Source organism: Notechis scutatus, chromosome 7, assembly GCF_049901735.1.
Source record: "Notechis scutatus isolate UNSWTSFEM ecotype Mainland chromosome 7, rNotScu1.2, whole genome shotgun sequence".
Lineage (NCBI taxonomy): Eukaryota > Metazoa > Chordata > Lepidosauria > Squamata > Elapidae > Notechis > Notechis scutatus.
The window spans coordinates 16554792-16626880 of record NC_142015.1 but is presented as its reverse complement, the minus strand read 5'-3'; the positions used below and the strand labels follow the sequence as shown (position 1 = coordinate 16626880).

Sequence of the window (72089 nt, the reverse complement as noted above, 5' to 3'; positions counted from 1 at the left end):
TAAGGTTTAGTCTAGTCATTGTAGATGACTAAGGTTTAGTCTAGTCATTGTAGATGACTACAGCAGATTTGAGTTCTGCTATTTACTAAAGAGTAAAATAGAGATGCTACAGAAATTTAAGCAATGGGTAAGCTTTGTAGAAAGGAGATATACACAACAGGTATGCCAGTTGCAAACTGACAGAGGTTTAGAATTCATGTCAGCAAATTGTCAACAGTGCTTGGGACATTTAGGAATAAAACACAGACACACAAATCCATATACCCAGCTGAGAATGGTGTAGCTGAGAGGCAGAATGGTATCTTATAAACAATGAAGGACTCACTGTTGGAGGATTCTGGTCTGAGCAGGTCATGTTGAGGTGCAGCAATGTTGACTGCTAATTATTTAATCAATAGGCTATGGAATTCCTCAATTAATGGTATTCCATTTGCAGTGTTATATGGGAGAAAGCTATTTGGCACGTTTAAGGGTATTTGAAAGCACTGCATGGGTGCATATTCCAAAAGCAATTAGAAGAAAGAGACAACCAAAGGCTAGAAAGCTAAGGTTTATGGGCTATGAGCCTGGCTCAAAGAGCTATCGCTTTAGCAATGGAAGCAAGAGAATAATGATTTCAAGGTCTGCAAGCTTTGCAGAGCAAAATTGGAAAAGAATTGATGCCAACTTTTGGAATGATCCACTTAGTGATAGTGATCCACTTAGTGACGGTAACCCACTTAATGATGGTGTCAGCATTCAGGGAGGAGAAACTGAAAAAGCACAAGTAAAGGAGGTCTCAGAAGATGACTCAGATATGAAGCAAGAGAGGTTTGACACGGAACAGCAGTCAATGCCACGTAGGTCAGAGTGATGGAACAAGAGGATTCCACCTGACAGGTATTCTGCTAGTAAAGTTAAGGTGTGTAATGTGTGGTATGAGCCAAAGAACTATAAGGAAGTATTGGCATTACCTACATTTGAACAAGTAAAGTGGAAAGAAGCCATGGACAAAGAAATGAAATCCATGGGTGAACATAAAGTGTTCACATCTATGATTTTGCCACAGGGATGCAAAGTCGTAGGATGTAAGTGGGTGTACAAAAAGAAAGTACTACCCAACAATGAGGTACAATACAAGGCAAGATTAGTGGGACAAGGTTTTTCACAGAAGAAAAATGTGAGATACTATGATGAGGTATTTGTGCCAACGGTGAAGAGTTAAAGCATAAGATTGGCACTAGCATTGGCAGTGGCATGCGGACATAAAATTTGGCAGTTTGATATAACCACAGCATTCCTCAATGCAGAATTAGAGGAATAAATTTATATGGTTCAAGCACCAGGGTATGAAAGTGAAAAGCCTAACATTGTATATAAATTGAACAAGGCCATTTATGGGCTGAAGCAGTCAACCAGGAATTGGAATATCAGTCTAGATACTGCATTGAAGGGTCTTGGGTTCAAGAGTTGCAAAGGTGATGGTTGCATACATACTGGAAAATTGCAAGGTGAGGATTGTCAATTGTTAGCATTTGCTTTATTTGCTTTATTGCAAAAGATGTGTCACAGAAAAAGGGATTTGCTAACCAATTAGGGGGAAAAATTGAATTAAAAGGTTTGGGTGAGGACAAAAATGACCAAGCCATTAGGTGGAGTGCACCACAAGAAGAACATTGAGTTATTTGGTTTTCTGTCTATTCCAGTCATAAAGGGAGGAATGTCAGTATAGAAGTAATTATGAGCTAGAATAAACATGTAACAGGTCAGCCAAGGGGATGTTTGGATTAGACATGGTGACAGGTCAGCCAATGGGGACTGTTTGGAAGCTGAAACAGTATTTGTTGTATGGGGCCATAAGTGACAGCTTAGGCTTACTGGACTGTGTATTGGATCTGTGTGCCTCCTTTGAAGTGCCACCTCTGTAACTCTTCTCTCCTATATAATGACTCTCCTCTGTAATGACTTGCTTCTGAAAGTATTGCTTCTGTGTTCCTGATTTTGTATGCTGGCTTCTGCTATATGGTATTGTATATAAAGAAGTTTCTTATGTAAATGAATCCTGCAGAATTATTTACTTGTGTTCTGGTCGGATGTGGTGCAAAAAAACTCTGACAAAGATACACACAGAATGGGAAAAAAGGTCCTAACAGAACTTGAATCTTACCAATCTTGGTAAAATACCTTTCGGTGAGTCTAATTTCAATGTATTTTCCAGTTGATTTAGAACATGTTCATAATGTCTTGCTTAAGCATTCAGGCGTAGCCAACAACAAGACACAGAACATACTGCACCAGGCTATTGCTGATTCTCGGTCATAAGGTTTTCATTGTAATTTTGGAGTACTTCTAACACCACTTTTATTATCCAGAAAACACATCCATCTGTGACTTGCTCAGAAAATACAGTCAGGCACGGTAGATCTATTGTGTTGTGTATTTGTTGTTTTTTTCTTTTTTGAAAATTGTAACTTCAACAAACCTTTTTGAGTCATCTGGTAATTTGCTGATGCTCCAGGATCTTTGAAAAGTATTGTTTGGTGGTTCTGCGATCTGGTCTGCCAGTTCCTTCAAATTTCTGGAATGTAATCTACCTGGTCCCAAAATACTTTCCTTCGATGTTTGATGAGCACAATCAGAAATGAAACAAATAAAAAAGCTGTAGAATTGTGAGTACAGAGCCCTTTGGAACCACCACAAAAATGTCTTGCCTGTCCCCAATACTTTGTCCTGTGTACAGTGTAAGAGCTGGCAACCTAGGCTAAGAAAAAAAGAAGGGAATTAATCCATTTTTTTTTTACATTTTTCACTAATTATTTACAGTTCTCCTTGTCATAACAGTGGTGATGTTTCTGTGGACTATTTTACAAAGGTACTTTAAATTTATCCTTTTCCACTTGTATACTCCCTTTAAAAAACCCTCCACACTATTCTGGTTCTGTTGAACGTCATCAGATGTTATAAAGCTTTCTATTTTTACCTTCAACATCTGTGGCATTCTTTAAAAATGAAAGGGGTGTCCTTGTGAATGAATTTTATGCCCCCCCCTCATTTTTTTCTGTTTCACCATTTTGCCTAGAATTCTATTGTACCAAGTACCAAGTGAAAGAATTGGGAAAATGAGAGGTAAATAAATTCTGGAGCCGAAGAAATTAATTATATCTATACAATCTAGATTTTCCTTCTTTTTTCCTAGCAGTTGAAGTTCTTACCTGTGTGCAGTGCAAAAATTATCTTTTGAAGGCTTCATGATGTGTCAGTAACAAGCCATCAAAAACATGTATTGCCAAACCGGACCAACCGTGTAACGTTATCAAATATTTTGTAGGTATTACTACTTAAAATCTGGTCTTTTTCAGATAAAAATATTCCTCCTGCAAATGACACACATTATCCTATTAAAAATACAGACCGTCTTGTTTTCTGTGCTCTGGGTAGAAAAGAAAATGTGTGGGTCGGGCATGTCATTTCTAGTTTCTAGCAACCAAATTGTGTACATTCTGTTTTACAGACTATCTCAATTCCAAAAATTCCCACCCAAATCAAGAATGGAAACCAATAGATTGGGGGTGGGGGGACATGTACCAAGAAGGGGAAAGCTGCTGTAAAGCTATTGCCTGGATAGTTCTTCAGGGTATCTTGTGCCAATCAATTTGTGTTTGGAGGTGTGCCAATCGATTTTCTTCTTTTTCAGGTGAAGAATTTAAAAGTATATTTTTACAAGGGTGCTTTAGGCCTAATATTCAATGTAATACAACTGGTTCATTTCACAAAGGTGTAACTTATCAAAGCATATGTTGTGATGATCATGACCTCTGCAACACAGCATAAAAAAGCAGTGCATGTTATTCCAACATCACCCTCAATTCAGGCTATATTTTTCTCTGATACTTTCAATTGTTTTCTTTCTCCAAGCTTCTAAATTGTGAAACTAATGACATAATACGTCACTTTTCTTCAATCAACCTCTTAATATACATTTGCCTATCAATATTAAGTCTTGACATCTGCAAAATACAAACCACAAATTGTGTTGATCTGCTTGTCTGTCATCTAATGACTCTAATAAACACTTGACTAAGAGGACAAATTGTTGAGTATTCTTTCAGAAATCATTTGCATCGGTTGGATCACCAGAAGCTCACTACTGTCTCCAAGATAATTACTATGATATGTATTGTCTTGTCCAAATAGAGAAGGAATGATGGTATGCAAGAAATGCACAGAGCCACTTGGAATAGTTAATGAAATATCTGCAAGAGCACCACAAAGTTTGGAGAGCTTCAAGGATACCCTATTCAATAATAAATAATACAAAACTTTTATGAAGCAAGCAAGCTAGTAATCAGCATCATATTTCATGGAGATGGCGAAGGACCTCATTTGGAGTAGAAAACCTGGAGAAACCAGACAAAAGATAATTTTTCCAAAATATGCTCATTTTCTCCCTCAAATTGTCTTTTAACTCTTAATCTGGCAATTTCAAGGCATATGATTGGCCCAAGAAAGTCTCCAACACCTCCCTCAAATGGTAAAAGTGTCTTCATGAGACACAACCAGAAGGGGGAAGAAGGGTCTTAACTGAACTTAAGTCTTACCAAGAGAAGCATAATATCTGTGGGTAAGTCCAATTTTAGTGTATTTTCCATTTGATTAAAAAATGTTCATAATGTCTTAATCAAGCACTTAAGTGTAGCCTACAGTGAGGCACAGAGCATACTGTATTGGAGCGTTGCTGATTCTTGGTGATAAGATTTTTATGATAATTTTGGAGCATTTACAACATCATTTTCAATGTCCAGAAAACCTGCATTCTTCTGTGATTTGCTCAGAAAGTATGTCTGTGTCAGAGGTCGTATTCAGCAGGTTCTGAACAGTTCTGGAGAACCGATAGCGGAAATTCGGAGAACCTGCAAATACGGCCACCCCCATAGAACCGGTAGTAAAAAAATTTGAATCCCACCACTGCTGTGAGGTAAAAGAAATAAATAACCTTAAAAGAATTCTGTGTTGAATGACAACTCTTTCCCTTTCTATGGTTTTGTCTTTTGATACAAATTGAGGAACCTTAATTTCACACCATTATGTAGAGGGAAAATCATTGTGGTATTGTTGGTAGGTCTTCAGCAACCCCCAATCCTTAAAAAGCAAAACATAGAGACATTAACAACTCTTCCTTGTTTCACTGTAACGAAAACTTTCTGTTTTTAAAGGGCAGGGACGGAGCATGTTTTATTCTCAAGCACCAGTGTGCATGCCACAAAGAGCACTAACAAATAAGGTGATTTTATATCCTGGGAGGAGAAGCACAGCATCAATAATTGAAATGAGAAATCTTCACAACATGTTTTAAGTGATAACATTACTCCCAGAATGCATGCAAACATATAAACATAAACATTTTCATTTCTTGAAAATGATGCCTTCAGGCAATTTATCTGTATTTTATTCAACAAATGACAAGATTTGTTTTTTGTTCAAGGTATCTATTCATTCATCTCTCTTTCAATAACTTCACAGTTTGGAAACACTACAATTAATTCTACATACTGAGCTGCATCACAACATTCCGAGAGATGCAGAATAATCAATGCACCGATAAGCAGAGAACATAATCTTCAGATAAATGCAAACACTTCATGTACTTATGCCAGCACCAATTTATAACAGGGCAGATCAAGCTTCCCAATGGATTATGACTTGTTTGTTCATTGTCCATTAGCTCAGTACACAAAGCAATAAAATTTTAAGATATGGGTCATTATTAGGTACTCTATTATTTGACTTCTAAACATTAACTTGAAACTGAGCACAGACGGATATGGACTTCATTTGTCATTGACCTGTAATTATCAAGATGATTTGTGACCTCTGTTAACATGGTTAAAGAATCTCTGATTTCCTCCCAAAAATATTATGTGAGCATCACACACAATCCTTTCCCAATTATTACTGTCCCCAGGTTTGCTAACAAAGCCTTATTATTCCTTGGTAATATCATAATTGAAGAAGTCAGAAGATGAAGAAAATTCTGCTTCTCATTATTTGTCTTCTCCTCTGCATTGCATGGGTTAAGTAGACAAAGATAGACAACAAGCAATTTTTATAGAAGTAGCGATATTCACTAATTTATTTCTATTCCAGAATTCTGCATGTATAATATCCTTATTTTCTCTATATTTGGGTTTTTCTCTTTCTCATAATCGAACCTCTTACCTATCCTATTTTGGAGTAAATACAAGGAAGGTGAAGGATGTTTCAATACACAATCTACCTGTAAGGGTACAGGAAGGCTTGAGTGCAAAAAAGTGATATCACTTCAAGGTATCCATGGGCCACATTACCTAAAACATACTTGTTGTCACAGTGGCCAAGCTTCTGAACAAGGAAGCCCACTGGTTTCCCAGCAGATGGCCTTCAGAGGCTCTTAGGCTGCCATCATGGCTGATAGTCTCGTTGACTTCCATAGATTCTTTCAGCCCATTTTGAAGCAAGTTAGCTGGTAGCCAGTACCAGATCTCACAACAAAGGGCACCATTTGGAGCATAAAAGCATTAGTTGGAATAACGAGATCCCCCTCCTAAAAATATGCCCGTTTTCTGCCTCAGATTTTCTTTTAGCTGTTAACTTGGCAATTTCAAGGCATATTTTGGCCCAAGAAAGTCTTCAATGCCTTTGGAAACGGTACAAGTGATTTCATAAGATACACACAGAGGTGGGAAGAAGGGTCCTAAGAGATTGTCTTAGCCAAAGGCCAATAATATCTATGGGTGAATCTAATTTTCATGTTTTTCCAGTTGATTAAGAAAGTTTTCATGATGTCTTACTCAAGCATTCAGGTGTAGCCTACAACAAGGCACAGGACATACTGCACTGGGCTATTGCTGATTCATAAGATTTTTATTGTAATTTTGGAGCATTTGTAACACCACCTTCATTATCCAGAGAACTCACATCCTTCTGTGACTTGATCAGAAAGTATGTCTGTGTGAGTTGTATTACTGACTTCGGTAACAGTTGAGGATCATCTTCATCAACTCTATCAAACTTTGACCTTATTTCAAAACAACAAAGGCTGGGAGGAAAGAAAACATGAGCAAGGCTTTGTGGTTCTTGGTTGCCATCCTTCTCTGCTCTTCCTTGGGTGAGTAGCCAAAATGAGAGCTTTCAACAGTATTTCCACAATGCGTGTACTTCTGGATACTGTACACATTTCCATCTTTTTGTTCATTTGGTTCAGCCATTATACAAGCATCCCACTGCTTGATAGTTAGCAAACCATTTTTGAATAGGGCTTCCTGTCCCAAAGTTTTTAATGGCTTGACAGTTTTTATGTTGAGTTAATTGTTGGAAGTTTCAGCTCAGTTTTACAGCTTAAAAATGAGTAGAATAAATGGTTGAGGTTAATACTTTGTTTCAATGTTTGAGGAGTACCTGAAACAAAACAACAAAAAAGCTTTAAAGTTGTGAGTCCAAAGCTCTTAAGCCTTTTTGGAACCACCACAAGATTTCTGTGGAGACATGTCTACCATAGCAAAATACTTTGTCAGACATACACAGTTTAATATTACAGTTCCATGAAGTAATTGTGAAGAGTAATTGTGGCTTTCAGTCACCTGGCAATTCAGGCTATGAATAAAAAGGGGGATTAAAATATTCAAAATTCTTTACATTTTTCACTCATATACACAGTTCTCTTTGTCATAACTGGTAGTATGTTTACATGCAATATTCAACAAATAAATGCTCTGTCTTACATATTGGCAAAAGAAAATCAGAAAATAAAATACAAGCTGAATAGTCAAGACATTGTTGATGATCCAAACTCTGACAGGACCTTGGAGTACTCATCTCTAATGATCTAAGTGCTAGAGCCCAATGTAACTACATAGCCAAAAAGGCATTAAGAGTTGTTAACCTAATCCTTCATAGCTTTTTCTCTGGTAATATCACACTACTAACTAGAGCATACAAAACATTTGCTAGACCAATACTCGAATACAGTTCATCAGTCTGGAACCCACATTACGTATCTGATATTAACACAGTTGAGAAAGTCTAGAAATATTTCACAAGAAGAGTTCTCCACTCCTCTACTTGTTGCAGAATACCTTATGCCACCAGACCTGAAATTGTAGACCTAGAAAACTAGAACTAGGTCCAATCTAGTTGGTCTTTGGTCCAATCTAAGTATAGTATATAAAATCTTACATTGCAATGTCCTACCAGTCAATGAATACTTCAGCTTCAACCATAATAACACAAGAGCAAACAATAGATACAAACTCAAGGTTAACCGCACCAAACTTGATTGCAGGAAATACGACTTCAGCAACAGAGTGGTCAATGTCTGGAATACTCTACCTGACTTTGTGGTTTCTTTCCCAAACCCCAAAAACTTTAAACTTAGATTGTCTACTATTGACCTCACCCCTTTCCTAAGAGGTCTGTAGGGGGCATGCATAAGCTCACCAATGTGCCTACTGTCCCTGTCCTATTGATTCTTTTTATTTTTCTTATATGTATCCATTTCATGTATTCATAACTATGTTTATATTTATACCTGTTAACTTATAATCGATTGACAAATCAAATCAAATAAATAAATAAATGTAAAACAATTTTTTTGTACTCAAACCCTCCTTTCAAAAAGCAACAGAGTATTCTGGTTTTACTGAACAACATCACATGTTACAAAAATTCATTTTTAGTTCAAATATTTGTGGTACTCTTAAAATATGGATGTGGATGAATGAATGAATGAACAAATGAATGAATGAACAAATGAACAAATAAATGAATGCATCCTTTTCTAGTGATGTAACTGCCAAGTTAACCTACTGGGAAAATTAAAGTTAAATTAGTTCTGAAGCTATAGATATTAATTATAGTGATGCAATCTGGATTTTCTTTCTTCTTTTTCTAGCAGCTGAAGGTCTTATCTGCAATAGACGCAACAAATGTAGGATAGGAACTGACTGTATGAATAAGAAGCCGAAAACCTGTATTGCTAAACCAGGTCAAAAGTGTAAAATTACTTATTATGAAGGTATGTTTGTCTCGACTTAAAATCCAGTATTATTCAGATAAAAATATTCAATCTGCACATGATACACTTGACAATTAAAGATATGATAGTGTATTTATGAATCTCTTGTTTTCTGTGTTCTGGGTAGAGAAAAAAGTAGAGAAGGGGCATGTAATTTGTAGTTTCTATCTATCAGATTGAATCCTTCCATTTTTATGGACTATTCCAATCTTGGTGACCACCTGTAATTGAGATTCTCACCTCCCAGAATTCCCACCTAATTTGGTTAATTGGATAACAATATCTTGGGGGAGGGGGGGGAGGATACCAGGATGTTGAAAGCTGTTCTAAAGTGTTTTCTTTGGTATGTTCTTCAGGATTTGCTGTCAATATGCTAATCTATTTTCTTCTTTTACAATAGGAAAATCCACAGATTTCATTGCACAAGGCTGCACTAAATCAAATGATGAATGTCATCTGACATTAGGGCAAGTTATGCGTGGCATTCTGAATATAGAATGTTGTGATGATAGTGACTTCTGCAACACACCCTAAACAAAGCAGTCATGGTATTCCAATATCACCCTCAATTCAGGACAATTTGTTTTCTCCAACTTTCAATTGTTTTCTCTCCCTCCAAGCTTCTAATTGCTAAGCTGCAGAAAATGATCTGATGAGTCCATCGCTTTACAAATGTGATGGCTTGTTTCAAGTTGTGATTATAGTCTAGTAAATAAAAATGGTGACAGTTCACAAAATTACTAGGTATAAATAGAAATATATACTATTTCCATAGCAAGGAAGATAAAGCAGGAATGATTAAATTGAATTCTTTATTTAAAGAGGAAAATATGTTCTTATTGGGATATCATTTCTGGAATTTGTGCTTGTGAAGAAAAAAATGAAACTTTTATTTTGGTTTTGTTGATTTGGTATTATAGAAATGGCTAATTATATATTAATATGTAAAAGCAAAAGTTGAGGTTGAAGTGTATTTATTTTGTACTGTGCCAGGAAGAGTTGCAAGTCAATGCCCTCTTTTCTTTCTTTTTCTCTTTCCACTTGTATTTCACACCCCCTTTTCCTGTTCCCTTTCCTTCCCTTAATTTCCTATTTCCTTTTCTTTTTTTTATATTTCATACAATTAAAAAATGTTTTAAAAAATCATACAACTGCTTTTATAAGATACACACAGAGTGGGGAAAACTCCTAACAGAACCTGAATCTCACCAATATGAATATAATATTTTTGGTTGGGTCTAATTTCAATGTATTTTCCAGTTGATTAAGAAAGTTTTCATAATGTCATAATCAAACATTCAGGGGTAACCAAAAGGAAGCACAGAACATACTGCACTGGGCTAATGCTGACTCTAGGTCACAAGTTGTTTGTTGTCATTTTGGAGTATTTATAACACCTTACAACCATCTGTGAATTGCTAAGAAAGTACGTCTGTATGAATTGTAGCTCTGACTTTGACAACAGGTCAGGATCATTTTCATCAATACCAGTCAAAGTACCACCAAATTTTCAATCTTATTTCAATACAACAAGCTCTGGTAGGAAAGAAAACACGAGCAAGTCTTTGTGGTTCTCTGTTGCCATCCTTCTCCACTCTGCAGAGGGAAGAGGAAACCTCAAGAAAAAGAGAACCCATAATATCTAGAAAAGGAATCCTGAAGAAAATGATGCCTATTGCAACCTGACTAATGGAGTATACAGACTGGAATCTCATAGGTGTGCATTACAAATTGAATCCATGAATTTTAAAATGGACATGCACAACCTGTCAACTTTTTGAAGCAACTGATTTCATGTAATCCCAGGAAAACGAAGATAGGAATCCTACCTGTGAGGTAAAAGAAATAAATAACTTTAAAAGAATTCTGTGTTGAATGACAACTTTTTCACTTTCTATGGTTTTGTCTTTTGATACCAATTGAGGAACCTTAATTTCACACCATTATGTAGAGGGAAAATCATTGTGGTATTGTTGGTAGGTCTTCAGCAACCCCCAATCCTTAAAAAGCAAAACATAGAGACATTAACAAGTCTTCCTTGTTTCACTGTAATGAAAACTTTCTGTTTTTAAAGGGCAGGGACGGAGCATGTTTTATTCTCAAGCACCAGTGTGCATGCCACAAAGAGCACTAACAAATAAGGTGATTTTATATCCTGGGAGGAGAAGCACAGCATCAATAATTGAAATGAGAAATCTTCACAACATGTTTTAAGTGATAACATCACTCCCAGAATGCATGCAAACATATAAACATAAACATTTTCATTTCTTGAAAATGAAGCTTTTAGGCAATTTATTTGTATTTTATTCAGCAAATGACAGGTTTTGTTTTTCGTTCAAGGTATCTATTCATTCATCTCTCTTTCAATAACTTCACAGTTTGGAAACACTACAATTAATTCTACATACTGAGCTGCATCACAACATTCTGAGAGATGCAAAATAATCAATGCACCGATAAGCAGAGAACATAATCTTCAAATAAATGCAAACACTTCATGTACTTATGCCAGCACCAATTTATAACAGGGCAGATCAAGCTTCCCAATGGATTATAACTTGTTTGTTCATTGTCCATTAGCTCAGTACACAAAGCAATAAAATTTTAAGATATGGGTCATTATTAGGTACTCTATTATTTGACTTCTAAACATTAACTTGAAACTGAGCACAGAAGGATATGGACTTCATTTGTCATTGACCTGTAATTATCAAGATGATTTGTGACCTCTGTTAACATGGTTAAAGAATCTCTGATTTCCTCCCAAAAATATTATGTGAGCATCACACACAATCCTTTCCCAATTATTACTGTCCCCAGGTTTGCTAACAAAGCCTTATTATTCCTTGGTAATATCATAATTGAAGAAGTCAGAAGATGAAGAAAATTCTGCTTCTCATTATTTGTCTTCTCCTCTGCATTGCATGGGTTAAGTAGACAAAGATAGACAACAAGCAATTTTTATAGAAGTAGCGATATTCACTAATTTATTTCTATTCTAGAATTCTGCATGTATAATATCCTTATTTTCTCTATATTTGGGTTTTTCTCTTTCTCATAATCGAACCTCTTACCTATCCTATTTTGGAGTAAATACAAGGAAGGTGAAGGATGTTTCAATACACAATCTACCTGTAAGGGTACAGGAAGGCTTGAGTGCAAAAAAGTGATATCACTTCAAGGTATCCATGGGCCACATTACCTAAAACATACTTGTTGTCACAGTGGCCAAGCTTCTGAACAAGGAAGCCCACTGGTTTCCCAGCAGATGGCCTTCAGAGGCTCTTAGGCTGCCATCATGGCTGATAGTCTCGTTGACTTCCATAGATTCTTTCAACCCATTTTGAAGCAAGTTAGCTGGTAGCCAGTACCAGATCTCACAACAAAGGGCACCATTTGGAGCATAAAAGCATTAGTTGGAATAACGAGATACCCCTCCTAAAAATATGCTCGTTTTCTGCCTCAGATTTTCTTTTAGCTGTTAACTTGGCAATTTCAAGGTATATTTTGGCCCAAGAAAGTCTTCAATGCCTTTGGAAACGGTACAAGTGATTTCATAAGATACACACAGAGGTGGGAAGAAGGGTCCTAAGAGATTGTCTTACCCAAAGGCCAATAATATCTATGGGTGAATCTAATTTTCATGTTTTTCCAGTTGATTAAGAAAGTTTTTATGATGTCTTACTCAAGCATTCAGGTGTAGCCTACAACAAGGCACAGGACATACTGCACTGGGCTATTGCTGATTCTTAGTCATAAGATTTTTATTGTAATTTTGGAGCATTTGTAACACCACCTTCATTATCCAGAGAACTCACATCCTTCTGTGACTTGATCAGAAAGTATGTCTGTGTGAGGTCTTCCAATATTTGAGGGGCTGCCACAGGAAGGAAGGGGTCAAGCTATTTTCTAAAGTGCCTGTAGGCCAGACAAGGAATAATGGATGGAAACTGAACAAGGAGAGATTTAACCTGGAAATAAGGAGAAATTCTCTGACAATGAGAACAATCAACCAATGGAACACCTTGCCCTCAGAAGTTGTGGGAGCGCCATCACTTGAGACTTTCAAGAAGAGATTGGACTGCCATTTGTCAGAAATGGTGTAGGATCTCCCGCTTGGGCTGGCAGTTGGACTAGATGACCTACAAGGTCCCTTCCAACTCTGATTATCTGTTATCTGTTATCTGTTAAAAGAAGAAAAACCGACTTTCTAAAATCATAGGAAGGAGTAAGGCATGCTACACAACTTATGCCTGCTGTGAAATTTGGAAGGCCTTTCTTAATGCCGCCCCCCCCCCTCCCCCCCCGCTTTTTTTTTCCTTTTGGCACTTTTGGCGTTTTATTTCTTCCTTTCTTTTTTTTTCCCCTTCTTCAACTTTAGTTTGTATTAGTTCTTGCTATTGTTGTTCAAATTTTTATTGATATATACATATATAAAGATTCATAAAAGAAACTGGGAAATATAACCATATTTAGCTGAATGTCATTCTTACGTTTTGTTTGAAACATTTGCCGCATCCAGTAGTGCATTGCTTTCCAGAGGTTTTACTTGATGGGGGCTCAAAATGGAAGAGAAGTTATACAATGCCCCTGCTGGGAGCTGAAATATGTACAGGTACTCCCCAACTTACAAGAGTTCATTTAGTGACCGTTTGAGGTAATAACAGCACTGAAAAAAATGACTTATGACCATTCTTCACACTTAGGAGCATTGCAGAATCCTATTCAGAGTTTTTGCAGCATTAATTCAGCGCCAGAAAAATAAACACAGATGGCTGATGCTTCATTTAACGTCTTTATAAACATAGTAAATAGATTTTACAAACCAGTTGTAGATTTCTCCAACATGGAGCAAACTCAAACAGAAGCATGTTGCAAGTAACTTCAGCAGACATGTTACAAGTGCAGAGCAGAACAGCAATTCAGCTTCAGCTCCGAAACAGACGTCAGTTTCACTTTAGTTCAGCAGGCAAGCAGAGGTGAGAAGCAGTTTCATTTTCAATAGACAGACTCAGAGCTCAACATAGCTTCAGAGCTGCAGAGCTTAATATAGAGCCTAGGCTCCTTTTAGGTTCAGTTTCCAAACATTTCTCATTGGCTGACTTAGCTGCTTTGCCTATCCATTGGCTGACCTTGTCACCATGCTCTATTCCAGTTCATGAATATACTCTGACATATCCCTAGGGTCAGGTGGTTTACATTTGGATGCTTGACAACTGGTTCATATTTATGACGATTGCCGTGTCCCGGGGCCATGTGATCTTCTTTTGTGACCTTCTGACAAGCAAAGTCAAGGGGGAAACCCAATTCACTTAGCAACCGTGTTACTAATTGAACAACTGCAGTGATTCCCTTAAAAACTCTGTCAAGAAAATGGGGAAAATACACTTAACAAATTTCTCACATAAGAACATAAATTTTGGGCTCAATTGTGGTCGTAAGTTGAGGACTACCTGCAATTTCTGAGGCAGGTTTACTTAAAGGATAAAATCCTTTGGCAAAGAACACTATGGTGTCAGGCCTACCTCCGTTCAAAACCCAAGAAAGAAAATCCATGACTCCATTGAAGTAGAGAAGACGTACTTTTACTAAGTTTGAAATGATAGCAGCGAAAGAAAGGCAAGATCTGATCCAAAAGGTGCGAAAAGTACATATTGAAAATTTCCCCAAATCCCTTCCCCCAGGGACCCAGGCTGAATGTCCAATCCACGTCCCGCATAGTGTGGGGCACATCTTCAGGTGTTTTTGTCCATGTGGAGTTCTAGGATGGTTGGCCTTGACTGGGTGTAAACAACTCCATTCAGCATCACAGTTATTCTTGAGAGCAAATCTCCCTTTTAGTTCACATGGGTATTCCTCCCACCTGCACACTTCCCAAACCCCTGTGCCATGACCCCATCCCCAATACTATGGCAGCCGATAGCAAGCAAGCATCAAAGGGAAAACCCAAGCTGGAGATCCAGTTGACATTTGGCCCTCCTGCAGTAGAGGCATTAGGCCTAAGGAAAAAACATAAGACAAAATAGACAGGATAGAAGCAATCTACCATATATGGAAGCAAAATAACATTATGGCTTTTCAGGCTATTTAGTGTGAAACAGTTGAAGGAGTTTAGGGGCCCAGACATCCCGAGCATTCACCCATTCAGACTGTGAGGGAGGGAAATATTTCCAAGCTACCAAATACTGTACTTTCCCCCTATGTTTCTTGGAATTCGGGATTTCTTTGACCTTGAAATATTGTTCACCTTCAATGAGGATGGGAACTGGAGGGGCAAGTTCGCCTGGTCGAAGAGGAGATACATGCTCAGGTTTCAATAGTCTAACATGAAACACAGGTTGGATCTGTCCAGGGGTGGGATTCTACCAGTTCGCACCTATTCGCTAGAACTGGTTGTTAACATTCTAAGCAGTTCGGAGAACCAGTTGTTAGAAGAAATTACTGGCCTAATCCTGTAAGGAAGGCAGGAAGGAAACATTCTGGTGTTGCTTACAGAAACTGCTTCTCCGTTAACCCTTATTACATTCTTGGCAGGACTAGACTTCCTGTCTCAGGAACATCTCTGAATTTTTTCCCCACCTTTGCTGGTATTTTGCTTGTGTGGAGTGACCATTCCAAGTTACAATGGCACTGAAAAAAGTGACATGACCATTTTTCACACTTATGACTGTTGCAGCATCCCCACAGTCATGAGAGTCCAGACGAGGAGATGTATGCCTCGATGTGAGTGATATTGAGTTGGCCACGCCCAGCCAGTCACATGACCACAAGCCACACCCACCAACTAAGCCATGCCCACAGAACTTGTTAAAAAATTTGAATCTCAACCCTGGATCCGCCTAAGGGTTTTGGGCAGCTCTAGCTGTGCCATGACTGGATTTATGATCCTAACAATGGGTAAAAGGCCTACATACGTGGGCCCCAAGTTTCTTTGATTTCCCTTGGAATAAGCATCAAAGGGAAAACCCAGGCTGGAGATCTGGCTGACAATATCTTTTTGATTTCGAGGGTGAATAAGGGGTTTGACATTCCCAAGGACTAGAAGCCAAATTTCAGATGCAATCAGGTTTATGAGGAATGGCAATCCTGTGGTTGAGCTACATTCTAAGAATGACATACTGTGTATGGAATCCGTTCTCTCTACCCCTCTGGTGTAGGTTTTACTGTAAGTTTGTTTCTGTAAATCAAGACTTGCCTACAAAATTCAAATGATAGGAAAGAATATTTAACATAACAACACAGTTGGAAGGAACTTGGAGGTCTTCTAGTCCAACCCCCTGCTCAGGCAAGAAACCCTGTTCTATTTCAGACAAATGGTTGTCCAATCTCTTCTTAAAAATTTCCAGTGTTGGAGCATTCAAAACTTCTGGAGGCAAATTGTTCCACTGATTATTTTTTCTCACTGTCAGGAAATTTCTCCTTAGTTCTAGATTGCTTCTCTCCTTGATTACCTTCCACCATTGCTTCTTGTCTGCCTTGTTCTGAAATGTCCAACTTCTTTAGTTTATTTTAATATTTCTAAATCTTCCTATGGAATTTGCATACCTTACTTACTCATGTACTTTCTCCCCTGAAAGAGGATAGACAGACTATTCCGGCTGCCTCTGTTGGCTTACCTTGTCCATCCTGGTGAGCTTCTCCTAACTTTGCATATCTAGCTGCATTCATGGTTTTGTGATGGACAAATACCATCTGTTGGGCTAGTTTGACCTGGTTGTGTGCCCATCCCCTCCAGTATTTCAGTGTCAGAATTTCATAGCAAAGCAGACATTTCTTTCACCCCAATTCCTTCCTTTTCCACTTCAAATAAATAATTTAAATGGGTTTGCCATTTACTGCCAGATACTGAAATGCAGACCGTTCATATCATCCTTCTACCTCCAATAAGGAATTTGGGACTTTGCTGATCATCTCATTACCAAGAATTTGGCAACTTTTGGCAGCCAATTATATGCTGGGAGAAATGGTACAATTGTCCCATTGAGCAGATCCAACTAGGACTTGTGGAGAATTCCACTACCACTGAACTATTGCTTAAATCCTAGGTTAAGGATCTGTAAGCTTCTCAGGATAGAGGTGCCATAATATGCCAGATATGTTACCTGTTACTTGGTCTCTTATGTTATTCTCATTCCGAAAGGTGTCCTTATTGCTCATTTACCTAAATGCCTTTCATAAAAATGGAACAGTCTTCCGAGCATTCTCCATATTTATCATGCTTATCCCAAAACTAGGAGGTGACTGAGAATAAAGAAAAAAAGGAAATACTATTTTATGTATCCCTAGTCATCTATCTCAAGGAACAGTTATTTTCTCAATCTTCTCATTGGTGAAGGAGGAGCTTTCCACTGTCTATTCAATTTAATATCAACATTCTTGGGTGTGGAGGGAGTCCACGTTGTATGTGGATATGCACAACTGTGTGTTGAGTTGGAAAATGTATTTGGTGACAGGCATTTGGAAACCACAAAGTGAACAGGTCTGAATGAGCAGGTAGTGAAATAGGTTCTGCTGTTGAAAACCAGTGTCTCGTACTCAGTCAAGCCACTTTTGATTAGGCACTATAAGGAAATACAGACAGACATTCCTGCATTTGGAACCCTGGGTTGATACGTAGGGACCTCAAGTACAGTTCTCGTATAACTACAGTGTATACCCTTCATTCTGTCTAGGTAGTACTATGTAGAACTTAGCAAAGAGTTAAAAAAATAGTGTACTTAATAAATTGAAGTCATGTTGAAAGCGATAGAAAAAGAATTATTTACAGCTTTTACAACCCTAGACATCCAACCCTAGTCATTCTCACTATCCTACAAAGGGCTAACTGAGGGTATGAGGCTAAGGAAATAACCCTGCCAGGTCTGATGCTCAGTGTTCTCTTGTACAATAAAACACATTTCAACATTCCATGTATCTGATATAAAAGGCCTGACTGAATTGTATTGCAAATAATAGTTACAAGACAGAACATTCCAAGGATTTGTAGGTTTATTTAAGAGTGTGCTTAGAATTGGATGCATGCAATATGTTTCCATGGGAGACTCCATGGAAGTTTGGATTCCTTCCTCAGCTGCTGAATCCACTCCACCTGTCAAACAATCCCATCAGTGAGATCCGGAATTGGAGTCAATGTTACTCTGGAAAGGAGACAGAATCAAAATCAAGTTGTCAGCAGTAGAAGAGTCAAGTATGTCATTGGTTCCTTAGTCTGCTCTAGCTTGTAGGGCACCCACCTCCTCAGTGGGAAAATTGAACCTAGGCAGAATGAGGTATGGACCTTAGTGTGTTTTCTGTCTGATTATAGGTACCTCCATTTTTTCTTTTATTTCCTTATTTTATTCACAATGTGATGTCCTGATGCATTATATGATGCCATGCTTCACAGCAGGAAAGAAATGGTTCTTCCCCACTCCAAGGGAAGGATACTGCAAAATCCCCATTCCCTCCCCACCCCACGATCCTGCTTTCCAGCTCCATTCTTCTGTGCAGGGCAACCAAAGAAGACCCAGCCGATCAGCTGGGACTCTGATCAGCTGCGAGTGAGGAGGTAGAGAATAGATGGGGGTGGGGCAAGTCAGAGGTGATATTTACTGGTTCTCCAAACTTCTCAAAATTTCCACTATCATTTCTCCAGAACCTGTCAGAACTGGATGAATATCACCTCTGAATGCCATGCTTCACAGCAGGAAAGAAGTGGTTCCAAAACTGACTTTTCATTGTCTTTCTAGAAAGGCTGGAACCAAGCAAGTCTATCTAATTTAGATAGATAGTAAGAATTATGGATCCCTCACAAACAAAGGAGAACAGCTCAGGTGGAGGAAATAGGATGAGATAGGAGAGATGCCACTATACTCAAAAGATGCCAGGTCTGTGATTGAGAGAGAGCCAGAGAAATTCCCAAAAGCGAATAAGTAGCGGAAAAAAGTCCCAGTCTACAGCCAGATCCACACAGATGGAAATCTCAGTTAAATGCTGCAGTAAATTTCATTGCCACTTAGGTGCAAAGTAGCACCATTTTTCCAGAATACATTAAAGCATAGACATTTTAATGGTATATAATATAATTTCCTTCATGGAGCGTGATGGCCAGGCTGTCTGGACAAACAAAAGCATCTCCAGGCATTACATGTGTTACAGGTCCAAAATTTCCTGTGAGGAATATATAATTTCCTTTGATTCTACCGTATTGTACTCAATTCTAAGGTGATCCCCTTTATAAATACTCACACAACTCTTTGCAAGAAAAACAGTAAAAACAAGAAAGCTACCTTTATGGCACTTCTTTATGAAATATCTTTTTGTATTTTTACTATTTTAAAAGATTTCCTGATTGCGCCCATTGATAAACTCCTCACTAGTCCAGGGCCTAGAATGCTGAACTGAGATTAAATTAACTTTAGGACCAAACACTTTTTAGACCATTGATTGAAGGACAAGACTACAATGCCATTTCTTTTAATGGTGTGCCGAGGCAAAGACTAAAATTTCTTCCTTACCAGAACGTTGACATGTAGCTCTGCATTGAGCCATACTGTAGAAGTTGTTTTTATTTCCTCCACATCCACCATAAAAGAATCGCTTACACTTCCCAGTTGCTTTGTTGAAATAAAAACGAAGGAATGCAACTTTGCACCTTCCTATTTTTCGGGGAAGATTACATATCTCTGGAGGTTCAGGGGAAACTGAAAAGAACAAAATAAGAAAGATTGTCCATCTTAAGGAATCCCTGAAGTTATTTGCATGACTCCAAATATTTCAGAATCTATTCGAAAAGGAGATAAAGACAATTCCTCCCGAAACTCCAGAGGAAGTGAAAATACATTGCCTTCCCAACCATAGTGAGAACACTGCATTTTGAGCCTTTGCCAATTGCCTTTGGAAGCCCTTCAAGCAACTGAGGTGCACCCTGGACAATGAAAGCTCCTGCACCCCGAGGAAGAGCTACCAGCCCCCCCCCCCCCAATTGTTGTGATTCCAGCCTTTTGAGGTGGACTGAGAAAATGGTTAGGGAGAGCTTTCCCGCTATTTGCTTGAAGGTTAAGGACTGAAGTAAAAGCCTCTTCTGGAGCTGGACATTCAACACTGAGGGGAGGGACACCTGGAATTTGGGAGTGGGATTGGCCTCTTCCAAAGATTTCACGTGTACCTTTCTTCACCCAGACTTAAATCTTTGTTATGTCTGCTTAGGGTGGGAATATTTATATGTTGTTTATATTGCACTGCCCAAATACATTGCTCTGCATCTGTTGCTCCTCGTCAATGTACAAAAACAGTAGCTGTAGTTTTTGGAATAATGTTTTTTTCATAGGAAAGCTTATACAAGGAATGCAAGAAAGATTTTAGTTGTGTCTTTTTATACTATATCAGGGTCTCCAACTCCTTAAAATGCTCACATTCCATAATGGTTACCACTGAACTAAGAAGGATGGTGTTGACTGAACTCTACCTTTACTCAGATTTCCATCCTTCTGAGGTTGGTAAAATGAGGACATATATTGTTGGGGGCAAATTGATGACTCTGTAAAGAGTTCAGAGAATGCTGCTAAAGTATTGTGGAGTGGTTATATAAGTGCTAAGTACTATTGCTATAGAGGTGAGTGAAATATTGCAGAAAAGAGACTTTTATTCTGTTTAGGGCTTCCTAAAGGCAATATACTATTCTGGGAGCTCCTCCAGCAAGTCTGTTCTTACTCATGGCTTGGAAGAGAAAGGGGCGGTTGCAAGGAGATTGTATGTAGTGGTGTAGAGAAAAGAAGATCTTATCTACCTACCTTCAGAAGCGGCATCCTGAAAGGCAAAAATGAGCAGTCCAAAAGCGAGGATTATATAGTTGAAATGCATCATGGTGATGGAAGTAAGGATCCAATGCTGAACTAAGCCTTTTTATACATTATTCAACAGGGAACTAGACCTGGGCATTCATGTGGTTAGAACACCAAGGTCCAGTACCCCAAAACTGGAATAATGCTCACATCCCAAAATGGTTACTCCAAGGACCGAAGGGGAATATTACAGAACAATGAGTTCTGGGAAATAATTTTTTTAGAAGTTTATTGACTTCTAAAGTCAATCACTCATTCATGTAATTGCAACACCGAGATCATATCTAATGACCGTGAAGAGATATCTGATATATTCAATGGATGCTCTGTTTTAGGGTGTCCAGTTTGCAATGTAGTCAGTGGCCGGGCTGAATAAAAGGAGCATTGCAAATAATAGTTATGAGACAGAACATTCCAAGGATTTGTAGGTTTATTTAAGAGTATGCTTAGAATCGGATGCGTGCAAGGTGTTTCCGTGGGAGACTCCGTGGAAGTTTGGAATCCATTCCTTCATCTACTTAATCCACTCAGTCTGTCAAAGGAGCCCATCAGTGAGATCAGGAATTGGAGTCCGTGTTACCCTGGAAAGGAGACAGGAGCAAAATCAAGTTGTCAGCAGTAGAAGAATCAAATATGTCATGCTGTTAGTCTGCTCTAGCTTGTAGGGCAGCCAGCTCCTCAGTGGGAAAATTGAACATAGGCAGAATGAGGTATGGACCTTAGTGTGTTTTCTGTCTGATTATCGGTACCCCCATTGTTTCTTTTATTTCCTTATTTTATTCACAATGTGTTGTCCTGATGCATTATATGATGCTATCAGTGGTGGTATTCAAATTTTTTACTACCGGTTCTGTGGGTGTGGCGTGGTGGGTGTGGCAGGGGAAGGATACTGCCAAATCCCTGTTCCCTCCCCACCCCACTAACTGGCCTTCCAGCTCCGTTCTTCTGTGCGGGGCAACAGAAGAAGACCCAGCCGATCAGCTGGGACTCGGGAGGCAGCAAATAGATGGCCAGTTAGAAGTGGTATTTACTGGTTCTCCGAACTACTCAAAATTTCCGCTACCAGTTCTCCAAAACCTGTTAGAACTGGCTGAATACCACCTCGGAATGCCATTTTTCACAGCAGGAAAGAAGTGGTTCCAAAACTGTGTTTTTATTGTCTTCTAGAAAGTCTGGAACCAAGTAAGTCTCTATAATTTAGATAGATAGCAAGAATTATGGATCCCTCACAAACACGGGAGAACAGCGGAGGTGGAAGTAATGGGATGAGATAGGATGGATGCCACAATAGTCAAAGGATGCCAGGTCTGTTATTGAGAGGGAGCCAGAGAAATCCCCAAAAGTGAATAACTAGGGAAAAAAGGCCCAGTCTATGGCCAGAACCACTCAGCTGGAAGTCTCACTTCAAACGCTGCAGCAAAATTCATTGGGTGCAATGTAGCAGCATTTTTCCAGAATACATTAAAATGTATACATTTTAATGGTATATAATACAATTTCCTTCATGGAGCATGATGGCCAGGCTGTCTGGACAAACAAAAGCATCTCCAGGCATTACATGTGTTACAGGTCCGATATTTCCTGTGAGGAACATATAATTTCCTTTGATTCTACTGTATTTTACTCAATTCTAAGGTGATCCTCTTTATAAATACTCACACAATTATTTGCAAGAAAAACATTAAAAACAAGAAAGCTTGCATTATGGCGCTTCTTTACGAAATATCTTTTTGCATTTTTACCATTTTAAAAGATTTCCTGATTTCACCCATTGATAAACTCCTCACTACTCCAGGGCCTGGATTGCAGAACTGAGATGAAATTATCTTTAGGACTAAAGAGTTTTCAGATCATTGATTGATGGACAAGACTAGCATGCTATTTCTTTTAATGGTGTGCCGAGGCAAAGATTGAAATTTCTTCCTTACCAGAACGTTGACATTCAGTTCTGCATTGCGCCATAGTGTAGAAGTTGTTGTCATTTCCTCCACATCCATTGTAAATGAATTCCTCACAGTTCCCTGTTGCTGCATTGAAATAAAAATGAAGGAACGAAGCTTTGCACCGTCCTGCATCTAATGGAAGTTGACATTTCTCTGGATATACATCTAAAAGTAAAAAGAAGAAAATAAAACAGATTATCCCTCTTAAAGAACCCCAAAAGTTCATCACACGATAATATACTGCCTTTGGGAGGGGTGGGGGTGGAGCTGACATTGCGACAAGATGATGGGTGATTCTGGTGCTGCCGGGGCGCCGTCAATACTGGCGCAGCTGGAAGGTCCATCTGGACCCAAACCGTTCCATAGAGAGGGTGGTTGAGGAGAGCGCAGCCTGCTGATCCCAGGGACACTGCAAAATCCCTGGTTAATCCAGGTAAAGCTCCGTAATCCGGCTATGGAAGGAAGCGGCCATTGAAGCTGCTGAAAGGTTGGGACAGTGTGTCAGTTTGGGGTGAGATTGTTAATTTTTTTTTCTGGTAAAAAGAGAGAGTACCCTAAGGGGGGAAAGATCTTAGAAATTGTTGTGGTCAGTCGGCAGCAGGAGCGAATGGCTGAGGAGAGTGAGGATTCAGATGAGGGGCCAGGAACATTGGAGAGTGGACTGCTGCCTTCAGATATTATGGGGGCTGGCAGCAGCGATGAGGAGGTTCCTGGCAAATACATTCTAGATATGATAAAGATAGTAAAATGTTATAAAGAACTTACTGAATTAGATAAAATCTTAACAGGTACTGAGGAGAGGATGATAAAAAAAATTATATGGTTATTTTCTAGGGGTGAAATTAGAAGAACAAGTTAAAGAAATGATGATTGCATGGGGGAAAGTTTTGGATGTGGGATTGATCTAGAAAAATGGCAGAAATGATGGACTAGAAACTATACATTAACAATGTCAACAGCATATAAAGAGAATTTGTATAAGATGTTTTACAGGCGGCACCTACCCCCAGCAAGAATAGCAAAGATATTCAAGGATAAATTGACGAAGTGTTGGGTATGCCATCAGATACCTGGATCATACTACCATATGTGGTGGGCGTGTACAGAAGCTAAAAGATATTGGAGTAAAATACACACATGGTTGTCAAAAATGACAAAATAGCGTATAGATTTAAAATCAGAGACATTTTTATTGGGAATTTTACTTGAAGGTTACAATAGAGAATTGACATACCTGATTATTAATATATTAACTGCAGCTAGAATTGTATTTGCTCAAAACTGGAAAAATGAGAAAATTCTGATGGAGGTGATTAAGAAAATAATGGAATGTGCAGAAATGAGCAGATTAACATTAGCAATTAGAGACCAAGAAGAAAAAGAATATTATAAGATGTGAGATTTAGTCTATCAATAGTTAAATAGAAAGATAGGAAATTGAAGTATAATATAATAGTAATGATATGTTATAATTGAGTAGCTCGGAATAAATTATAATACAAATAAAATTAGTAAGAATTGAGATTTGCTCGAAAGAATAATATGGAACTGAAATTAAAGTCTAATAATGGTGTAATAATAATACAATTTGATTTGGAAAGTCAATTAATGCAATATGAATGTAAACTTAAGAGAGAAAGACAATAGGTACTGTGCACAAGACCTATGTACCAATCGACACACTGTATAACTGAAAGTTTTTATTTGTTGTTTTATGTCTTATGTTTATGTTTGTTGTTAAAAATAAAAAAAACTTTAAAAAAAAGAAAAGAAAATATACTGTATTCTGACTCCAGAGTGTAGGGCAAAATCAACATTGGAGCATTTATTGGAAAATCAGGTCCTTAGAAAACCTCCCTAAACCTCGGAGAAACTGAAATACTATGCCTCCCCTCCCATGCTGAGAGACTCCATTTTGAGCCATTGCCATTTGACCCCCTCCAAGGAACTGAACAAGCTCCTCCATCCCTAAGAAGAGGCACAGAGCTTGCGGACCTCCATTGGTGAGATCCCAGACTTATGGGATGGACTGAGGAAATGGTTGGGGAGAGCTGTCCTTGCATTTGATTCCACCCTTGATTAGTTTCCATCCCTTGTTTCTTCTCCTGCCTTCAGGTGCTTTGAAGAATAGCTTCGGCCATCTTCTTTGTGGCATCCCAAGATATTGGAACACTGCTATCATATCAACCCTGGTCCTTTTTTTCATTAAACTACACATACCAAATTCCAGCAGCCATTCTTTATATGTTTTAGACTCCAGTTCCCTAATCATCTTCTCTGCATTCTTTCTAGAGTCTCAACATCATTTTTGCACCCTGACAATCAAAACTGGATGCAAACTTCCAAGTGTGGTGTTACCAAGACGTGTACTTCCTTTTCACCCAGGTTTAAATCAGTGCAGTGTCCATTTAGTGTGGGAAGATTCATATGTTGTTTATATTGCAGTGCCCAAAGGCATTGCACTGCATTTATTGTTCTTTGTTGATGAACAAAAAACAATAGCAGAAGGTTTTAGGAAGAATATATTGTTCATAGGAAGAAGAAAATGATAGAAGGAAATGCAATAAACATACTACTCAGATGTCATTTAGTCTTTTTATTCTGTACCAGGATCTCCACTTCCCCAAGATTGGGAATAATACTCACGTCCCAAAATGATTGCCCCAGAACTATGGACCGACAGAAAATACTGCAGAAATGGAACTTTTGTTCTGTTTAGGGCTTCCTAAAAGTAATATAATATTCTGGGGGCTACTCCACAATCAAGTCTGTTCTTACTGCAATCATGTCTTAGAAGAGGAAGGGGTGGTTACAAGCAGATTGTGTGTAGCTGTGCAGAGAAAAGAAGGTCTTATCTACCTACCTTGAGAAGAGACATCCTGAAAGCCGAAAATGAGCACTCCAAAAGTGAATATTATGTAGCTGAAATGCACCATGGTGATGGAAATAAGGATCCAATGCTGAGTTGAATCATTTTATACTTTATCCAACAGGAAAATAGACATGGGCATTCAAGCACTTAGAACATCAAGGTCCCATTACTCAAAATTTGAATAATGCTCATATTATCTAGTTACTCCAAAAACCAACTGGAAATAATGAGAAATGTGAGTGTTATTAAAAATCAGTAAAATGCAGTTTATTGACTTCTAAAGTCAATTGCTCTTTCATGTAGTTGGAACAAGGTAGTCATACATAGGGACCCTGAGTATGGTTCCACCAGTCACTCATAAATAGGGCTGCATAGAGCATAACAAACAGATAACAAAATGTATGCTAATTAAATTGAAGCAATGAGGAAAGAGATCAAAAGGGGAAAAATCAGAATGACCATCTCTCCTCACTCTGTATCTTTCTATCCTTGCAAATCATCCTTGTTTTTACCATCTCCATACTCAGCTGTGTATTTACACAACAAAGGTGTCTAATCACTTTCCAGCCACTCAGCTAATACAGCCACGACTCTAAATCTTTGCCTTCCTCGTTAATTATTCGGTTTTTCTACATTTACTTGTTTTGCAATTTGATTCCTATTTATTTACTCTTCTAGACTTAATCACTTTCATTCACTTTTGTATTCATTAGACCCCACAAAGACTTGACCCTCTTCCTTCTTGCTCTACCACAAAAGTAATTTATGCACCCCTTTTCCATGTGTTTTGCTTCCTGGGGTCCTCCTGCCGAGCTTCCCGACTTTCAGTTCCATATAACAAAGTAGACAAAAGCCTCTTCTTATTACAGTCATTTTCCCTTCCTTCGTCCAGCTCAAACCACCATCCATCTTTCTGCCAGCATTTCAATATGTTAACATGTCAACATGCATCGTCCCATCTTTAGTCCACTTTTTGTCTTGTATCGTTGCCAGCTCAGCCTGTGATGTGGAGATGGAGCTGCTACAGGATGAGGAATTTGTGCTGTCCAGCAACCAGGAGATCCTCATCCTTCCAAAGAAGCAACCCTGGGGCTGCTTCTATTTAAGAAGAGCAGTGGGCTCAGGCCTCTCCATTGGCAGCAACCGATTGTTTCCCCAGACTCCGTGTGCCCTGCCTCCTGACTTGAAGCCTTGCGACTTTGACTCTGGCCTGATGTAAGCCCCCCAAATAAATGAGATGGGGAAAACAGTGAGTTTATTCTGTTTTCTTTTGAGGCTGCATCAACAGAATCATGAGAGTCTGGAAGTACAAAACTCCCACTATCTCATTTTAACCACCTGATAGGTTAGGGTGAATTTCTTCTATGTTTCTTTTTCTGTCTGTTATTCTGTTTTGGACAACAATTTGCTTTTATCTGAACCTTAGTTAGGAAGCATTTCTCCTCATTTCCCAATTTCATTCATATACACTGTTACATCACCCTCACACCCCCAAATTCTCAGGGAAAACAGGTTATGGCCTGTGAGAATTATTTGTTTGTTTGTTTGTTTGTTTGTTTGTGTTTTCTTATTTAATTTCAATAGCAGTGCATCTCAGCTAGGTGATTCTGGCCTGAGAACTCTTCTAAAATGTATGTGTGTTGTTTCCCTTCTCCTCCTAGTAAATGCTCAGGATCATAAACGATCTCCTCCAGTTTATGGGACACCTTCCCCTCTCTTGAGAATCTCTTGATCTTGGTCAGATCTTGCTTTCCTACTGTGGAAGGAACAGATATGTTACCTGTTACTTGGTCTCTTACATTGTTCTCATCCCAAATGGTATCCTTATTGCTCATTTATCTTTCAGAAAAATGGAACAGTTTTCCAAGTCATTCTCCATATTTATCATGCTTATCCCCAAACTAGGAGGTGACTGGGAATAAAGAAAAAAGGAAGTGCTATTTTATGTATCCCTGGTCATCTATCTCAAGGAACAGTTATCTTATCTCAATCTTCTGATTGATGAAGGAGGAGCTTTCCACTGTCTATTCAATTTAATATCAACATTCTTGGGTGTGGAGGGAGTCCACATTATTAGAGTAGCATATAATTCTTTATTGGCCAAGTGTGATTGGACACACAAGGAATTTGTCTTGGTGCAAATGCTCTCAAGTGTACATAAAAGCAAAGATTCATTCATCAAGAGTCAAGAATCTTAAGGTATAACATTTAATAATAGTCATAGGGTACAATAAGCAAACAAATCATACTAGGAAACAGTCAATATAAATTGTAAGGATACAAGCAACAAAATTACAGTCATACAGTCGCAAGTGGGAGCGGATGGGCAATAAGGTGTGACGAGAAGATTAATAGTAATAGTAGTACAGACTTTGTAAATAGTTGGACAGTGTTGAGGGAATTATTTTTTTAGCAAAGTGATGGCATTTGGGGAAAAACTGTCCTTGTGTCTAGTTGTTCTGGTGTGCAGTGCTCTATAGCGTCGTTTTGAGGGTAGGAGTTGAAACAGTTTATGTCCGGGATGTGAGGGGTCTGTAAATATTTTCACAGCCCTCTTTTTGACTTGTGTAGTATACAGGTCCTCGATTGGAGGCAGATTTGTAGCAAAAAAAAAAATCTGCAATCCTAATTATCCTCTGAAGACTTCTTCTGTCCTGTGGGTTGCAGAACCAAAGTAGACAGTTATAGAAATGCAGATGACAGACTCAATAATTCCTCTGTAGAACTGTATCAGCAGCTCCTTGGGAGTGGAGATGCACAAGTGTGTGTGGAGTTGGAAAATGTACTGTATTTGGGTGAGAGACATTTGGAAACCACAAGTGAACAAGTCTGAATGAGCAGGCAGTGAAATAAGTTCTACTGTTGAAAACCAGTGACACTTATTCCCTTGGAATAAGCATCAAAGGGAAAACCCAGGCTGGAGATCTGGCTGACAATATCTTTTTGATTTCGAGGGTGAATAAGGGGTTTGACATTCCCAAGGACTAGAAGTCAAATTTCAGATGCAATCAGGTTTATGAGGAATGGCAATCCTGTGGTTGAGCTCCATTCTAAGAATGACATACTGTGTATGGAGTCCGTTCTCTCTACCCCTCTGGTGTAGGTTTTACTGTAAGTTTGTTTCTGTAAATCAAGACTTGCCTACAAAATTCAAATGATAGGAGATAATATTTAACATAACAACACAGTTGGAAGGAACCTTGGAGGTCTTCTAGTCCAACCCCCTGCTCAGGCAAGAAACCCTGTTCTATTTCAGGCAAATGGTTGTCCAATCTCTTCTTAAAAATGTCCAGTGTTGGAGCATTCAAAACTTCTGGAGGCAAATTGTTCCACTGATTATTTTTTCTCACTGTCAGGAAATTTCTCCTTAGTTCTAGATTGCTTCTCTCCTTGATTACCTTCCATCCATTGCTTCTTGTCTGCCTTGTTCTGAAATGTCCAACTTCTTTAGTTTATTTTAATATTTCTAAATCTTCCTATGGAATTTGCATACCTTACTTACTCATGTATTTCCTCCCGTGAAAGATAGCACACTTCAAGGTAGACTGTGCTGTCCCAGCCAGTCTATGGGAATTAGATAGTTACTTAGGAATTATGAGCTGTCCCCTTAAGGGAATGCATCATGGTAAATGTAGTTAAAGTTATCCTGGGAAATGTAGTTCATGTCATGTGGCCACATCTGTATTCCTGATTGGCCACTAAATTGACCCTCGAGGGGTTGGGGGAGTTTTCCTCATTCTTGCCTGAATTCATGAACTCATGGCAGCTTCTTTCTATTGCTACGAGATGGGTTAGGAGATAACCAACTTTTACTACAAGGCAGATATACAAAGGATTGGTCATCACAAATGTGAATTATGTGAATTATTGTTATGGACATCTTGTTGAGTTATCTATCTGTATCTGTATAGTTTATAAATCCACCTCTGTGCAGAAGGCAGAAAAGTACACCCGTCCAAGTACTGCACAGCCAAGGTGCAATGCGACTTATGCAATAGTGACCAGCACCTGACTGCGCTGCATCCAGACTCTGAGCCGTCACTGCACATATTTTGTAACCTCCTTTGGACAAGGAGACTCAATGTAACACAGAAGGATGCAGGGCTCCTCGGCAGTCTGACAAACCGCAACCAAAACCAAGCATGAGTGTCAACTGCACAGCACTGTGCGCCGACTCACCATGCTCTCGTTCATGTCTTCCCATCTGCTTAACCAAAGTGTACCCTGAAGGACGCTCCGAAAATGCCATGAAAATGTACATGTGGATAGACACTCAAAGCACCTGTACCCTGGCCAGACCCGCATTCCTCGACCTCTTTGAGGTGCAACAAAACAAACTTCCCTTCACTGTATCAACGATCCTCATAACTCACGTTATGAGGATTACAGATGTGGCCACGTGACATGAACTACATTTCCCAGAATACCTTTAACTACATTTACCATGATGCATTCCCTTAAGGGGACAGCTTATAATTCCTAAGTAACTATCCAATTCCCATAGACTGGCTGGGACAGCACAATCCCCGCCTGGAATTGTAAATTCCACTATTAAAGGAAGAGAGAAAAAATTAACTATAAACTAAGGTAATCAGTAAACAGTTATACTATGAATAGCAGATAACTATATAACTAAGATAAACAGTTAGCTATATAACTAAGAAAAACAGTAAACATTAATAAAGCATCAAACAAAGCAAAGCATGCAAAGCTTGAGGTTCAATCTTCAAGTTCGTCCTTTCTCCACAACAGCGCAAGGTTGGTGACCAGTCTGGTATAGAACTTGTTAGTGAAAGTCTGCTGGTCACATGAGAAGTCTAATGACCTCATTATCAGAACCTTGACTTTGCGGATTAGTCCATCAGAGCTGGACAGGGTTTGATACACAAGTCCAGCTGTTGGTTTACCTTGTCCATCCTGGTGAGCTTCTCCTAACTTTGCATATCTAGCTGCATTCATGGTTTTGTGATGGACAAACACCATCTGTTGGACTAGTTTGACCTGGTTGTGTGCCCATCCTCTCCAGTATTTCAGTGTCAGAATTTCATAGCAAAGCAGACATTTCTTTCACCCCAATTCCTCCATTTTCCACTACAAATTTTAAATGGGTTTGCCACTTACTGCCAGATACTGAAACACAGACCGTTCATATCATCCTTCTACCTCCAATAAGGAATTTGGGACTTTGCTGATCATCTCATTACCAATAATTTGGCAACTTTTGGCAGCCAATTATATGCTGGGAGAAATGGTACAATTGTCCCATTGAGCAGATCCAACTAGGACTTGTGGAGAATTCCACTACCACTGAACTATTGCTTAAATCCTAGGTTAAGGATCTGCAAGCTTCTCAGGATAGAGGTGCCATAATATGCCACAAGCAATTTTGTGATAATTGCTCAGCAATAGCAATAGTAATCCTAAACCAAAGACATGGGGACACTTCTTTCTTTCCCACCCCATCTTTCCAACATTCACTTCTTACTTAAGCATTGCAGAAATCTCGGTTAGAACAACAGGTAACAATCTGAGTGATCATTTGATCTTCGGATCGCTCATAGACTTCAGTACAGTTGGGGGTGCAGCCCAGGAAATGAAATAGAAGAGTTTTGCCTGTGAAGCAAAAGAAATAATTTATTAAGGTGATGTCCTTAAGGAAACCCTCCTTTTCAGAAAACAATCTAGAGAAGATGAGGAATCATCACTGCTATTTTTGTATCATTATTTGAGGGGAAACAGATGTGGGGTCAGGGTCCTTGCTCATTTTATGGCAATTGTAAGCCTTACCTAAGCATTATAATTTAAACCATAACCTCTGAATATACAGTGATTACATTGCAGTCCTTGACTTACAACCATTCCTTTAGTGATCATTCAGAGTTACGACGGCATTGAAAACAATGACTTATGCAACCCTTACATCATTCCCATTGGTCACGTGATCAAATTTCTGGTGTTTGGCAACCATCATGTCTTTTGGTGGTTGCAGCATTGTAAGTTCATGTGATCCTCATTTGAGACCTTCCCAGCCGGCTTCCAATGAAGAAAGCCGAGGAGGAAACCCGGTTCAGTTAACACCTGCATGATACACTTAATTTGTTTAACAATTTTGGGGTGAAAGGTGATAAAATTGGGTGTGATTCATTTAACACCAGTCTTATTTAGCAATATAAATTGTGACCCCAATAGTGGTCAATCAAGAACTGCCAGTATCAGTGGTAGGATTCAATTTTTTTACTACCGGTTCCATGGGCATGGCTTGGTGGGCGTGGCAGGGAAGGATACTGCAAAATCCCCATTCCCTCACCACCCTACTAACCTGCTTTCCAGCTCTGTTCTCCTCGAGAGGCAGAGAATAGAGCGGGGCAAGGCCAGTTAGAAGTGGTATTTGCTGGTTCTCTGAACTACTCAAAATTTCTGCTACTGGTTCTCCAGAACTGATCAGAACCTGCTGAATGCCACCTCTGGATATATCCAGAAGAAAATTTGTGGATTTTGCTCTGTCAGCTGTACCCATCCTTTGTGGCTTGGTGGCCCAGCTGTGGTGGGGAGAGGAGAGGGCAACCAGGCCAACTATTTATTTATTTATGTATTTATTTTATTTTGTCAAGCGATTATAAGATAACAGGTATAAGTATAAACATAGTTATGAATACATGAAATGGATACGCCCCCTACAGACCTCTTAGGAAAGGGGTGAGGTCAATAGTAGACAGTCTAAGGTTAAAGTTTTTGGGGGTTGGGGAAGAAACCCAGTCAGGTAGAGTATTCCAAACATTGACCACTCTGTTGCTAAAGTTGCATTTCCTGCAATCAAGTTTGGTGCGGTTTACCTTGTGTTGAGTTTAACTAGTTGAACTGCCGGCTGGCCTGCCGCTTGTGTGGCCCGGTTGCAAATAGGCCACAGCCTGGGTGTTGGGGACCCCTGCTGTAAGTCATTAGTTCTCACTCATTGATACTGATTGATACACATACCACATATGAAATCAGAAGTAATTTAGGAGGTGTTCAGTGTCGGTAATTGAAATGTAAAATCTTTACTGTTTATTTTACTCATGCTATGATAGAAGGCCTATGAACATATCAATGTCCTTCTCAGAAAAGGAGATTTTGTTTTATCTGGGATCCAGATTCCTTGATAGAGGGGTTGGCAGAAGATTAAAAGGAAAAGGAAAAAAAAAAACAAGTACCGTGATCTAAATAACTATGGCACATACCAAAATAGACTGTCTTCTTGTAGCAAGCATGCCCAATGTATAGTCTGCAAGGAATTTGATTAGTGATGCAATTGCCACCAGGTTTCTTGAATAGGCAGTTATGGCATTTAATTCCAATAACTTGGGAGGGAGAGAATGGGAAATGAGATTAAAAAGAGAGAGAGAAAATAATGAATTGCAAAAAAAAAAAAAAAAAAGTAGCTCTCCTAAACTGGATACAGTTCACAGCAAATATATATATATATATATCCATCTCACTCATTCTTTTAAACATCTGCATGTAATATCAGGCTTCTACATCTCTCCCTAACTCCCATAGTAGTTGGATTTTTTTTTGAAATGCTAATTTAAAAAAGGAAATAATAACTATATAATAGTAACATTCCCTCATCGTAGCCATTCATTTCACCTTTTTAATTCTAAGAGTTTGGCAGCTCGAGAGACAGCAGCTATAAGAGACGAAAAGTATAGTGACATCCAGGCAAATGCATTCAACTTCTTTTCTTCCTGTCTTAAGCAGACTTAGTTGTATCTCCTCAAATCTCCCCAGTTCCCAGAGCCTTAGAGGCTTACCTAGTTCAATGGTGAGGAGCATCCATAACCCAATATGAAGAAGTGTTTTCATGTCCCCTGCTCTGCATCCCAAGTCAAGAGCAGGCAATGATACCACTTTCTGAATTTTTATCCCCTCTGCAAATCAGATGTGGGAAGCAGTTGCCTTATCATTTTGCTTGGATGAACGCACCCAAATGCATCAATATGATAAACTCCACCTCTCTCCAAGAAGTTCGTCATTCCTAGTTTCTTTGAGCTAATCAAATCATGCAAGAAGGGAAGGGACAAATGGACCTTGGGCTAGTTCTGGTGTTCCTGCTCCCAGCCTTGGCATTTTCATCTGATGATCTGTACAGCATGTATACCCATGTAACTGGTACATGTGTAGGTTGAGTTCAAGCAACCTGTACCCTTTTCCTGGCACAGTTGGAGAACCTTTGCATGTGAAGTCTCTGCTTAGACTCTTCTGTACTGAGAAATCAGATGAACTTGCAGATATGGGCAGAAAAGACAGTAGACCCTGAGGTCTCTTCTTTTCTATTCCTTTTAAAGAAAAAAAAATCTAATTCTTTTTCCATGAATTGAATAAATTCCTTGTCTTTTAATATTGATTGGTTAAACATCCATCTTAATTTTCTTTTTTGCCCTTTCCATGTGACTTTTATTGGGTTATGGTCTGTCCAATCACCTGTTTCTGTATTCAGTTCTTGTACATTAGATTTTAGTTTGGCTGACATCCATGTCATATCTCTTCTTGACCAAGACATATGCCTATTTGAATAGAATGAGTATTGATTTTCCTCAGGATGTATCTCTCACCATACATCTTGGATGCCTAGTTCTTCAGCCATTTTAAAGCAATTCTTTGGAAGCATTTTACTTGTGTTTTTTTTGTCCACTTTTCTAGTTTTATAATCTAGTTCCACATCTATAATTGCATTGAAGTCTCACACTGCACAAATATTTTCATACTCCAATTGTGTAGTAAACAAGAGGACTTACTATAAAAATCCTCTTGTTTACTATTTGGTGCATAAATTGCTACCAGGAATATCTGTTTGTAATTCATTGTTATCTTCACCATCAAAATCCTCCATTCTTTATCCATAAATATTTGCTTAGCATTTATTGTTTCTTTTATATAAAGAGCTACTCCTCTCCTTATGTTGTCATAGAGAGGTGTATAATTTCCCAATTTTGGGGTATTTCAATAATTTATTGTGCTGTTTTTTTAATATGAACCTCTTGTGAGCAAATTATATCCAACTTTAATTTTTCTAATTCACTATAGATGCTTTTCCTTTTTATAACCGAATTCAGTCCATTTACATTAATTGACAATAATTTTATTTCTTCTTCCATAGTTTTACTTGTAAATAGGTTTTATTATTCTGGTCACTCTCCTCTCTCTCTGTTCTTTTGCCTTTGCCCCTTGTCTCTTTGCTATTCCCTCTGGTTCTCTTTCATCTTTTTTGTTGTTATATATCTCCCTCTCCTGTGGCTTCCTCTTGTTGTCTATCCTCTTTTTCCTCTATTATTACCATTCCCTCTTGTGTTCCAAATTAGTGATCATAAAATTGTTCCGCTTTTTCTATGGAATCTAATCTATGTCTTTGCTCCATCCAAGTCACCAATATTCCCTCCAGTATCAGTCATCTAAAGTTTACTCCATTCTTAATAAGCTGTTTTGTCAAAAATTAATATTCCCTTCTTCTTACTCTCCTGGGAATGTGTTTTAGAACTACCTTTTCTTTCTCTTTATATTTTATGAGTTCAACCCTTGCTCTTTGTAGTACCTCTGTTTTTATTGCTTTTTGGTAAATTTCACATGTATCTCTCTGGGAAATCTGTTTCTTGTCACATATCTTGTATGAACTCTAAATATTTTATCCATTTTGGCGAACACCTTTTCTTTAGATATCTCTAAGACATTTACCAGCAGCTCTGCCATTATCCCTGCCACATTTTCTCTTTTTTCTTCTTTGATGTTCTGAAAATGTATGTAGTAATTGGCTTCATCCATTTCTAGTAATATTATTGTTCTCTCCTGATTTTTACCTGCCAATATAAGCCTGTGGTCGACCTCTTCCACTCTTTTCTCTGTTTGTTCAGCTTTCTCTTCCACTTTCTGAATGTGTTGTTCATTTTTCACCATTATTGTTGAAAAATGTTCTATTTTATCCTCTACTTTTCCTACTTTTTCCTTGAGGTCTTCATGCATGACTTGGAGCAGAGCTTTCATCTCTGCCTGCATCATATTCATTTTTTCTTGTTGCAACATCATGTCTAATGATCTTTGACCTGCTGGGCTGGATGACGATGCTCAGGATGGTGCAGATGTAGTTTTCTTCATTTTGTGATGCTTTAATTATATTTGTAATTTAATTGTAATCCCAGAGACATGTGATTATAATCCACAAAGACAAAGAGATGAAACTAGTCTCAGTGTTTCACACTCTGTCTCAACTATCTAGCATAAGTATGCTTTCTTACTGGTATAGATGTTATTTATTTTAACAGCCAACCCTTATCTTCTTCTTCTCCAATCTCTCAAGGTTATATTTTCTTTTATGTTCTCCCTTGCACCTTTGCACCCTTCCACTTCTGCCAGCAGGTGTCATTGTTGCTCTGCTTCTCTCCATTTTGTTTATCCAGTCCAGGTTTTCCAAAAGAAAGAAAGTTCTTTGAGTCCAAATTTTATAATCCCCCCAAAGCTTTCCAGATTGATCAATATTATATTTGAGGTCCAGCTTCCTAATTTTAAGGTTCTTTCACTTGCTTAAAAAATTCTCTTTTCTTCTTTCTGGTTTTAAAAATGGCTCTCTAGCTTGCTTGCCACTTTTCTTGGGAGATGAAAGAAGAACAAATCCACCTCCTCTTTTTGGGGTCCCACTCTCTCTCAGGCTTGTTTCCAGGGAGCTCATTCCTCAATAGCAGCTAGAAGTTAGAAATCTCTCACCCAGATTGTTCAAACTCTTCCTCAATCTTTCGCGTTTTCTTGATCAGTCAGCTGTCCCAGCTTTGATCAGACACACAATGGCTGTCATTTTCTTCCTGCTGGTTTCAGAGCTTTCTCTGGCTTGATCAAGAAGTTTATGGGCTTCCTGAGATCAACAGGATGTGCTCTCTTATTTCACCCTCTGAGGTGATTTAGGTCCATCGGAACCTCCTTGCAGTTTGAATTTTGGAATGAACCCACAGAGCCCTGTGGGATGCATCGTATCACTGTGACATCAGCCCCCCTCTCCTACAGGCATTTGCAGATGATTTAGTTTTTATTTTCAAAGATTTGCAAAAAACAGGGCCTAAACTAAAAAAAATTAGAGGAATGTGGCGAAATGGCAGGATTGAAAATAAATAAAGAGAAAACTAAGATTTAGTTAAAAATCCCACAGATATGCAGCAAAAAGAGTTAATGAAGAGAACAGGTATTCAGATCAATAAGAAAGTAAAATACTTAGGATTAATTTGACAGCAAGATGTATATCTATTAAGGAAGATAATTATTATAAACTGATGCAACAAATTAAAACAGATCTGAAGAAATGGAAAAACCTACAACTATCACTGATAGGTAGGATAGCTACAATAAAAATGAATATATTGCCAAGATTATTATATCTATTTCAAACAATTCCAATAAAACTGGAAAAAAATATTTTGAGGAACTCAATAAAGTAATATTAAGATATATTTGGCAAGAGAAAAAAGCAAGAACAAGTCTAAAAATGTTGAAAGATTCGACAAATAGAGGAGGTGTGATAATAATCAAAAAAGCGACAGAAGACCAGGAACAATAAAAGCGTGTTTATTTAGCGTTTGCAAAGGCCATGATCCATGGTGAGGTGGAGCTGGGAGAAATCTTATGAATTAATTCACAGTTCACAACCTCCTTGGCATCTGTGAGCTTGTCACAATGTCAGCCTTACAAGATAGATCAGACAAGAAATACAATCAGATGAGCTAATTCTACTTTATCGTAAAGCTACATTCATATAACCTTGCAAGTCTGAAAGCACATCTCACCATCACCCCTTTTACAACCCAAGAAGCTAGGGTGGCTTTCTTCTGAGCTTCTTGACCCATCCACAATGCTGCTGTGGGTTCAGCCACTTTTTATCTAACCATTCCTTTGGTTGCATCTCTTTGCCCTCTCTCCCAAGGTCATTTCCACATACAATTACACACGTGTAATCTCAAGTGTGAGTTTTATCCAATGGATCCAGTGTTAATCTCAGAGCAATTGACATGTGAACTGAGTATAGAGGGCACTGAAGAGCCCTTTCCCACAGTCTCATCACTTCCTGAAATACTTGAGGTTAGTTGCCTCTTTAGACTTCGACATGGAACATCCTGCCCCAGAAAGCCATGAAGTTGCCTGCACTGCCTAGATTTGGGTGATGACTACAACTGTGTAATTCTGGTATTCAAGGTCCTACTTGGTATAAATGTATTTTGTGTTTTATTCCATGTTTTTAACAAATTTTACTGCGTTTGGAGTATGGTGAAATAAATAAATAAAGAACTACATATCTGACTGTAATTTAAAACTTTTGCACAATTATAGGTAGGCCTTGACTTACAACCACAATTGAGCCCAAAATTTCTGTTGTTAAGCGAGTCAGTTAAAGGAGTTTTGCCCCATTTTACAACCTTTCTTGCCATCATTAAGTGAATCACTGCAGTTGATAAGTTAGCAACACAGTTGTTAAATGAATGTGGCTGACTTTGCTTGTCAAAAGGTCGCAAAAGTTGATCACATGAACTTGGGACACAGCTACAGTCATAAGCATGAACCAGTTGCCAAGCATCTGAATTTTGATCATATGATAATGGGGATGCTGCAAAGTTCATAAGTGCAAAAAATGGTTATAAGTTATCATTGTAACTATGAATGATCACTGAATGAACTGTTGTAAGTTGAACAGTATCTGCTAAAGAAATCAGGAAGCCAGATGGTTCAAATGACAGCATGTTTATTACATCCTATCACTCTCTATTAGAATCTGATCTAGTAATCTGACCAAAGCAAATTGTCTTTAGATGAGAATCAATGGAATTCAAAATGTGCTGGGATTTAGATCTCTTGTGGGCACAAAGGCACTCAAGACTGATGATGTGCTTGATTCCTCTCTCAAGCTTGGCCTGATAGCAAATAGCAATGGCACTCAGACTTATATACTGCTTCACAGTGCTTTACAGCCCTGTCTAAGCGGTTTACAGAGTCAGGATGTTGCCCCCAACAATTTATGTTCTCATTTTACCAGTCTAGGAAAGATGAAGGCTAAGTCAACTTTGAGTTGGTGAGCCTTGAACTGCCGAATTGCTGGCAGCGATCAGTCAGCAGAAGTAGCCCGCAGTACTTCATTCTAACCACTACGCCACCATCATCTCCTACAATTATGAAATATGAGAGTATGAAAGTGGTCTTGATTGAATAAATGGTTTAGGATTTTCATATATCAGCACGGAATATTCTGCTGCTGAATGGTTAAACAGACTACAGTTTGACTATTTGTATCCTGGGGTTAGCCCTTTTCCTTGATTTTTGAGAAAATCTTCTCCCTACCTTTTCTGATAACATTTCTTTTTTCCAATTTGGCTCAGATGCCAGACAACTCTGTAAACAGTATTGGTAATTTAGGGGGGTTTCAAAAGATGGAAGTAAACAAATGTATTAATGCATTGTTAAGTATACTTGTACTGTGTTCATGGCCACAGTTTAACTATCAGTGTTCTCATATGGATCTCCTCTGGACGTGTTCTTATGCTGCAGTAGTGCTGTAATATAGTGAGATATTACCTGGGAAAGTTAAATCAATGTCAAGACAGTTCATGCATCTCTCTATCCCACAGGTCTTTTATAGGCATTGTGCATACAATACATAACAAAGGAACAGCTCAATCAACCAAAGCTTGCCTTTGGAAGTTGCAGGAGCTTCATCATGGGAGACTTTCAGGAATAGATTGGACTGCCATTAGTCGGAAATGGTGTAGTAGAGTCTCCTGCTTGGGTGTGGGGTTGGACTAGATTGGGGTTGCCAACCTTTTGGACCTCAGGGACCACCACACTCATAATTTAAAATCCCGCGGACCAGAGACCCTGGGAAAATCCCCAAAAAAGTCTGCAGGAAAATTCCCCACCCCGTTTTCCTACCAATTAATCATTCTTTATTTGGAATCGCAGGATACCATCTCCAGCTCCATTCTCAGGGGGAGAGAGAGAGAGAGAGAGACTTTTGGCTTCATGCAAGGAAATCAGCAGAAGCAGCAGAAGTCTTTCTTTCTCTCCCCCAAACTCCACCAGAAATGGGTCTTTGTGAAACTTGTCATGCCGGCGCAGCCTCTTGCAGCAGGATGCCTTGCAGGGTCCCAAAGACTTATTTCTGGCAGAGTTTGGGGGAGAGAAAGAAAGACTTTTGCTGCTTTCCTTGCGTGCAGCCAAAAGCAGAAGAAGAAAGAAGTAGAAAGTAGCAGCCTGGTGGCCAGGCCAGGTGCGTGGGACAAGTGGTGCAAGTTCACCCCTTCCGCCCTTTCTGCCCTCCCCTCACTACCTCGTGTTGTTCACAATGCAAGTGACACAAGCCTTGTGTTCCCATGGGTCATGTGGGCAGTGCAGCCTTATGTTCCCGTGCAGCCTGGATTAATTGCTTTGGGGGGTGCTTTGGGGGTGACATTTCTCTGTAGACCACCAAAATTTTCTTGTGGATCACCAATGGTTCCCGTCCCACTGGTTGGCGACCACTGGACTCGATGACCTACAAGGTCCCTTCCAACTCTGTTAATCCAAAAAGTAATAGCAGTTCGATTGCAGAGCTGCAGTACCATCTTGATTTTTTTCATTCTTCTTGTACATACTCTTGAGCTGGAAAAGCAGGGATAGTATTCAGGGAATTCTGGGGGGTTTGGGTGAACCTCTAGGGAAAAATTTAAGTGGTTTGCAAAACTGGCAAATACAATCTCCATCTGGCCCCACCCCTGCCCACCAGCTCACCGCTTGCCATGGCCACCTGCTCCGCTCCTCCCCGCCCCGCATTATCTCGCCTCCCTGGCATAGCAGCGCACTGTGCGTCTCCTTGCTTCCTCCAGAGCTCCCCGCAGCATCTGGAATGCCGGCTGAATGGAAAGACCTCTTGCCAATGGCTTCCTGGGTGGCACTTCTTTCTTCTCCTTGTAGCATTGAGCTGCTTGGCTTTTGAAATGGTGGCTTCTCTCCAGCTGCCGAACCCAAGCACTTTTGAAATCCAAGAATGCTGGATTTCAAAAGCCAAGGAGCTCAGCTCAGTGCTACAAGGAGAAGAAGTGGTTTGACCGTGGAGCTGAATGGCTGGGGTGTTGCCTTCCTTCCCAGACTCTGAAGACTGAAGCTTCTATTTTTCAGTGCAGACTCAGGCAGCAGATTGGAGAAAGGTAGAGCTGTGACTCTGCGAGCCTGCGAGTAACTCAACTGCCTGCTTCGCCTGATTTTGAGTAAGTTGCTCTTTTTTAAAATAAAGAAAACAATATCTACATACATGGTATGTTGTGAGTTAATTTTGTGAGTTTGCTTGCAAGTAAATTTTATGTGACATAATATAATATATATATTATAATATATATTTTGAAACTTGTGCCTGTGCCTGTGAGATTTTGTGTTGTTTTCATACCTTGATGGTGTGGTGTTGTGTTCTTGTCTGAGAGGAGGAAGAGGAAAGTTATCCTTAATTTTTAAATTAACTATTCATTTCTGCACATTCTAATTTTTTAAATTACATTTTCATCTAGTATCTCTTTGTTTTTCCACTGTTGTGCAAACACAATTCTAACAGCTGTTAACACATTTAAATATGTATTGTATTCCCTTTAAAATACCCAACAAAATATTTCTGCTTTTAAATCTAGCTTGCTTTACCATTGCTTCTATTTCTAACCATGACACCACTAACTCTGGAATAGCTACTTGACTTAAGTACAAGCTGAGCCCAATACGGAACCTAATTCATATATGCCTGTTCTTTTTAACTAAGGAATAAATTTCAGAAAAAGAATTCAGTATTGCTCTGTGGTGTACCTATGAAATTAATTCTTCTTGATCTAACTTCATAGATGATTTTGTGCTATATCTTTTCTGTTTGTCCCCATTTTGTTGGACCTGGATCCCAATTCCCCACTCTCTTAAAAATTTACTACATTAGTGGGATTCTTTAATGAAGGAGGAAGGCAAAAAGCTAGTGTGACACAGCTAGGTTGCACAAGCGTTCCTGGGTTGCAAGCAGATTGGAAGTGTTAATCTGAGCCTTTTAGGCTCTCTTTGAATCTACTGCAGCTTGATGGGTTTATTTGTGTGCCTCTAGTTAAAGTGATTGCCCTGGTCCTATCTTCCTGCCTTAAATGGGTTAATTAATGCCTTGGTGAGTTATTTTTAGCCTGATTCTCCTTACCTTAATGGCTCCACTTAACTGTTTCTATTGTCAGCTCTGTCTGCTCTGAGTTTTCTCTTTCAGCTGGTGATTCTTGGTTTTCCTAAAGGGTGAAGGGCTGGCTTGAGTTTCTTGGCACTCTTCTGAGGTTTTTGGTGCAGTGAGGTTTCTGGCACTGTCCTTCCAAGTTCCCACAGAACAGTGCCGCCTGGCTGTAATGCTGAAAAAAGCTTCAGTACATTTTTAAGATGAAAAATCTAAAAAGCTTAGGTGACTAAACATGGCTTCCCCTCAATCCCCTGGCTTCTCTCTCTCTGCTATAGCTCTCATTCCATTAGGGACTGTTAGTCTAGGTAAGACCTAGGCTAATGTAATTAGCTAGGAAAGATTTTTGTGGCAATACTGGCACAAAGTAATAAACTCCCTTGGTTTGGTAATTGTTATTCCATTTTAAGTGTTTATTCTTCAGTTATTAATTAATTGTACAGATATCAGTCATTCTTTACATCTCATTCTAACAGGCTGTTATTCTTAATTTTATTTTATGGAGGGGCTCGTCCATTTTAACTAGGACGAGCCCCTCAGACAAAGAAGACTCCTAATACTACCTCATCACCTCAAAACTTACAACTTTTCTACCTCATCACATATACCAACGATTAGATTATCAATTTCTATAAAATATTTTATTAATGGTTTAATTGATTTATTGTTTTTTAACTGATTAGTGTGATTAGAGTGTTTAGTACAAATAGTATGATTACAGACTAGTTTAAAAGACCAAAATCCATGCAATTTAATTGAATAGCAAAATCCTTGATTTAGTGGATTTAAATGAACAGTGTGAGTAATGATTAATGTAAATAATTGACTAGCGATTAGAGTAATTAATTGACCAGGCTGATTGTTGCTTAGAAATACTATCTGATTTGAGAGATTACTACAATAGATTGTTTGATATTGTTTGATGTAATATTGACTATATAGATTACCCTAAATTGTTCATTTAATTAATTTAATCAACGTACTATTTTACCAATATTACCATGCCAAAAAGAAAATCCTACCTCAAACCACAACTCAATGAGAAGACAATCCCTACCAATGAACTACAAGACTCCTGCACCAATGAACCTCAAGACTCCTGCACATGCCTTAAATGCTGCAAAAATCTAATAGATAATAAATACTCCATCAAATGTTCTCTGTGTAAAAATACACCCACCATGACTGCTTGGGATTACCTGAGCAAATGATTCGATACCTAGAATCATCCAATGAGTTTCCATATTTCTGCAAATTATGCTTATCCAAACTAGATCTGTCTAAAAGAGATGATACCACCGAAACCATCAAAACATCCCCAAACATTGAAACCATTGAAACATCCTCAACCATCGAAACCATTAAAACATCCTCAACACCATATTAGCATCCCTGGACGCCGTAAAAGAAAGAATAACTAACCTTGAAAAAAAAGACACAACACAAAAACCTGAACATCAAATAGCCACAAACCACATCTCCACCCAACAACCACAATCCAATCCAAAACCCAATCCACAAATAAACGCAACCCAGACAAATATTGATATCCCAATCCTCATCAGAGAAGCTGTTGAGCGTGAACGGAAACGCCCAAATGCCATCTTATTTGGACTAGAAGACAGCATTGTCAATGATGACATCACAACTGTCCGAAACATCATCAGAGATTACCAAGCATCAACCATCTCCGGCGATGAAATACTTGACATTTCCGCATTGACCGAGAGCTTAAAAATAGAGACGGCTCTGTGGCCCCACGCTTGTGCAGGATCATTTGCAAAAATGAATCAAGCAAACGTAAACTCATTTACACTATAAACTCACTCGCCAAAACCAACACCAACCACAAAAACCTCCGTTGCCGCCCCTGACTTAACCATACAGCAACGTGCCCGCTCCGTGCACTCCGCATCGAACTCAAAACCCGTCTAGACAATGGAGAGAAGGACCTGTACATTGACTACCATGCTGACTGCATCAAAAGTAAGACACGCAACCCAATACCCAACTTTTACCCTCAACCACTACCCTACCTCAACCACCTACCACCACCCACCATCACCCAAAACTACCCACCACCCACCATCACCCAAGACTAGGCACGCACGCCCCCAACTACCTCAATCCCAACTGCTGCCGGACTTAAATGCAAACTACTCAATGCAAGAAGCCTCGTGAATAAAATACCTGAATTTCTCATCCTCTTAAATATGGCTAACTTTGACATTATATTTGTCTGTGAAACATGGCTCAATGCATCTCTCCCGACTCCATTACCACAGTAAGAGACTATCATGTTTACCGATCAGATCGTGAAAATCGTCGAGGAGGTGGTGTTGCTATATTCTACAAAAATCCTTACATCTAAAAAATATCCAAGTTACCCAGGAGCTTGCCCTTCCTGAAACCATCATCTGTGAACTATCCTTAAATATCACAATTCGATTCTTACTATGTTACAGAGCACCTGATTATGACATCGAACATATAAACAAGCTAAATACACTACTAACATGGGCTACATCCTGCCCATACCCTTTTATCTTTCTTGGAGATTTCAATCTACCTCATATTGACTGGACCCTAAATAATTGTACAACTGAAATCATACACACTACCTTCTTCAATGCTATTACAAATCTAGGTCTTGAACAACTAGTAACCAACAACACTAGACTGAACAACTGCCTCGATCTCATCTTCTGCAATAGTTTGAATTTAATTTACCGAATACAAACCAAAGAACCCTTTTCCAGTAGTGATCACAATATGATTGACTTTTGCCTCAACATACGTCCACGCAAAAATCACCACAACGATGTCATCCCTAGTTGTAACTTCAAAAAGGCAATTATGATCTTATAGATAACGATCTCTCATCCTCGATTGGCAATCTCTATTCACTGGATGCAACACTGTTGAAGATCATTACAACATATTTTTACTTGAAGTCAAAAGAGTCATCAAACTATATGTTCCAACAACAACTCCAAAAACAAAACAAAAAGCAGATTACCCATATCAATAAGGAAACTTCAATCCAAAAAGAGATCACTCTGGCGGAAAAACAAATCTAGTCACGTTGCATAATTTCAAAAACCGATATAAAAATTTATGCCACCAGATAAAGACCGAATGCACCAATTACCACATTAAACAAGAGGAAAACCTTCTAAGCACCAATTCCACCGTGCTTTTTACAATTTTGTAAACAACAAACTAAAAGACTCAAGGTCCATCCCTCCTTGATAGGACCTGATGGTAAAGACTGCAGCGACGACACCATTAAAGCCAACATCTTTAACACATTCTTCGGCTCAGTGTTTGTAAACAGTAATGGATCATGCCCAATGTTTCCTAGCCGTACCACAGACAACAATAATGATCTAATACATATCGATTTTACAGTAGACAACGTTGAAAAAGCACTACGCAACCTAAAACCATCTCTATCTATTGGACCGGATGGAATATGTGCCTACTTCTTAAGAAAACTATCCGCTGCCATAGCCAAACCTCTAAGCATAATCTTTGAAAGATCTTTCAGAACCAGCTCCTTGCCCAACCTATGGTTACAAGCCACAGTCATTCCCATCTTCAAAAGGGAGACCCAAGCCTAGTTGAAAATTACAGACCAATCTCCTTATGCTGTCACCTGTAAAGTCATGGAATCAATTATTAACCAATCCATCATCCTCCATTTAGAGACAAACAACCTACTCTCCAATAAACAATTTGGTTTCAGAAAAAAACTATCCTGTAATCTGCAACTCTTACACTGCAAAAACATATGGACTACACAACTCGACCAGGGCAAAGCAATAGACGCAATCTACATAGACTTCTGCAAAGCCTTTGATTCAGTGGTACACGACAAACTACTCCTAAAAATAAAATCTTATGGTATCTCTGGACAACTGAATAACTGGATAGAAGCATTCCTGTCAAACAGACAACAAATGGTCAAAATTGGGAACGCCCTATCAAATCCAGTACCTGTCAATAGTGGTGTTCCCCAAGGCAGTGTTCTAGGACCAACTCTCTTCATAATCTACATAAACGACCTTTGTGATCATATCAAGAGCAATTGCGTTCTCTTCGCTGATGATGTAAAGCTGTTCAATACCACAGACAATACTACTACCCTTCAAAAAGATCTAGACTATGTATCTGAATGGTCTAACATATGGCAACTCCAAATCTCAACAAATAAATGCTCTGTCTTACATATTGGTAAAAAAATCAGAAAATAAAATACAAGCTGAATAGTCAAGATCTTGTTGATGACCCAAGCTCTGTAAAGGACCTGGGAATACTCACCTCTAATGATCTAAGTGCTAGAGCTCACTGCAACTACATAGCCAAAAAGGCATTAAGAGTTGTTAACCTAATCCTACGTTGCTTTTTCTCTGGTAATATCTCACTACTAACCAGAGCATACAAAACATTTGCTAGACCAATACTCGAATACAGTTCATCAGTCTGGAATCCTTATCACGTATGTGATATTAACACAATTGAGAAAAGTCCAGAAGTATTTCACAAGAAGAGTTCTCCACTCTTCTACCCGTTATAGAATACCTTACGCCACCAGACTCGAAATTCTAAAACTAGAAAACCTCGAATTACGCCGTCTTCGGTCCGACTTAAGCATGGTATATAAAATCATACATTGCAATGTCCTACCTGTCAATGAATACTTCAGCTTTAACCATAACAACACAAGAGCACACAACAGATACAAACTCAAAGTAAACCGCACCAAACTTGATTGCAGGAAATACGACTTCAGCAATAGAGTGGTCAATGTCTGGAATACTCTACCCGACTCTGTAGTCTCTTCCCCAAACCCCAAAAACTTTAACCTTAGACTGTCTACTATTGACCTCACCCCTTTCCTAAGAGGTCTGTAGGGGGCGTGCATAAGCGCACCAACGTGCCTACCGTCCCTGTCCTATTGTTTCTCTTATTCTTTTATTTTTCTTATATGTACCCATTTCATATATTCACAACTATGTATACACTTGTACTTATTATCTTGTAAACAATTGACAAATCAAATAAATAAATAAATAAAATAAATAAATCCATTTTTAGCTCAGTCTCAAGACTAGTGAAACTGAATAACATCAACAGTGTCAGGCTGTTGATGTTGTTCTTTTTGTAGGTCATTAGGGCAAAGGAATGACATCAACTTGGCCATGCCCACCCAGTCATGTGACCACCTAGCCATGCCCACCCAGTCTCATGACCCACCAAGTCATGCCCACTGAACCTGTAGCAAAAATTTTTGAATCCCATCACTGTGTAGAAGGCTTTGGTGTATGCAGTATGCCTAGAAACCTCTTCCCATTTGCTTGACCTTGGCCTCTGGAGTAAGTGGGGTTTGTGGCTTTGTAAACCAGCTTGAGGAGAGGGCTTTGATCAAGCATTCATCAGGGTAGAGAATCCCTCAAAGATTTCAAGTGCCATAATTCAGACTTGATGCATGTAAAAACATCCTTTTGGATGACTTTGCACAGAGGAAACTGGTTTAAAAAGCTGGGGAAGCAGACTTTTATTCACCAAACTATTTGATACATAATGCTAAAAAGCTATCTTTCGGCTTTGAAGCATTGATTATTCAGTAAGAGCACGGGTCCCCCATACTTGGCAACTTTAAGACTTGTGGACTTCAACTCCCAGAATTCTTCAAAATTGCCAAGTTTGGAGACCTCTGAGTAAGAAAGTCGATACAGTGATAATGCCCCAACCCCACACTTCAGAGAAGACTTTTCCAAGTTGCTGCCATTCCCGATGTCTGGATTTTGGTAATTGCAAACCAGACACATGTAGGGAGCTCCAAGTTGGAGGCTCTCTTATGCGTTGCAATAATCTTGATAAGTACAGCAAAAAAATGTTTCAGTGATCTTCAGTTTCTCCTTCTTTTCCGTGACAGTTATACATTTATAAGTGCAACCCAACTTGGAGTATAATGGGACCCGACCTGTAGAAGAAAAGAGATCTTAGCTTATCTCTTAGAACTGTGCCTTCAGGAACAAATTTTCCTTATCGTTCTATCCAATGCCTTGATGCTAAGCAGCCTCTCACAACTTGTAGACAGCATAAGAGGTTGCATGCTTCTTTCTTTCTTGGGTTTCTTGAGTCAAACAGCTCCATTTGACTGAGCAGTTGTAGGGGGTGAAAGTTTATTGCCAATTAAACAAGCAAAGGCCATAGGATGTGCAGGACAGAACCTTTGGGAAGTGCCTAGCTTAGCCCACCTTTGCGGTGTAAAAATTTCGTGCATCATGAATGAAAGAATTGTGGTGGCACAATGGGCAGAATGCAGTATTGCAGACTAGTTCTGCCCATTGCCAGAAGTTTGATCCTGACTCAACCTTCCATCCTTCTGTGGTTGGTAAAATGAGGACCCAGATTATTGGAGTCAATATGCTGATTCTGTAAACTGCTTACACAGAGATGTAAAACACTGTGAAGTGGTACATAAGTCTAAGTGCTATTGCTAAGTGTTATTGCTATGAAGAGAAATAAACATCTTCCGGCTGTACTTCTGGTGCTATCAGAAGCAAGGACCACAAGCTCCGCAGCCCCGCTCCAAGCTCTCCCCATTGGAGGGTTCCAAAAGTAGCCATAGCCACCCTGAAGGGGTGGTGAATTAAAGGGGGTTGCCGTACAGGTCGAGGAGAGCCGCATCTCTCCTCCCTGACTCAGAAAGTCCCCCTCTGAAGATGAGGTGCAGCATCAGCAAAATGGCTGCCATAAAACTGGGACCAGTCTGAATACCTAAGACAGTGCAGGACCAAAGAGAAGGTGAGTGGTATGTGAAGTGGGTGAGAGAATATTTTTGTTGAAATCTGACCCCAAGGAATCTAGAAGGAAATATATCCAGAACAATTTGTTAAAGCAGCATATAGGCACATTGGAAAAATACTGGAGAATTTAAGAAGAGAATTTTTACAGAAAATTGAACTCTCAAAGGTAAAAGACGTGGTGTTGAGAAGGCATTTTTAAAATGCTGGAATCATACACTTAAGATCCTTTTTATAAATACTGCCTACTTATTGGATTTATAATTTAAAAATAAAATAAAATTGAACTTGCCAGCTACATAGCAGAGAAGCTGAAACAGGCTGAAGCAAGAGCACCATCTGCTGATGAGAGGGGAATTGTGTAAGCTTGGGAATAATTACCTGAAGGACTGAAAATACTGGATTACATGTATCTATTCCAAGATCACTGGAAATTTGAATAATAAACAAGAATTTCAGTTAAAAAATACCTGAATATTATTGAATGTAGAAAAGTGACTTGAAGAGGTGTGGAAAATACCCTGGTGTACTTAAAATTGATTTGACTGATGAAATATTAAAAATCGTGATTTGGCAAGCTCTGTTTTGAATCAACCAATCCTGGACAACTGGTTAAAAATGAAACCAAATAAGCCATAATGCAAGGTGGAAAGGAGCAGACTTTTAAATGGAATGGAGCTGATGTTTCAAACTTTATACAGGAACAACAGAAAGAGATGGTGAAAATATTTCATCGTATAGAGCAAAAACTGGACAATTATTATACAAGGGACAATGAGCAAACACCAGCACAATGAGCAAGAAAGAAGCCCTCAGAAGTAATGGAGGGGGAAGCAGAACTGAGAAAACAGCAAAAAGAAGACAACAAAGAGTAGTTGTTACCAAAATTAATAATGATTAAGGAATTAAAACAGGAGGGAAATGTTCTAAAAGATCTAAAAGTAAATGGGAGAAACAGGAAGATACCTGGGGGAAAGAGATAGAACAGATAACTTTAAAATTAGTGGGAAAGGGTAGATAAGGGAGGAAAAGTTAGATTGCAGAATCCGGATATTTACTAGAAGTAGATGAAGTAAAAGACCTAACAGAAGAATATGGGAGGCAAGTAAAAAAAAGAATAAAAGTTCTGATGTGGACAAGAGATGATGGATAAAAAGATAAAAAAGAGTAAAAGATCTTCCATGAATACATGGGTGTTTATTATTAGACTTATATAGGCTGGATAATTAGGATACCATGTTTCCCCAAAAATAAGACACAGTCTTATTTATTTTTTTTTGCCACCAAAAAAGGCACCAGGTGTCAGCCTTCAAGATTTTCTCCCTTTGCTTTGCATCTTTCGGCTGTCATAAGTAACAGGGGGAGGAGGGGGGAATGGTTATGGGAAGTGAGCTGGAGGTGTTACAAACCAGAACTGTATAAACTGGTGGGGGAGGGGGTAGATTCTTGCTTAGGTTTCTATCCTATGCTATGCACAGCAGCAACTCTTTATCAAAATATGTCAAGGTCAACGGACATAGGCCTCATCACCACCTGGAGATGTCCACATGATGATATACACAACTTTTAATTGGATGAGCCAATTGAACTATTGGGGGTGGGAACGTTGCCATTACTTTGTATATGTGATTTACGCATCCATTTTCTCAGATTCAGAATTCTTTTGTTGCTACCACTTGATTTCCAATAAAAGATATCTTTTCTCTGATTAAAGGAGTCTAAGTATTTCTTTCTTGGATTTTGAATGGAGCACCAGCTGACATTATTCTGAATCTCCACATTACCAGCCCACCCGAGGGGGTCTGAACACAATGTCAAATCCAGCCAGCAACCAAGAAGACCTGGGAGAAACTGGAGGAAAAGATTCTCTGCTGTTAGAGGAAGCAGAGGTAGCTGACTTGTTAGCAGAACTAAATCTTGGGGAAAAACCAGCTGTAAAACCCAGATGGTCCCTGGGAGTCGGTTGGAAGGATCCTGAGGAAAAGCCTCCTCCAGGAGTGACCACTACCTGTTGGTGTGGAAGAGAGGAGCCATGGCAAGAGAAGGAAAGAAAGAAGTTTCTACTAACTCAAGCAATGCATCTTCTAAATGAAGAACCTCAAACTGATCAAAGCTATGTGGGAGAGGAGGGGGAGGCAGCCCCAGCCAGAAGAATCAGAACAGCCACCCCCATAAATCAACCTGGGCTAGCGCAACAGGCAGCAACAGCCCAGGGGCCCCCAGTGGGAGGAGTAATTGCCAGAAGACGTAGAACTCCAAAGGTGCCTCTGTTGGAAGTAAAATATGCGGGGGATCCTAAGGAGTTAGGATTCTTCCTAGCACAAGTCTGGAGCCCTATGGAGGAATATGGAGGGGATTTTTCCTCAGAAGCAGCCAAAGTTAGATGTGTTACCAGGGCTCTGGAGGGAACAGCTGCGAAGTGGATGGTGACTTTGCATAATGATAATTCATAATGCTGATAAATTATGACCTGTTCATGACCGCGCTGTGGGCCAGGTTTGAAGACCCACTTGCTGAACATAAGGCCAGAATTAGGATGAAGACCATAAATCAGGGGCGGAGATCAGTGGCTGATTACACCCAGGAATTTAGAGAGCTGGCATTAGAGGCTGGTCCCAGGGAGCCCTGATAGAAGCTTTTAAAGATGGGTTGAATGATGTATATCAAAGCTGTATTGCCAGAAGAGACCCCAGTGAGCTGCAGCTGTGGTACGTGCTGGCAGCAGAGGTGGAAATTGATCTGACCCAAAACAGACGCCGGGGTGGGGGTTTGGTTGGAGCAAGTCCCCCCCCCACCAGCCCTCAAAAAGCCTTAAAACCTCAAAAAGGAGGAATGGCGGCAAAACCCAAGACCACTGCATGCTTCTGATGTGGGAAGGAAGATCACCGGGCTGCAGACTGCTGTGCCAAGCTAGAGCCAAAGGGGGCACCAGGAGGAGGAAGAAAACCTGAAAAAAACACAGCAAAGCCTGGTGAAATGGCGCTTAAAGCAGAGGAGGTTGTAGAGATCGCCCCTCCGAAAGGAGAGGAGCTGGGAACTCCAACCTCTTCTGAAGAGAGTGAATCCGAATCGGAAGACGACTCACTGGTACATCCAAACAAGGGCCCTATGACCATTCCAGTGAGATTAAGGGTACCCACATCGAGAGTCAAAGGGGAAGTGCTGGCCTTGTTAGACTCTGGGTGCACAAGGTGCGTAATCAGCTCGGAGGTAGTAGAGAAAATGGGCTTAAGGCTAAAGACTTTAAAAACGCCCATAGCCTTTTGCCAATTGGATGGATCAGTAGCTGGGGGTGGCCCTGCACATTGCATAATGGAACCAATAGAAATGATGATGGGGAAGCATAGAGAGACTTTGTGTTTTATTGTGGCTCCTGGGATGGAGCGGCCCCCAATACTGGGGTTGCCCTGGCTCCGGAAATGGAAACCCCACGTTGATTGGAGGAGAGGGTCATTGAGCATACGCACTGACCAACGCCCAGAAGGGGAGGGGCAATCTCAACCGAAACTCAAGAATCCCACTGAACTGGCCTCCACTGGCACTGAGAGCCTGAAGGGGGAGGAGAAAATTTCAGAGGAATATTGGGACTTAAAGGAGGTATTCAGTGAAAAGGCCTCAGATGAGCTTCCCCCCCATTGCTCAACAGATTGCAGTATTGAAATTTTACCTGGGGTGAAACTCCCAAAACCGAAACTGTACTCGATGACACCGCGGGAGCTAGAAGAGCTGTGGTCATTTATCAATAAGAATTTGGAACGTGTTTATTTGTATTTTGTATTGTCTATTTGTTTATTTGTTTATTTTATGTTTATTTGTATTAAAATGTATGATACCCAGGTATGACATCATTCACATATTGATATGTATAAAGAATATAAAATTAAAAAAACTTGACATTAAAAAAAAGAAACATACATGTCCTAGGAAAATGTTGCAGGATCCAATCTGAATTGGTCATCGGGACCAACTGATGATACTAGCCAGCCAGCCAACAATACCTTAATTAGCAACTAAAAGCTACACACAATTGGGAACCATATAAATACATTGTGTAGCACATGTTCTAGAGAGAGAAAGAAGTTCCTTGATGATGTTGGGCTCCAACATGAGCCCGAAAGCTTGGAAGAATAAATGTTTGAAGCTGGTGACCATCTCAGATTGGGTCCCTTCGTGTACTAATTCATTCTGAGCATGGCATTTATAAAATCATAAACATGAATGAAGCTTTTCCTTCCAGTTTTCCTCAGGATAACAAAAAAGTTTGAGAAACTTCCCTGATCATTTTTTTTTAAAGTCCTAGGTTTACTCAACAACCTTTCATTGAGACTTAGAAAAGGAGGAAATAAGTTTCTGCCTGTGAGAATTAACATTCCTGAGAAAGTTTCTAAAGATGCATTGATGCTGGCTATGGTTAGCCACAATGAGAAGAAATGTCTGTTGCTTACAAGTATATGTATCTTTATTGCTGTGTCAAGAAGCTCAAAGAAAATCAGGATTTGCTACAGAATGGCCATTAAACACTTACCAAAATACACTGTCTGTCTGAAGCAGGACTCTCCTCGATCTAAATGACAAGATCTTATTGATTGGGTATCGGAGCATGCATGGCCTGGAGGTCGAAGTAAACAATGCGAGCATTTTAGAGCTGAAAAAAGAGAGTTTTTAAAAGTGAGATTCAAGATAAAAAGAATGTTTTTTATTTATCTTGGTAGATTAGTAAATCCAGTAGATTTTAATTTATATTTTGCAGGACAATTGTCCAAGTCAGCCAAGTTCACTTAGGATCATCCCTGAAACATTGTTCTGATCCACCAAAACAGGTTATGAAAATACTTTTCAAAATGTCTGGCTGCACTTCTTTTTCTTTCATAGCAACAGTCTAAAAGCCACACTACCACATCACCTATCAAAGCAGAGGTGGGATTCAATTTTTTTTACTACTGGTTCTGTGGGCATGGCTTGGTGGGCATGGCAGGGGAAGAATGCTGTAAAATCTCCAGTCAGAGGTGGGATTTGCCGGTTCTCGAAACTACTCAAAATTTCCGCTACCGGTTCTCCAGAACTGGTCAGAACCTACTGAATCAAAGTAAACCGCACCAAACTTGATTGCAGGAAATACGACTTCAGCAATAGAGTGGTCAATGTCTGGAATACTCTACCCGACTCTGTAGTCTCTTCCCCAAACCCCAAAAACTTTAACCTTAGACTGTCTACTATTGACCTCACCCCTTTCCTAAGAGGTCTGTAGGGGGCGTGCATAAGCGCACCAACTTGCCTACCGTCCCTGTCCTATTGTTTCTCTTATTCTTTTATTTTTCTTATATGTACCCATTTCATGTATCCACAACTATGTATACACTTATACTTACTATCTTGTAAACAATTGGCAAATCAAATAAATAAAAATAAATAAAATAAATACCACCTCTGTATCAAAGTGATGCAGAAATAGAAGTACAACCACCTTATAACTGCATTTTCTGCTCCTAAAACATTACCATCCTTTCATAGGGGTTGACATCCTGCAGGCAAACTCTTCAGATCTATGCCTTCCACATGACCCAAGATCAGATCTTACAATGTCATTTTCTTGCTTGATGGATATCAGAGCATAACAGGGCTTAACACCAGTATTCATAAGATCACTATCTCTATGAATTTGCATAGATAAGTTGGTCATTCTACAAAGTATAGCCAAGGAGAAATAATCAAAGAAAGTCCACTTAATGGTGAGTATATAGGATGATTTTATCCAGCATGCTTTTTGGGGGGAGGGGCAGGGAAAGGATAAATAATAAGAAATCAAAGATAGTACCAAAAGTAATAGGTACCAATCCCAAAACATCTGGACCACCACTTGAACACCAACGGCACTGACAAAATCATCGATCAATTGCAAAAGGCAACTTTACTCAGAACAGTTTATATCCTGTGACAATATCCTAAAACCATCACACAACATCTGTCTATCCCAGGTTCTTTGGAAGGACTCACTAGGTGGATAAATGTTCCAAATCCAGTCTAAATATCTCACTGTCTGTGTGACAACCATCATCAATAATAGTATTGGAACTTCTTCTCTATCAATTTTCACCCCACCATTGACCCAACTGAGAACAAAAATCCATTCCCAGGAAATCCGTGGCAAAATACTTTTTAAGTTCCTACTTCTATACCAGGTCCTGCTTATATTTTATGAGGGCAAGTGCTTTGATACAAAAAGATCACATGGAAAGAAAAGTTTGATTTATATCCCACCCCCTTTTTTGGGCATATATTCACTTAGGCTGTTTCCCAATTATTGGACTTTCTGTGAAATATCAATACTTTCTATTTCTGGTTAAAAAAACATGGCTTAAAAAAACCACCATCGATTAACAAAGATCCAAATATTAAAATCAATAAAAGTATTTAAATTGACCCATTATTTCCTTCTTTGCCTCTAGAGCATGGTGTGATTAGTAAAAATTGGCTCCAAATCCATTGCACTCACAAATCATGTCTCCTCGTTTCAGTTTCTTCTTCTCTAGTATAAGACTAGATTTGTTTTCAAAAAGTGTTGATGCTGGATTCCAAAATAATTCCTGCTCACTAGCTTCAGAGACTTACATGTAACATAAAAGTTAAGTCTTAGTAATAACAGCACCAAAAACGCAAGAGGCAGATGTTTCTTCATATCACCTTTTCTATCTTAATGTCAGCAATGCATAGTAAGTTATCTGTGCTCTCCATTTATATCCCACCCCAATGGGTGAGGAGTTTATGATTGGCTTCTGAAGGGCATGCCTTTTCATCTTGTTTGGATGAATGTGATCACAAGGCTACGACCAGCTCACACAGCTTGGCCAGTATTGCCTTATTATGGGATGCCTACCAAATCAGGTCAAAAGTCTATCTAGTCCAGCCTTCTGGGTCCTCATATAGTTATTGAAATGCATCTAGAAAGCTCTCATCAAGGAAAGGCTGAGACAATTCAATTTTTCTTCCTAAGCAGAAGATATTCAAGGCATTCTGTCTTTGCTACCAACTAGAAAAAACAACAAATAAAATCAAGTTAATATAGTCCTTCTTTGCATGAATCTTTTTATCAGATGTTTTACCTCATAAAAAGGAAGCAGGGATAAATACTGATATCTTCAGTTGAACTCTATAACAGAATAACAGAGTTGGAAGGGATCTCAGAGGTCTTCTAGTACAACTCCCTGCTCAGACAGGATTCCTTATACTACTAATTCTGGTTTTCTTTTTCTTCTTCTTTTTTCTTCTACACAGTTAGCTTGATATCTATACAGCTCTCTTGCATTGAAAACATTCTACAAATATAAGCTGAAAACATACAATCACCCCCTGTTTTTGGATGGAGTCCATGCAAACACATAAAAAGAAAATTAGGGATGGAAGAATTCACTCTGTTCTGCAAAAGGAATTTGACTCCAATGATTGAGTCAAGTCAAATTGCTTTGATCTGAAAAACTGGGGTTTGAATTTCAAGGGTATTTTATTGTCCTTTTGTTTATTTAGAGTAGGTGATTCAATAAGGTTATCATATGGTTCTTCCATGCACCTAAATAATTAGGAACATGATCTGAAGTTTGGATATGTACTGTGCAAATGAAATTTAATCTGATACAGGTGCCTGTAAAAGTGTTGGACCATAATCTTTCAGGACTAGTGAATAATTCACTAATTAGCAGTAGACAGCACTAAAGCAACATTTTACAAATAAGAAACATGGATTTGTACTTGCAGTAAGTATTTTTTAGTGTGATAGAACCTTTCCCACTTATTCTGACATCATCTAGCAATGTTATACCTTTAAGGATATAGACTTTGCAACCAATTCCCTTTGTGGAAAGTCAGGTGATTAAAACAACTGTGAATAAGCAAGAAATGCAGAAGAGAGATCAACAATGAGCAGTTCAAGTTGATCAGTAGGAAAGTCTCTGTGACCAGTTTCTCCACCCAACTAGGCTAAATTAAGGACTGCTATAGTTTTGTATACTGTAGTAAGACCACACCTAGAGTACTTCATCCAGTGTTGGTCACCACACTATAAAAAAGATGTTGAGACTCTAGAAAAAGTACAGAGAAGAGCAACCAGGATGATTAGGGGACTGGAGGCTAAAATATATGAAGAACGGTTGCAGGAACTTGGCTTGGCTAGTCTAGTGAAGAGAAGGACCAGGGGAGACATGATAGCAGTCTTCCAATATTTGTGGGGCTGCCACAGAGAGGAAGGGGTCAAGCTATTTTCCAAAGGACCTGAAGGCCAGACAAGAAATAATGGATGGAAATTAAACAAGGAAAGATTCAACCTGGAAATAAGGATAAATTTTCTGACAGGGAGAACAATCAACCAATGGAACAGAAGTTGCCTTCGCAAGTTGTGGGAGCTTCATCAATGGAGGCTTTCAAGAAGAGACTGGACTGCCATTTGTCAGAAATGGTGTAGGGCCTCCTGCTTGGATGGGGGGTTGGACTAGATGGCTGCAAGATCCCTTCCAATTCTGTTAATCTGTTTTGTGTGCCTGCAAATATCTGTCAGATAATATGCTGAATAGAGAGTTTGATTGAAGATTGGAGAGCCCATCCCCAAATTGGGACTGAAGTTTACCATTACTTTTTCCTGAACTTGCTGAAAGTTCTTACGTTAATGATCCTCCTACCTGGAGCCTCCTACATGCCACTGCAATATAATAGTTAAATACCAAGAAAAGATTTGGTGTGAGGGCAGAAACTCACATCATGAACAAGTCTCTAGCACTTGGGTTCTGGATTCTGCTTTCCATCACAGTGGGTAAGCTTTTAACCAGGTTTGACCAGAAGCTGGAAATCCCTGTGCCAAATCATTAGCTGGCCATCACCATTAGAACTGTTAATTTGTTTGGAAGGCATAATTACAATTTATGGCAGCATTCAAAATGTTTCACTAAAGAATGCTGGGCAAATTTGTGGTGGTCAAGGACCACATGTGTTAGAGATATTTTTGGATACCTGAATTGGGCAATATAGTGATATAAAGTGAATGGACTCATATCACGAGGGAGCTGGCATTTTTAAATATGTTTTTAAACCATGATAACTTATAGAAAATGCATGCTTCTCATCTCAGAATGCTAGAGAACTGATATTTGGGGATGCTGTTGGAAGGACTACCAAGAGCTGTAAAACAAAGAGCTAAAAGTTTTATGTAAACTTTGTGGCCATCCCTATGCTAAACTTTGGCTCCTGATGACTGTCTGGGAAATAACAAGCAGTTTTCTTGACATGATTTCAGAAGTGGCTCTTCTACCTAGGGGTAAGAGATGGAGACTGGCTCAAGGTCATCCAGCTGGTTTCATGTTGAAGGTGTGATTAGAATGTACAGCTTCCCCACATTTAACCTGATGGCTTATCCACTACACCAAACCGACTCTCTGCATTTTTCTTACACATGAAATATTGGACCATTCACAAATACTTGAACAATATGCTAAGATTAAGGTAACCTTTTTACTGTGAGTACATTGGCACACATTAAAAATGAAATTCTGTTGCGTGCTCTCCTCTCAATTTAAGAAAGTAAAACTCTTGAAACAATTAATATTTTAAAAGGAGCCTTTTATTGAAGGAAAGGGATTGCAGGACAAAGGAAGCAGATCTAAACTTTCCCCAGCAACTCAGTTAAGATAAAGCAATTAGAAACCCCTCCCCTCAGTCTGATGTTGAATAAGCCAATCCACAGGTGTGAAGTTGTTTTGAGAAGTGCAGGCTGAGAAGGTGATAAGACACTGTTCCCAGGCGCCTCTTGCTAGAGGCTTTGGAACTGAGATAAAACAGATGGCCCTCTCCCCTTACATTTCCAGGGAAGGTAAATCAAAGTACAGGATACATAGGCATCAGGAAAAAGGCTATAAACTAAGGAATGCACTCAGCCCCACTCTCCAGCTGAATAGCAGTGTCCTGAAGAGATCTATGTGATCTGGCATGCTGCCTCCCTAGGAATAGGAGAAATCTACCTGAAAAATAAGCACAAAGAGAAATCAGAGCAGTGAGTTATCTGGGTTTATTAGAATACTGTGAGTGGAATTTTTTCAGCAAGTTGGGGGCTCTAACATGTTTTTTAGCCACCCACTCATTCTGAGAACGGGGCAAGTGTTTCCAAGCAATTGGTACTGTGCCATGATACATGCGAGAATCCAGGATTTCCTTCATCTCAAAGTGCTGCTCACCCTGATATTATCGTCATACCATGATAGGGGTAGGTAGGATGTCTGCTGGTGATCTCAGTGGAGAGGTAATTTTAGGTTTCAATAGGCTGTAATGAAATACTGGGTGGATCTGCCTGAGGGTTTTAGGGAGCAGTAATTCAACCATTACTGGGTTGATGATCCAAGTGATAGGAAAAGATCTATGAACTTTGGTCTTAGTTTTTTGGAGGGTTGCAAGGATTGTAGGAATTTGCTGGATAGGTACACCTTATTCCCTATTTTAAATGGCTTAGGCTCCATCCTTTTTTTATCAGTTTGTGCTTTAACATCGCTTAGAGCTTTTCTTACCACTGGCCAGGTGTTTTGTAATTGTTGTATTCACTCCTTAAAGGAGGGTATGGTTGGTTCCTCCACTGGTAGTTCTGGCATTGGGTCAAAGTTCTGGCCTATGGCAACTCTAAAGAAGGTGAATCCAGGGCTGGAATGCACAGAGTTGTTGTATGTGACCTCTACAAAAGGCAGGAGGTCAGTCCAATTATCTTGTTGGTAATTGATAAAACATCTTAAATACTGCCCTAGAACCCCATTAGTTCTCTCTGTCGTCCCATTCATAGGAGGAGGATGATTAGGACTTAGGCCCTGACTGGTACCTAGAAGGCTTAGGAATGCTGTCCAGAACTTTGATGTGAATTGGATCCCCTGATCGGATATTATCCTTTGGGGGGGCACCATGGAGATGGTATATGTGATTTAGAAACATTTTGGCAAGTGCTTTGGCCATGGGGATCTTTTGGCAGGGAATAAAGTGGGCCTGTTTAGAAAACAAGTCTGTTACAACCCAAATAATGGTGTCCCCCCCACTTTCTGGCAGTTCTACAATGAAATCTATAGAGATCACTCTCCAGGATGCTGATGTCTTGGCTACAGTTTGCAGTAAGCCAGACAAGCTTTACGTGCTCCGCTTTTGTTTTGGTGTATATTAAAATATTATCTAAGTACACCAAAATTCCTTTGTATAGGTGCTCATGGAGCACTTCCTTTATTGGTTGCATGAAAACAGTGGGGGTGCTCTTTAGTCTAAATGGGAGCACTTTGAACAGTAAACACCTTAAGGGTGTGTTTAAAATGTTTTCCATTTGTCCCCTTTCCTAATTCTGACTCTATAGTAGGCTTCCCTCAAGTCCAGTTTTGAAAAAAAATTCTGCTTGGAGAGGTGGGCTAACATGTCTTTCATGAGGGGAAGAGGATACACATTCTCCACACTTACTGTATTCAAATTTCTATAGTCCATGCATAAGCGCAAAGACCCATCCTTCTCTTGGAACAGTAATGGTGCTGCTATTTTGGGTCGTGCTAGTTGGATGAAACCATTGGCCAGATTTTTATCTATGAAAACTCACAGCTCCTCAAGTTCCCTGGGGGACATGCTGTATATTTTTTGTTTCGTTAGCTTGGCCCCTGGGAAGACCTCAATGGTATAGTCTGTGGGGCAGTGAGGGGGGAGTTCATTGAAGCCCTCTTCATTGAACACCTCAGCCAAGTCCTTGTATTCCTGGGGTATACCCTGAGCTGGCTTGGCCCTCCCAGCCACAGCTGTTTCTTTGAATTTTCCCCAATTTCCTCCCTTCGCTCATCTGCTCCCGTCACTCCCCACTGGAATCTTAGGGTCCCCTCTTTCTAGTTACTCTGAGGTTCTATCTCTTCAGCAGATGAGTCCCAGGATTAATGGCCACTCCATTTTGGGTGCCACAATGAATATGAGTCTCTCATATGGGTCCCCATGGTTATTTCAAAGGGTTCTGTGGCAAAAGTTGGCAGGCTCCTCCCCACCTTCCCCCCCACAACTGACCTATCTAATTGGCAGAATGTGATTGGGGGGGGTCTTTAGCTTCCATAGGTGGATGCCCAATTTCCCCACCAAGGTTGGGTTTATTAGGCATTGGGTACATCCTGTATCCAGGAGGGCTGAGAGCTTTACTCTCTTTTCTGGCTGGGGATGAATAGTCTTAGGGGCAGTGTGACCAGTTCAATTGGTTCACTTACGAGTGGCTCATCTTCAGGGTCGCTTTCAAATAGCCCCGAGTCTTCTCCTGGTGAGCTGGAGTTCCCTCCCCTGGTTTTGTGAGGAGGCAAAACTCCACGGCCTCTCTGCTTCTCAGTGCAGTATTTTTCCTGCATGGGGTGGCTTTCATGAACTTTCCACTTGATAGGTGGTCAGGCTTTCGAGTGTGGGTTTTTAAGCAGCACTCAGCTGTACGATGCCCTTCTTTCCTGCACTTGAAACAGGCAGATGGTCATGGTGAGAGGGTGGTTCATGGCTTGAATGGCTCTTGCTTCCCCTGGGGTGAGGATCTCTTCCAGGTTCTCCCTGCTCAGTACTGGTTTGTGGCCAGGTCAATCTCCACCTCTTCAGCCAGGATGTACCAGTCATGGAGGTAGTTTGGGCCCCTCTAGGCAGGTGTGTTAGAGGTCATCGTTTGGCCTGTCTTTGAACTAGCTCACCAGGATGTCTTCTGGCCAGTCTACTTGGCAGGGAAGGTATTGAAATTCCTCAGTGTATTCAGTCACCAGCAGGCACCCTTGCTTCATGGTTCTGATATGGTCATGGGCTTTTCAATCTGCCAGGGGGTCCTTGAAATAGTGGCAGAGAACCATCATGGAATGATCAAAGTTCCACAGCTCCAGGGCATCGGCATTGTGGAGGGTTACCATCCACCAGGCTACTGCCTCTTCCAGGGACAAGGTGATGACTCGGACTCAGGCACCCTGGGTTTGGAAATCCTGTCTGTATTCCTGCATGTACAGGAGAAGGTGCACCAGGAAGAACCCCAACTGCTGCGGGTCACCATCACTTGACTCCCAGGAGGGGGGGGTGTTTCCTTTCCAGCTGTGGTGCTCTTGGCTGGCCTGGGACATTTGCAGGAGATGGCACTGCATGGGGTGGGTTTGCCAGGATGGCTGCTGCTCCCCCAGCCCTGTCTGCCTGATCTGTGGCAGCTGGGTCCAGAGTGGCAGCTCTGGCTCTGTCAGCTGCTGCTGCTGCCTCGCCTCCTCTCTCACGATGGCCCAGGCCCTCTGGGCTCTTAGATTCTCAAAAGCCTCTATCACAATACACATGACATGTTTTTTCAGTTGATCATCTCCGGTCAGTTATTCACCCAGTTCCTCTTGGTCCCACAGGGCTTCCAGCTTGCATTTCCAGCCTGGTTGCCGGCTGCCTTGAGTAAGGGTGATGCCTTTGGTTCTTCCATCCCAGCTGTCTTTCTCCCCTACTCTGATTGACCATCTTGGTTTCATGGGGTCCTCCAAAACAGCCTCGATGTCTTCAATGGGCTACAAGGAGATTGCGTCCGGTTGGGTGATGATGGCGGTTTCACCCAGCATTCTCCCTCTCTGTGCTAGCCACTTTGCTTGGACCTGGCTTTCAGGATCCCCTCGGTAGAGCGAGTGCTTCTCCAGATTAATCACTTTTGCAGATCCTGTTTTATGTAAGGGTCTGCCTCTCCTCTCCGCTCAAGAAAGAAAAACTCTTTCAGTTAGAAACCCCTCCCCTCAATCTGATGTTGAATAAGCCAATCCACAGGTGCAAAGTTGTTTTGAGAAGCGCAGGCTGAGAAGGTGATAAGATGTTGTTCCCAGATGTCTTTTGCTAGAGGCTTCGGAACTGACATAAAACAGATGGCCCTCCCCCTTACATTCCCAAGAAGGTAAATCAAAGTACAGGATACATAGGCATCAGGAAAAAGGCTATAAACTATGGAATGCCTCCAGGCTCCTTATCCAGCAGAATGGCAGCATCCCGATAAGCATCTATGAGATCTGATAGAAAGTATATATCTAGCCATACACTTATATAACACACACTGAAACCTGAGAGTTCACAAGCTTAATACTATATGGAACAAAACTGTGACTGACTCTAGATGTTCTGCTTCAGGGACCACAAAGTCTCTTCCCATAAAGTAACAAGGAAGACCTGTCATTGTGTAGCATCGCAGACAATACCACAGACCATGCTCAAGCATGAAAAGAGGCGTGATACATGAACCTGAAATTTAATTGACAAGATCGTTAGCTATCAAGCAGCTTAATGTACACTGCATTTAATAAATGGAAGTGATCCAGAAATTCCAAATTAACAATGATGCTTGTTCTCAATCCTATCCCTGTCTCCAAATTTGTCCCTATATCATAGAAAGGAATGTGGAGGATAGTCATCGTTTCCAAGTTTGCCTAGAGTAGGCACTCCCAGTTTCTGCAACCGTTCATCCTATGCTTTAGGCTCTGGGACTGATTTGGGCTGTGCTATATCTTAATTTTCAGACTCCTTCTTGAGTTTATTTACAATGCAATTTTTTTTCTATTTGTCCAGTTGGTGGCCTCAAGTGCAATAACTGTTACCGTGAGTATTCGAATGGTACATGTCGAATAAAAAAACCACCCTGCCAAATAACCATCCCACACAGTTGTTTCCGGCAGGTAGTCATTGCAGGTAAGCATAGGACACCGGTATTGTCAACATGAAAGAGATTGAGATGACAATAAGCAAAGGATGCTACACTACTCCACATCAGATCGGACTTTGCCCTCCTGGGCAATTAGGAGACATGAATTTGTTCCACAATGTCTGCTAAATCAGGTCCACTTCTTGAATACAACAGGGGGTCACCCTTTGGTTCTCAAAATTGCTGCTCATATGCACATAGCCAATTGCACCTTGCTAAACCATCTTCTAATTTGATTGGTTTGGACAGTGAATTGTGTCATAACTGTGTGCTTGGTCAATCCACATGTCCTCTTTAGAGCATTGGTGATAAAAGACTTCAAAGGCAGTGACTGGGTCTTCCAGAAGAACTTGGAAAATGATCCAGGTATAAGTACATATGTTTAGCATAGACAAATTAGATAGATAGATAGATAGATAGATAGATAGATAGATAGATAGATAGATAGATAGATAGATGATAGATAGATAGATGATAGATAGATAGATGATAGATAGATGATAGATAGACAGATATTATTATCCATTGTTAATAACATTATCATCCACTGTTATAAAAGTGAAAAGGAAAATATTTGTTCCGAAAACACTGGATGTTCACTTGTATTTCTTCTTTTCCAGAACGTACTTTCCTTTATATTAGGACTGGTTGTACCCCTTATTGCAGGAACGTGGATGGAGGAACATACATCCGCCATATCAACAAATGTTGCAACCATGTTGATTTCTGCAACAGCCAATAGACTGGGAACAAGGCTGGAGACAAAGCTTGGTTTAATTGCTTTTGGCATATTTACTGTACAGTTCATATCCTTATCCTGAAAACCTTTGTCTTGCTTGAAAAAAAAAACATTTATCAAAAGATAAGCTTTCCTTAGAGCTGGAATAAAGTATTAGTAGAAGCTTCATTTAGTGAGTATTGGCAGTTTTGGTGACAATGAAAATGTAACTGTGGTGGAATGTGTCTATGAAGGGGGAGATGGTGTGATGGACTATAATGAAGTAGCACATTCTAAGGAGACAAGACAACAGCAGCCAGAGTTGCCTCAGAGCAAGAGGAAGAGATTTAAGATAACCACTCCTAGAATCTCCCAGGACGTATCTATTCAATTAAAAGTAGCACAGGTTTAGTCTGGCAAGATTCTGTCTATGTGATATAAACAAATAAAGAACTAAAGTTTGCCTGGATTGTTCTGTCATTCTTGGGCTGGGCCTGACATTAACTTACATCCAGTTTTCACATTTCTGATCTGTGCAGGCCTGTAAAGCAAAAGGAAGCTGAAGTGAGATTGTGTGGTGATTTCATTTACTGACTGCTCTACTAAATGACTGAGTTTTGGGGTCAACTGTGATCGCTAAACAAGAACTAGCTGTACCCCCATCTTTCAACTAGCTCCCAATGAAACATCAAAACATATCCAAGATTAAAATTAGAATGTAGTATTGCAGGCAAACTCTGTCCACAGCCTGGAGTTCAATCCTGACCAGCTCAAGGTTGACTCAGCCTTTCATCCCTTCAAGATCGGTAAAGTGAGGACCCAGATTGTTGGGGACAATATGCTGATTCTATACACTACCCAGAGAATGCTGTAAAGTGGTATATACATCTAAGTGCTATTGCTAAAACATATTCAGCAAAACAAAGCATCATTTGGCCTCTGAACCAAAGAAAAAAAACTTTCTAGCATGATTATTTCAAATAATTTTACGCCCTTTGGCCTAAAGGCCCATTGGAAAAGGGGTCACTCTAATCTCAGGAGACAGTGTCATGCCCCCTTTGGAGTCTGAATCCAAGAAGGAAGACGAACTGTTGACAGGGAGCGGGAGAGTGGCTCTGTTGGCTGTGGAGGAAACTGGGAAGGGCAAAGTCAGGCTGGGCAGAACAGGAAAGCGGTAGAACAAGGGAGAGGGAGTTCAAAGGAAGACCAAGGCCCACCCCCTCTTCATCCTAGGGCATGCAGGAAAGAATGGAGAAGAGACCGACGTGGGTTGTATGGCTTATGAGGGAGGAGAGGGCCCTGATTCCCTTCACAAGGCACACCTGGGGAGGGAGTTTAAAGGAGAGGCAGTTGCAAGCTGCATTTTCTGGGAACAAATATTGATTTTGTCAAATGTTGGCTGCTGCTATCTGCGTTCCTGGCATCCTCCCAACTGGTTTGCCATGTTACTTCATTTCTTCTTGCTTTCTTGGATTCAGAGTTTAAAGTTTTCTGTTTACAACGTTTTGGACTGGAATATCTGCAGCCAAAGGCTGTTGCAGGTTTCTGGGAGAGTTTTTCTCCAAAACTGGAAGGTAACCAAGACATTGGGGACAAAGTTGGAGCTAATAAAGGGACCCCTACTTATAATCTGGCTGGGTTGTCTTTGTGCCACACCCCAGGTCATCACAGACAGGCTGTTCCAAAGGGATGTACCATGATCAAGGAGATCTCTTTCTGGAGTCCCCTTCCCTTGATTTCTTGTGCAAGAATTCACAGCCAGATTGCTTCATGGCCAGAGAAGCAGACAGCAACAATATGAGTCCCAAAGATAAGGAGAACCTTTTACATATAGCTTAATAAATAATTCCAAGTACCTGGAATTTGACTTCAAAGTCTACTGGCAACAAATGCAATTCTGTAAAACAGGGGATTTTCTGGTATGTTGGTTGGTTAATCCACAGGCAGTAGCATTTTGTACCAGTCAATCAATATCACAGTATAATTTGATGGAGAAAGGGGTGAATTTTGTGGGTGAATTTTACACCCAAATGCATTGACAGCTTACAGTCAATTAAAAATCATGCCTTTGTTACAGTGCATCTCACAACTGTGTGGAACTTCAGCCTTCTTGCTTAACTGTCCTGGAATTTTAACCCCTCCCTTGGAAGGTGGGGTTCCTTTCAAATTGCAGCTAGAATTCCATCTCGTTGGACTATCAGGGCTGCTTGTTGCTTACATGGATGGACTTGTATCAAAGAATGTTTCTCTACCTTCTTTTCTTCTCCTATGGTCTCACTTCCATTTGAAAGACATTTGTTCTTTGGTCTACTTCTCTTCTGCAGGGAACCTAGATGATGGCCAAAATTCTGCTTCCTAGCTTTTTAGTTTTGCTTTGCTGTATTCTTGGTGAGTAATAATAACTCACTATGCAAACAATGACAAAGTTTGTGTTCCTTCTTTATTCTGCTATGGCAGGAAAGATGGATCTATATAGTTGGCCAAGTCATTCAGAGTGGTAGTAGTTATGGAAGCCATTTCCCCAAACACAACAGGAACTCCCACTCATACCAGATTTTAGTAGCACAATATTAATCTAGACTTATCTGGTGAAGTAAATGGATTAAGTTGGTTTCTGAATTAGGGTTGGCATTCAACTACCATGCATAAACTCATAGCACTGCACTGAGGTTATACTAGTTATATAACTCTGAGAATATGACACTGAAATAGTTAATATTTCATTTTAGATTAATAAAGGATTGTTTTTCTTCCTGATCCTGTAGCTGATGCCCTCAAATGCCAGGTGTGCAAACGCTACCATTCTACAATTGGTTGTATCAAAGGAACAGGGATCTGTGTGGCTGAGCCTGGACAATTCTGCAAATTTATTAAATATTATGCAAGTAAGTTCCCCCCACAATAGATACATATGAGCATTAATTTATACCACACTTGCTTATTGGTTAAGTTCATTGGCCTGCTTATATCCCATGATTTAGTTTGTCAACATACATCTCTTTGATATCAGCTAAGGCATAAATGTGATTGCTTAACAATCTCAAATTAGGTACTTTGTTACTTACAGATAACTGAGCATGCCCATTACCTTTCCCAAAGATGCTCAGAGAAAAAAAAAAGCTATAAATAAATTCTATTCATGTTTGGAACTGCTTTCAGTACTCCTGGATTTATGATAACTTTGAACTATATATTCCTCTGTCCCATTGTGGGCTTTTTTTTAAAGAAAGAGGCTGTGGTTTTTTTTTTATTACCAAGGAGAAATTTAATATGATCTATGTAATCCTTCTAAATTTGGCCTCCATCATTTCTTTTATGGAGACTGCAATTGTGGGTCATGGCATCATGTAGGTAGAATAGACTAAGATGAGATGGCTGGTCACTGATGATATATTATGAATTCCAATAGAAGAGACAATATGTAGCTCAGGGCTAAACTGTGGAGTTCTTGGTGCTCTCTGAGCTTTGTTGTTTGCTTGTAGACATTTGATTAACTGATTAATTAATGATATCAGTGCTAGTTGTGGGAGGGTTGTACATATACGGTTGTTTTCCCTAACAGTGTGGGTGGAAGTGTGGCTTTCTCTTTAGTAGAAGGGTCTTCAAACTTGGCAAGTTTAAGACTTGTGGACTTCAACTCCCAGAACTAACTCCTGAGTTAACATGACTGGAGGAGGAATTCTGGGAGTTGAAATCCACAAGTCTTAAAGCTGTCAAGTTTGAAGACCCCTGATTTAGTAGTTCCTTGATTTAGTAGTTCCAATTGTTTCTTTGCTTGGAAGAGGTTTCCTGATGAGTTTTTTTCTTTGAGATTAAGCATTGGGAAGCCAGGGAGGTTGCAAAGCATAGGAAATGATTGCACAATAAAAGGCAAGGTCCAGATTCCTACACTGTACTCCTGAGCCATGGTATAATCAAGAACAATCACAAACATGAACTATGGGCAATTCTCTAAAAAAAAAAAATAGGGGAGAGAATCTGTAAAGCAAATTCTCTCATCACAAAATGAATCAAAACAGGTGGAAAACATGCAGGAGAAGGTCTTGTATTTGGCTTTGGAGAGGATGTTTTAGATTAGCTTCATCAGTAATTGCTTCATTCTGTGTACACTGATTTGTTTTTGTTTTTTTAATTTTTCCACAGAGGAAACACCCCACACTGGTGAAAGAGGATGCACTGTCCCAGGGGATAAGTGCAATGTTTTGGAGAAAAAGGGAACTTTAATTACAGCAACAACGTGCTGTGACTTTGAAGACTTTTGCATGTATAAAGAGGCAGACATGAATACATTTGTAACTTGAAGAAGTGTTGTCTGATTCCTAGGATTGCCATCCTTAAATCCTGCGAAAGCCCCTTTTCATCCTTCTGTATTGTGTGTGAATCAGCCTATGAGTTTCAGATAAAGCATACTGACATCAGTCTAAGTCTAGGTGTCGAGCCCCTTTATTACTATTATTACAGCAGAGATGCATTTACAACTAGACTCAACTGCTCAGAATTTGAAATAATAAATGTGAAATAACTACTAAAACCTGGGCTGAACAAACTAAAATCTGAGTCTAGCATCTACCAGTTCAAAGTAGACCAATGAATGCTTGAAAGAGGTCACTGTAAGAAGAGAATTTCAAAACAAATAATGTCCACACAGCTTTCTAGCTACAGTATTACATCTCTCCTCCCATATGAGAGACCAAGATGGCATCCTAAGAGTTTTCCTAATTTTGTATTCACAAAAAAGCATCTTCTGAGATATACAAGGAAGAGGGCACTTCAATCCAGATAATTGACCTATTTAATGTCTCACAGTTAGTTAAACATCAGTTCTTTCATTTTCTTGGCAGAGATTTTTGAAGAACCTCTAAAGGTGACCACAGGGTTTAGAATCTGTGTTGATGCAGATGTTCTTTGATTTGCCTTGGAGCCATACCTGAGATTAGAAACAGAAACCTCTAATTAACTATCTCCAAGAATAACAAAAGGCATTGGATATTGATACTGTATGAAGAGAACATGAAATTCAGTCTTTAAATAGTGGGCCAAATCTATTCAAAATTACAGAATTCCTTCAGCAATGCTATGATTGACAAGGTTGCCAAATTAAAGAGAAGGTGCAGAAGAGAATTACCATCAGAGTAGATGGGGGAGAAGTATGACAATTTCAACAGTGTGCACGCAAATCAAAATACATTTTCACAATGCATTGTGACAATGAATTAAGAAACCCACAAGGCATGGGAAAATAGACATCATATATTAGTAAAAATGCTGAAGAGAAAATACAAACTTCATTTCAGAATAAGACGTAGGAACAAAATAGAACAGAAAAAAAGAAATGATGCTGGGTATAAAATTAAATTTTAATTAGCCACAGAACAAGGACAGCAGGTTCTTAAGTTTTACAGGAAATGAAGAATTTTCTCAAATTTACATGGTAGATTTAAAAATTATCAATGAAAGAGGATTTAAGTTTTTCAACTAATAATGAAGCTCAAACATTAACAATAAATGGAAATCCTTTTTAAACATTGAATTCAATAAAGGAAAAAAAGGGCTAGGGAAAGATTTAAGAATGAACCATATGGAAGTCTATCACCATCTAGTTGCTCAAAATGACATTGCTTGAATTGAGCTCTTCCAAGCCCTTCATGTATGGGTGGGACAAAGGGACGAATATTTCCTATGAAGGGTCCAATCTTTTCAATCTTCCTGAATACTCACCGTTCCCTCTAAAGCGACCCTGACAGAAGAAGGTGACAAGAGACCTCGAATTCCATGACAATAGCTGAACATTAGTGAGCTATATCATTATGAATTAGCATCAGTCTGGGAAAGATTTTCATATTTCAGAGAAGGAGAGTGAGAGGGAGGGGGGAGGAGGGGGAGGAGGAAGAGGAGGAGAAGGAGGAATAGAGTAGAGTACAGTAGAGTATAGAGTAGAACAGAACAGAACAGAATAGAACAGAATAGAATAACAAGGGGCCTTGGAGATTTTCTAGACCAGAGGTCTCCAACCTTGGCAACTTTAAGACTTTCCCAGAACTGGCTGAGGAATTCTGGGAGTTGAAGTCCACAAGTCTTAAAGTTGCCAAGGTTGGAGCTCCCTGTTCTAGACAACCCCCCTGCCCAGGCAGGAAACCCTACAGCATTTCAGGCAAATGGCTGTCCAATCTCTTCTTAAAAACTTTCAGTGTTGGAGCAGAAGGCGATCCAATCCGTCTATTCATTTTATTTACCATTACATTTTATTACTAAAATAACTGTGCCATCTCATCCCAAAAGCTTAATGCTGCAACCCTTTAACTGAAAGTTGAAAAATATACAGGGGAAGGGGACTCTTACATTGCTTGCCTTAGGGTAATTCTAAGCAAAGAGAAGAAAGGCTCTCAATTTTTGATTTAGGCAGAAAGGTAGACAGGTGCATCTGGACAAATCTTGCAACCGTTCCCCACCCCACCCACCCAAAAAAATCTGGTTTCTAATGATTGATTACTGCATTATGAAAAACTGCAGCCATGGGCTTCAAACTGGTATCATTAAATTAGTACAATATTGAATTATGCATTCAGCCTTTCCATGCTTGCAACCCATAAATAACCAGTTAAGTCCATTATTCCCATAAATCACCCCAGAGTCTACATCAGGGGTATCCAACCTTAGCAGCTTTAAGACCCATGGACCCATCAACTCACCAAATTCATGGTGGCTGGGAAATTCTGAGTGTTGATGTCTGCAAGTCTTAAAGTTGCCAAGGTTGGACATCCCTGGTTTTCTTCCTTCCTTCATTTACTCATTTGTCCAGAAGTTATGACTATTGCAGAGGTCTCTCACACAGCACAACATCCGTTCTTCATAGTCGATGTCTCCCCTTTTCAAGTTACGGCATACCAGAGAACAACCACGTTTCACACGTGTCATCACAGAGTCTGGAAAACAAATTGGAGGAGAGAGAGAAAGAGAGAGAGAGAGAGAGAGAGAGAGAGAGAGAGAGAGAGAGAGAGAGAGAGAGAGAGAGATTATTTTTCTACTCACAGAGCTAATTAAAACCCAGAAACTTCAAATCCAATTAATGCATAAATCTGGATTTTCTGCCATAAAAACTGAATACGGTTGTCTCTTGGCCTCACTTTTGCTAATCAGTTGAGTGTAGCAGAATTTCCACAATCCTGAATCACAGGTGCTTTCCTCATGTGTGCAAACATTATTTCGGGCAACATTTTGGCAATGAAGGCACTTGAAAGATTCTACTGTAAAGAGAAAACAGCATGCTAATAATAGATAAGGAACAAAAGTGAGGGTCAAAAATAAAAATAACAGAACCCGTTTCAAAAATAGCATCTGTAAGCACAAATCAGGACAGCATATGGCTGGTAAATCAAAAATGGATTATCTTCCCTCAGATTCTAAGCCAATCTTCCTAAAGTTCAGGGACTGTGGAAGAGCCATTCTCTTCTTTTCACCATCCAGCTGGTCAACCATCTATAGAACACTAGGGAATAAAGTGAGGCCAGATGCAATGATTTCCGTCAAAAGAGATCTCTTGAACCTACCTTTTCCAAAGTAGATCAAAGCTAATAAACCTACTGTCAGAGCTTTGATCATGAGCAAAAACACAAAAAGCCAACACAAATCTTCAAACTCAGGGAAAAAGTAACCAGAGAAAAATTACAGTTGTCTTATTTTGGAGAAAGGGAAGAACAACCTGTACATTTTAGTGTAGGACTCGAGTTTATTGTTAACATATTATCAGTGAGCGTGCTCATGCGATTTTATCATGCTCACCATGTACTTGAAGAAAATTGGAAGAATTGTTGCATCCACTCCCCCAAATCTTCAACCTGCCAGCATCGCTGAGACACATGCTGGTTGGGGGAACTCTGGGGTTGAAATCCTCACATCTTAGAGTTGCCAAGGTTGAAAAACCCTACATTAAACCAACGCTCTACTATCTCCTCACATGCATTTTCTTCTGTTAGAGAA

General features: G+C 39.7%; 1 long non-coding RNA gene across 1 annotated transcript; it reads left to right on the top strand.

Moving 5' to 3' along the window:
* Nucleotides 1–40630: 40630 nt before the first annotated feature.
* On the top strand, nt 40631–64922 carry LOC148130040 (uncharacterized). Its single transcript, XR_015750324.1, has 3 exons — nt 40631–40910; nt 63262–63381; nt 64015–64922. It is a non-coding gene; the product is annotated as an uncharacterized LOC148130040 (long non-coding RNA).
* The last annotated feature ends 7167 nt before the right edge of the window (nt 64923–72089 follow it).